The sequence below is a fragment of the Mixophyes fleayi genome, chromosome 4 (assembly GCF_038048845.1).
Source record: "Mixophyes fleayi isolate aMixFle1 chromosome 4, aMixFle1.hap1, whole genome shotgun sequence".
Taxonomy (NCBI): domain Eukaryota; kingdom Metazoa; phylum Chordata; class Amphibia; order Anura; family Limnodynastidae; genus Mixophyes; species Mixophyes fleayi.
This window is the reverse complement of record NC_134405.1, coordinates 116,485,013-116,557,101: the sequence shown is the minus strand read 5'-3', so window position 1 is coordinate 116,557,101 and position 72,089 is coordinate 116,485,013. Positions and strand designations below refer to the sequence as shown.

The 72,089-nt window shown below is 38.5% G+C and overlaps 1 protein-coding gene across 1 annotated transcript; it reads right to left on the bottom strand.

The window, feature by feature from the left end:
• Positions 1–21,653: 21,653 nt before the first annotated feature.
• Positions 21,654–53,005, bottom strand: LOC142149566 (tetratricopeptide repeat protein 24-like). Its single transcript, XM_075204893.1, has 7 exons — positions 52,345–53,005; positions 47,527–47,742; positions 45,389–45,517; positions 40,292–40,413; positions 26,830–26,949; positions 25,100–25,164; positions 21,654–22,011 (listed from the first exon to the last, which is right to left on the bottom strand). Exons 1-7 carry the CDS (start codon positions 53,003–53,005, stop codon positions 21,654–21,656), a joined length of 1,671 nt encoding a protein of 556 aa, XP_075060994.1.
• Positions 53,006–72,089: the final 19,084 nt, after the last annotated feature.

Here is a 72,089-nt window from a genome sequence, read left to right as displayed (position 1 = left end):
ATATTTTCTTTTGACACATTTTTGTAACTGAACAAATTTTGTTTCATCTTAAAAGTCAATGAATATAGGGCAAACTAGCCAAATGTCAGTACATTAAATCTGTGTTTCTTTGTCTGGTAGAGAATTTAGACTGTAAACTTCACTTGGGACAGGGACTGATATAAATGAATTAACACTATGGGATATAAATAAAGGATAATAACAATAATTAATGATGTTCAAGGTTTGTCTCGCTCCCATGTACAGTGAGATTTTACTCACAAAGTGCCACCCTTGAAACTCCTACTGCCAGCAATAACTGTGTATATGTAACTAAAAGTTTTACTTTATCATTTTGGTGTAAAATGTGAGAAATAGTCCATGGCCATCACCAACCACTCACAAACACATATATAATATGTGCAAATATGTTTGTAGCATACTATTATACCCAATGACTTGCTGGAGGCTACCATATAAAGAGATCTACCAGGCTAACACATACCAAAAGATGGTCTTTTTGGATGTTGCATAATGGGTGAATTTTCAATGGAGCCTAATAATTTGTTTTGGGTCAAATCTGCAAGCAAATTGTATACAATTAGACTTTTTTTTAGTGTACCATGGAATGCTAGGTTATGTACTCCACAGCAAAGCTTATTCCACTCTCTTGCCATATTCTGCGTTCTGTGTCTTTCAGCTGTCCATCTGTCACTTTGTTTGATGTCCTTTTGACTAAGCCTATGACAGGAACCATTTGATAAGGGCAAAATCTATTTGTCAAATGTCATTTAAAATACAAGTTGAAACTGAGTTACTGTTACAGTGATGGGTCGCATGTACCTGTAACATCTAATTGGCAAGAATTTTTTTTTATATATTATTTTGAGTATTTCTATATGCATTATATTTTTGCGATTTGGACTTTGTCTTTTAAACTTTAGGAATAATATTTGACATTATTTTTCTATTCATGTAGTAACCATTTGTGATAAATATGGTATGCATATATCTGAATTGATGGATTTTGGATTACTATCATATGAAGTAACTTGGCATTTATTTTAAATGTGAAGGGGTTAATAAAATACTGTAGGATTAGTATGGGAGGGTCAGATGACACTACCTTCGAATCTACACCTATCACAGCTGGTCATATTAAGTCAATAGGGACATTGCAGTCATGTATATAAGGATGATTATATCTGTATATATTCACTCTTGATAAAGTTCTGTGTGGGAATGTAACGCGTTGAGTATTACTGTTGAACCCCATCTTCTTGATATACGCGGTTGCGCTCGTCCTTCATTGATGCTGCAATGCCCTGTACCTCTATGTGAGTACTAACTTGTTTGTTGCTCAATAAACTTGTTTAATACTAACCACTACCCTTGGTTTTTTATGGGACAATCCTTCAGACCGGAGAGGAATCATCCGCGGGAGAACACTTTTACAACTCGGGTTCTTGCATTGAATGGAGGAGGGTCCTGTCTATTGTACGAGGTCTTTTACACATCATGAACCGTGGAATAGTGAAATTGAAAGAGGGTACAGAGCACATTTTCTATGCCGGTAACAGAGACAATGTTACAGCTTCAACTGTAAGTGCTCCCCTTTGTGATATATGGTCCATCTGCTACTGACCTGTATTCACATAATTTTGATAATGCTTATCTATTGAGCTATTGATCAATTGCGGACATATGGTTGATCATCGATCAAGGTGGATAACCACTTCACATAATTATATGGATACACAGCTTGCGCACATGGACTTAATTGGTACTGTATATTTTTTCTGTTGATTTGTGTTGGTTGCCTTTGTTGTTTTTTTTATTGTGTTTGTGTTTGTTTTTGTTATGGATTTGAGCACTATAATATTTTTATGTAATTGGCAAGAAATATCTAAATAGTGACAGTTTAAGATTAATTTGTAGAGAGTGAAATACAGTATTAAAAAAAGTCAAGTTTCCAAAATGTCGACATGAATGAACCAACATTTTATTGTTGATTTGTATAGCACCACAATATTACACAGCACTTTGCAGAGATATTAAATCATTCACATCAGTTCCTGCCCTATTGGTGCTTATAGTATAAATTCCCTATTACACAAACACACATAGTAAGGTCCATTATGTGAGAAGTCAGTTAACCTACTGGTATGTTGTTGGACTGTGGGAGGAAACCTGAGCTGCAAAGGAAATACTCACAAACAGGAGGAGAACATACAAACTCCACACATGCACAGAAGTAGGTTATATGGCACCTTGTTACATTTTTCTTGCAGTGATGTTACCTCTAGGGTGGTCACACCATTCCCAGTCCAATTCCAAGTTGCAACCCATGCCTCTTTTTCCGCCTTTTATATTTTTGACTTACATCCACACATTCGGGCCGTAGCCTACTAACACCAACAGTTGCTGAATTCAAAAGACAGGTCAGTACGCAGGCACAGTTGTGCTTCTGAGTGCTGCTGTCTATTGGGCTGTTCTGATTAGATGTTACCAACTTGACTTGTTTCCTGATTATTGCTGTCTGATACTGAACCTAATCTTGGTTCAAGCCTTGAATCTGAGCCTGTGCTGCATGCCTGGATCCTAGCATGTCCTAAACTATGTTTAGTCGTACACTCTACTTTTATGAAACACACTTTGCATAATATAGTAGGCTTTTTGGATGGTATGGTCCAGGCACTTTTTAGGATCACACCATTGATATTGATGTATATGATTCTTGAGAAACTAATTCAAAACCGATTTTCTTACGTATGCCAATGTAAAAACCTGTATACAATTATTTTTATTGTTATTCATGCAGCTTATTTAGAAATGTGAAGTGTTTGCAAGTCGAACACCATTTTCATAGAAAATATTTGTTTTTTGAGATTATAATTTCTATTTCAACATTGGACATATTGCTGCAAATCTATGTTCTTATATTAAATTGAGAAGAAACTGGATGGAAATGCAACATTTTAGCAGTGAATAAACTTTGGTTACTGGAGTGAAGCAGAAAATGGTCAGGAAGAGGGAACAGAAATAACATTTTTCTGTGTCTAGACAAATACTATTGTGAAGGAAATTAAAGAGTACTAATTGCACAGATCAAAATGGCTTTTGTGTGACATCAAGTACAGAATTCCACAAGCTTCCCTGAGCTAAGAGCTATTCAATGTAATGGTTATTTTGACATCAGTTCACATTATATTGATTTGGAATCTTCTCTATGTACAATTGTCATTATTACCATCCTTTATTTATAAAGAACCAACATTTCAAGCAGAGCTGTACATAGAAGTGATCATGATACAAACAAATACATTCAATGACATGAAATTAAGTAAAAATTACCTTGCCCAAACAAGCTTACAAACTAAGAAATGTGGGGAGTGCTTAATACCTAAGGTAGCAGATTAACAATTGAGTTGCTAGTGGGAAAATTGTGAGTGGCTGCTGTAAGGTGTATAGTTGGTGTAAGAACAGTGATTATGGCGAAAATTTAGAGTGATAGGTTTCTTTAAACATAATTTGTCTTCAGGAAACGTTTAAAGAATTCGAAAATTGAGGAGTAGGAATAAGTAGCAGAAGTCTTATAGTCATGAATATAGTCATGAATGGGATGAAGTTATGAGAGAATTAAAGGTCGTTGGAGTAGCACAGATGGCGACTTAGAGAGTATGAATTGGTGAGGTTGGAAATATAGGTGGGAAAGGCTTTATAGAGGGTCTTGTAGGCCAGACTTTCAATTTTATAATGCAGCTTATGGGAAGCCAGTCAACAGATTAGCAGTGAGGGACAGCAGATGATGAAGGGAGGTAATTCTACATGAGTCTTGTAGCAGTATTCATGATTAGTTAAAAGTCAATTTTGGAAACTATGATGGCATGGAACAGGAGTTTGTAGCCATCTTGTATGAGGCAATGCTAACGTATAGTTACTGCAGTAGTAATATCCGGTGCTCTGAAAAGATGAAGAGCAGCGCAACACTCTCAGCATGTCACTGACATGGAGGAACGGCTGCTGGCAGCAACACTAAGACTGACATCCCTCCGGTTTCCAGCGCTGTCATTTATATTTTTTCACTCAAGCTCACTGACTAGGTGTTATCTTTGACTCTGAACTATTTCCCCCATATGAATATCTATCTTACATAGAGCTAATAAACATTTCCAAACTATGCATGTATCTTACATAAGACACTGAAAAACATTAAGACATAATCTTCCAATTGACTATGGCAATTCCCTCCTTACACTGGTCTGCCCCTAACCAGACTTTCACCCTTACAATCTGCTACTCTGCTGTATCAGTCTCTACATTGGTTACCTGTATTTTACTGAATACAATACAAAATACATCAATTAACATTCAAGGCCATAAACAAAACTGCACCAACACCTATTTCTTTTTTAAAGATATGTTTGATTTCGACCCCTCCAATCTACACATCATCTGCATCTCTCATCCACACTCACTATGCTGACTATGCTCAAATAACCCTCTGACCCTCAGACCAACTTTGCTATGTGACTGGATCGCTTAGCCCCAAAAAGCACATTACCCTTGCAATCTGGCTGGACCAATATACAATATATGGCATGTAACCTCATGTATCAAACTCCTATTGTCCTATAGATTGTAAACTTGCCAGCAGGAAAATCTTACATCTTTGTCTGAATGTTAATATCCAGTTTTCTTTTATTACTGTGGCTGCTCACAATTGTAAAGTGCTATGGAATTTACTTGTGATTAATACTCTTCCGACAGACCTGCATACACTGTGCAGCATTAATCTGCATGATACAAGTAAATGTAAAGTACTGTATGGTTTTCCTTTGCTGTCTCTTGATTTTTCTGCTTTTCAACCCTAATCATTGAGTCTGCAGCTATGAAACTAAGTTAGTCTTTGTTTCTAGAGTATTATTTTGCTTTGATCCTAAATATAGCTCTCCATATGAAATTATAAAACAAAAAACATTTTAAAAATTGGTGTTTGTTCATAAGAGATTGAAGTCTGCTTGTGTCTTAGAATAAAAAAAAGTTGTCCTTATTATAGAGGTACATGTAGGTATTTCCCAAGAGCAGCAGATTTATCGATGTGGCACAGAATACTTTTATAGTTCCTTTTAAATTCTCTTCTCTTTGTCAGCAAGTGCTTCAGTTGCACCAATGTAGCTTTGGTAATTGAACCATTGTACTGTACAAGGGTACTGTAATCATACAGTGTTTTGTATGACATGTACATGGGATAATCTCCCAGCAATTGTGGTGATGATCAAATAGTAAAAGAATGCAAGAATGCATGGGACAAACATATAGCTATTGGTTAAATTTAGAGGCCTTTTTATCAACTGAGACCTGACTGAGGTAAAAAGGCAGTTTTTTTTTTATTTAACAAGAAATATCGCTGAGGCAGCTGGGCAATACGATACAGATCAGTCATGGTTAACCTACCGCTTCGCTAGGCCAGACCTTGCAGTTGTGCATATACATGAGCTGGCTTGCTAGCTCACACATGCACACTGACACTGAAAGCCCAGATTTGGGTTTTCAGTTTTACTAATGTGGGAAAAAAGTAAAAAAATATTTTACATGTCTCAATTTACAATATAGTTAAAAAACTTTGTTAATTCCAAGATGCATAATTCAAAGAAAATTATGTAAATTGGGTTTCACATACAAAGGCATAAGGAAGCCTTCGCTTCCTCTTCATGTATAATGCACTACTCAGACTTGAAGCTTCTTTATGTAATGGGGCACTAGCGCCCTATCAGATCGGTACTAAAGGTTGGCAATTTCTTCCGTTGCTAAATTGTAAACTGTCCATTAAAGAAAGTGCATGCAACTGCAGTTTTACTGTATTTTATTTTTTCTAGGGCCTTCAGAGTCCAATATCACAAAGGTAATAGACAACCATGTCATCTGTATCAATGTTAACATAAAATTGGGTGATCCATATATAAGAATTAAAAGCTTAATCTAATGAAAACTCCATACAGAAGGATTTGGGATTCTCCACCTTAGTGCCCATCACAAACTATGACACTGTCATCATTACTAGATTGTTTAGGTTAGAAAGAGCAGTAGACTGCACTATTCTTAATATGCACTTGCTGAATGTTTCAAGTATTCATGCCATTTGTTTATTTTATTTGCAAAACCGTACTTTAAGAAAGAAGCTAATTTACAGTAGAGATGGTCACTGACCCCCGTGTTTTGGTTTTGGATTCGGTTTTGGATCTGGATTACCGTCGTGTTTTGGTTTTGGTTTTGGTTTTGCAAAACCGCCATTGCGTGTTTTGGTTTTGGTTTTGGTTTTGTTTGGTTTTGTTTTGCTATTTTTTGGGAAAATCCATGTTTTTGGGCCTAAATTAACCCAATTTAGTGCTCCAACTGTTTTAGAGACAAGTAATCTAATTGTTGAGGTAATAAATCATCCAAAAAAACAGTTTAATTCTTCGTTGGTAGGCCTATTCTACACACAAAACAGATTGTCTTCCTCTCCATCTATGCATATTGGCAATGCAGCCATCGTCTTTGAATGTATATTACACCCTACACTTATAGTTAAATATGTAAAGAAATGGAAAAAGCCAGTTTGGTTTCTGTCTCTCAAGGCCCCCCTCCACTTGTATAAAATACCAAAAAATTCAGCCATTATAGACTGTACAATATTAATTGACATGGAGAAAGCCAGTTTGGTTTCTGTCTCTCTAGGCCCCCCTCCACTTGTATAAAATACTAAAAAATTCAGCCATTATAGACTGTACAATATTAATTGACATGGAGAAAGACAGTTTGGGGTCACTCTGTCTCTCTAGGCCCCCCTCCACTTGTATAAAATACCAAAAAATGCAGCCATTATAGACTGTACAATATTAATTGACATGGAAAAAGCCAGTTTGGTTTCTGTCTCTCTAGGCCCCCCTCCACTTGTATAAAATACCCAAAAATTCAGCCATTATAGACTGTACAATATTATGAAAAATGGACAAAGCCAGTTTAGGGTCACTCTGTCTATGACACCCTACCCTTAAGGATAAATTGCCCTAACAGCAGCCTTTCAAGATGGTATGTGATATGGAAATGCCACAAGTCCCTTTCCTCTTTGGGGGTAGATTGCACCCTACACTTACATAGAAAGTTTTAAAAAGATGTTATCGGCATCATCTTCAGCTTAATCCTCACCCTCATCAGTGTGTACGTCATCATCACAGACTATCAATTCATCGCCGCTTGAATCCGCCATTAGAGAACAGTCAGTGCTTGGATGTCTTGGATGGTGAAGGCCTTCCTCGTGGAAGATGTAGTTCATTTTTATAAACATCATTTTCTCCACATTTTTGGGAAGTAACCTTCTACGGCGATCACTGACTAAGTTCCCTGCTGTGCTGAACACTCGTTCAGAGTACACACTGGAGGGTGGGCAGCTTAGGTATTGCAAAGCAAGTTTGTACATGGGTTTCCAAATGGCCTGCTTTTCTTCCCAGTAAGGAAAGGGACTGTCTGACATTTCCATATCAACTACCTCTTGAAAGTAATCCTCCACCATCCTTTGCATGTTTATACTCATATTGGATGGAGTTATGGGCAAAGTGACACATTTTTTTGAAAAATCCTTCAAACCAGCCCAGATGTTAAATTGTTCTGGTCTGCCCCCTGTGTCTTCCCTGCTTCTTTTTTGGAAATGTAATTTTTTACGAGCAACAGCTTGAGAAAGTGAAGGAGGACACGTCGTCAAGCCGAGGCCCAGTTCAGCGGCCAACTTGCTGAGCAATAGCTCCTTGCAAAAGTTCACATCTCGCTCATTTACAAGTAAAGACTCAATGTAGGTTTTAAACCTTGGATCAAGCACAGTGGCCAAAACGTACTGATCCGAGTTCAAGATCTTAATAACTCGAGGATCATTGTGAAGCGAATTAAGTACTTGATCGACAAGGCCAACATACTTTGCTGAATTGCTTGCTTTCAGCTCCTCCTTCATTTTCTCAAGCTGCTTTTCCAATAGTCTAATTAAAGGAATGACTTGGCTCAAACTAGCAGAGTCAGCACTGACCTCACATGTCACAACTTCAAATGGTTTCAGCAGCTTGCACAGCACTGAAAGGATTCCCCACTGTGCAAGAGTGAAATACATCCCCCCTCCTTTCCCAATGTCATGACTTGTGCAATATGCTTGGATGGCTTTGCGCTGTTCCTCCATCCTCTGAAGCATGTACAGGGTGGAATTCCACCGAGTTACCACCTCTTGCTTAAGTTGGTGGCAGGGCAAGTTAAACTGCTCTTGGAGCTGCTGTAATCTCCTACATGCTGTGGCTGAATGCCTGAAATGGCCTGAATTTTTACGGGCCACCGAAAGCATCTCCTGCACCTCACGGTTATTTCGTAGGAAGCTCTGCACCACCAAGTTGATGGTGTGAGCAAAACAGGGAATATGTTGGAAATCACCCAGCTGTAATGCTCGCACTATATTGTTGGCGTTATCTGAAATGACATACCCTGGGGAGAGTCCGAGTGGTATAAGCCATGCATCAATCACATCTCTCAGTTTGCGTAACAAATTGTCAGCCGTATGCCTGTTAGTGAAGCCGGTGATACAAAGAGTGGCCTGCCTGTGACAAATGTTACGTAGTGGTGTACATGCTGCTGCTGTTCCTGCTGGTGAAGGTGAATGACCAACCCAGTGGGCTGTCACAGTCATATAGTCTTTGGTTTGGCCACTTCCACTTGTCCACATATCTGTGGTTAAGTGAACAGTGGGCAGAATGGCATTTTTCAGCGCAATCTCTACATTTTTACACACTTTTTGGTATAGTTGTGGAATAGCTTTACGGGAGAAATGGTGTCGCGATGGAATTCTGTAACGCGGACACAAAACCTCAATTAACTGTGAAAAACCAGCTGCGTTTATTGTGGAGATTGGACGCAGATCTAACACTAACATTGCAGCCATGGCGTCTGTGATTCGCTTGGCGACTGGGTGACTGCTGTCATATTTGCTTCCCCTCGCAAATGATTGTTTCACAGTTAATTGCTGAAATGTAGGACTGCTCATTTTATTCACCTGCCTCTGGGATGACGATTCACCCCCAGCAGCAGCAACAGCAGCAGCAGGACTAACGCTTTCTTCAGAGGAATCAATAATAGTGCCGGAGTCATCCAGCCTTAAGTGGGATGCCGGGCTAACTCCGAGCGCTACTGAGGATATTGATGAGGATGGTGTGGTGGGTGTATTTTGTAGCCGTCGGTATGTCGGTGAGCAGAGGGTCTTAGCTGATGAGGGAGTGCTTGTATTCTTTTGGGAAGAACTTTCAGCTTTTCCCAACACTTTGCCATGAACTCTTGTTAAATGGCGTAACATAGACGAGGTTCCAAGATGGTTAAGGTCCCTCCCTCGACTGACTGTGGCTTCACATACACTACAAATGGCTATACAATTGTTGTCTGGATTTGGGTAGAAATAATTCCACACATAAGAAGTGGATTTTTTTGTTTTATGCCCAGGCATGACAATGGCCTTTTTCTTGTCACGTGCCAGAACTGCTGCCACTGGTGCAGGACTTACACAAACAACCTCATCCTCATCAACATCCTCATTAGCGCCCTCGTCGCCTACACAAATCTCCCCCTCATCCTCTTCTAATTCCAAAGTGGCATCCTCAATTTGGGTATCACCGGCTACACTCGGGCTATTAAGGCACACATCAGCAGAATGCTCACGATTAGACATCCCACTGTTGGATGGACTCTCCACAGGGATTGTTGTCATTTGTGAATCAGAGCAAATATTCTCCTGTAATGCCTCACTGTTATCTTGCATCTCGGCTTTGACGCGTAACAGTAGTTGTGCACCAATTGTAGGCTGGGTAACTTTTTGGGATCTGCCACTAATAGCCAAAGGTGAAGGCCTCATTCTCTCTTTGCCACTGCGTGTGTAGAATGGCATGCTTGCAATTTTTTTTTTATCGTCACTTAACTTTTGCTCAGTTACACTTCTTTTTCGCTTCAATACAGTAAATTTTTTTTTGGTTTTTGTTTTTTGCACTAATTTGAAAACACTCTGTTGTTTGACATCGCCTTGGCCAGGTGACGTACTGGGAACACTAACATCAGGACTGGTGACAGAACCTGGTTGCTCATTCAGATCATATGTGGACTGCTTTGAATCCATCCATTCTGAGCGCAAACCACTGGGGAGTGCTAAAAATTATTTAGTAGATACTGCTGACAGAAATGACTTTTGACAGCCAGAAATATTAATGCACAATTAGGGAGGACACCCCAAAAGCACTGAGGAGTGCTAAAAATTATTTAGTAGATACTGCTGACAGATATGACTTTTGACAGCCAGAAATATTAATGCACAATTAGGGAGGACACCCCAAAAACACTGAGGAGTGCTAAAAATTATTTAGTAGATACTGCTGACAGATATGACTTTTGACAGCCAGAAATATTAATGCACAATTAGGGAGGACACCCCAAAAACACTGAGGAGTGCTAAAAATTATTTAGTAGATACTGCTGACAGATATGACTTTTGACAGCCAGAAATATTAATGCACAATTAGGGAGGACACCCCAAAAACACTGAGGAGTGCTAAAAATTATTTAGTAGATACTGCTGACAGATATGACTTTTGACAGCCAGAAATATTAATGCACAATTAGGGAGGACACCCCAAAAACACTGAGGAGTGCTAAAAATTATTTAGTAGATACTGCTGACAGATATGACTTTTGACAGCCAGAAATATTAATGCACAATTAGGGAGGACACCCCAAAAACACTGAGGAGTGCTAAAAATTATTTAGTAGATACTGCTGACAGATATGACTTTTGACAGCCAGAAATATTAATGCACAATTAGGGAGGACACCCCAAAAGCACTGAGGAGTGCTAAAAATTATTTAGTAGATACTACTGACAGATATGACTTTTGACAGCCAGAAATATTAATGCACAATTAGGGAGGACACCCCAAAAACACTGAGGAGTGCTAAAAATTATTTAGTAGATACTGCTGACAGTTATGACTTTTGACAGCCAGAAATATTAATGCACAATTAGGGAGGACACCCCAAAAGCACTGAGGAGTGCTAAAAATTATTTAGTAGATACTACTGACAGATATGACTTTTGACAGCCAGAAATATTAATGCACAATTAGGGAGGACACCCCAAAAACACTGAGGAGTGCTAAAATTTATTTAGTAGATACTGCTGACAGATATGACTTTTGACAGCCAGAAATATTAATGCACAATTAGGGAGGACACCCCAAAAACACTGAGGAGTGCTAAAAATTATTTAGTAGATACTGCTGACAGATATGACTTTTGACAGCCAGAAATATTAATGCACAATTAGGGAGGACACCCCAAAAACACTGAGGAGTGCTAAAAATTATTTAGTAGATACTGCTGACAGATATGATTTTTGACAGCCAGAAATATTAATGCACAATTAGGGAGGACACCCCAAAAACACTGAGGAGTGCTAAAAATTATTTAGTAGATACTGCTGACAGATATGACTTTTGACAGCCAGAAATATTAATGCACAATTAGGGAGGACACCCCAAAAACACTGAGGAGTGCTAAAAATTATTTAGTAGATACTGCTGACAGATATGACTTTTGACAGCCAGAAATATTAATGCACAATTAGGGAGGACACCCCAAAAACACTGAGCAGTGCTAAAAATTATTTAGTAGATACTGCTGACAGATATGACTTTTGACAGCCAGAAATATTAATGCACAATTAGGGAGGACACCCCAAAAGCACTGAGGTGTGCTACAAATTATTTAGTAGATACTGCTGACAGATATGACTTTTGACAGCCAGAAATATTAATGCACAATTATGGGGGACACCCCAAAAGCGCTGGGGAGTGCCAAATATGAAGAAAAAATAATAAACCTCTATCCTCCTCTCTGCACTAGCGATTTTGGTTAGAGCAATTGCAAGAACAATATTGTATTCTCTGTCCCTGCTCTAATTAGCCTATGACTACACCCTGCTCTCTCCCTCTGTCAAATGGCGATGGATTGCTGTGGAGGCGTGTATTTATAAAGTTGAAGTATCGCGAGAACCGAGTCCCGAGATCCGACAACGTCACAATGACGTTCGGCCTCGATTTGGATTCGGAATGGGCGGGAGAGTACCGAGCTGCTCAGCTCGGTACTCGGATACCCAAAGTTCGGGTGGGTTCGGTTCTCGGAGAACCGGACCCGCCCATCTCTAATTTACAGGAAGGTCCCTGGGAAGAAACGTAAGAGTGATCTTGGGACTTGTGACACTGGTTCAAATTTACCTATGAATATTTGCTGAAAATAGCCACATCTCATAAAAATATATATATGGATATAGATTTATCAGTCGTTGCTTCATGAACAGTAATTATGTCTGGTGAGATTTGGTAATATTGTAAACAGAAATAAATGTGTTTATTCTGCCATCCAAAACACTAATCGGTATCAGGGAACACTATCGGGCAGATTTAATTACTAAAAAAAAAAATCACCGCTGTGGGGGAGGGGTGGGGGCTTAAAGCCAAGAACTACTATAGGGCTTGAAGCCCCTTTTACTTGCGTTTTCTTATCCCATTTTACTACAGCTGTAATAGTGACTGTAGATATACAAAGACACCCAATCCTATGTTAATTTTTTTCAGTGTTTCAGGGGTTGTCCAAAAATGTATTTATACATTATTAAATAAATAATAGTATTCATATTATCTACCAATTAGTACAATAGTTGTTAGAAACAAATACATTCAATTGTTCATCTTAAAAATTTAAATTTTTCATTGTCAAACTAGCTTTTATTCAGATTTTGTCTAATCTCATTTGATTGGGAGTATTTTAAATCTATAGTCACTGCTTCACTGGTTGTGGTACGTGCTATAAATTTAAATTGCTTTATCTCCCGTTTGTTACTGGACACACCGCACAAAATTCAGGGTAAAAGTAATAAAATACATTTAGTGGACATGATAACTAAAGCACCAATATAGGACATTGAACCACCATGTGCCTTCAGTACAGCCTCTTTGTACCATGGCATTGAGTCTTCCATTGTCTGAAATAGTACAGAAAGGATACAGCACCATTATTCCACGAGAATGTCTCTCAACTGGTTGATGGTGGTAGAAAACACTGCCTTAGAACATCCCGTATATGGTTGATTGGGTTTAGATCTGGTGCTGAGAAGGCCATGGCATATGGATAACACTAGTGTCATGCTCTTCAAACTTTTGGGCAATCACACTTTCTCTGTGGATGGGGGCCTGGTCATACTGAAGACAACTCTCTGGTCAGAAAAGAAATGTTGCAGCATAGTGCGAAGATAATAATTACCAATTAACACTGACCATGCCTAAGGGAATGACTGCAGCCAATTAGTGCCAGGAAAATGTGCCCCATAACATTACGGAGCCTCCAGAACCCTTCATTGTTGGAAACAAGGACAGTAGATTATGTAGAGGCCTGTAAAGGTTGGAGCCACACCTGTATGCTTCAAATTTTCCGCGAACATTGTGAAATATAAAACATTTGACCATCCTGTACCTCTTGGCAGTCCATTGCCTGTGCTCTTTATACCACTGAAATTGCACATGGGCTTGTGTTCAATATTGGCCATTAAAATAGTACTAAGTCTCTTGTTCCATATGCAATTCTGTATGCAAATATTTATTCTAAATGTATGGACAAATAAACAGTATCATTTCCCTTTCTTTCTGGATGCAGATCTCAGTATTCATATTAACTATGTATTGTATGTACATCTGCACAAGTATAGTTAACTCTATCGTTTCCTGTATGAACTAATTATAAATAGTACATATTAATCAAATGAGTCAAATATTACAATACCTTTTATTATAAAATATTATTAAAACAAAACCATATGTGAATTTATTATGCAAAATCTATTAACTAATCAATGCTTGAGCTTGGACGTTGGTAGGATCTGCTAAAAACAAAAGAACTATTTTATCGCTATCTCCAGATTATTAATGGGGAATTACTGTTCCTAAATAATTTTTTCTTTACAGATTGCTAACTCTCACCTTAAGCAGACTGATTCCTTAAAGTGTTACTAGATTTGAGTCCAACTGGGATTTATATTCCTGAAAGCAATTGTTTACCCGTGGGTTACCTTACTTATATGTAGAGATACTCATGTAAAAATCCAATTGTCATTAGGATATAATAATGGATTTTATATCATGAGTTTATATATGGTTGTTTTCATAATATTCTATAATAAAATGTCATCATATTTTAATAATTTGATTAATAATTGTTATGTATTATTATTTGATACATTTTAATATGTAATAATTTGTTATAGTTACTGTTGGATGGGTATGGGATTTATAGCACTGCATTTCTTTCTTTTTCATGTACTTAGCATTGAGGAGTACAGAACTCCTGTTGGAAGCAGCTGTTGTCCTTTTTCCATCCACTATTCATTTGAATTATAGCACCATAGGAATTTTTTTATCTTGTCCTGTAAGCTGGGAGTGATTTACAGTTAAGGTAATTTACTAACACTGCTGAAAGGTGCGAATTTGTGCCGAAATCATAGTAACTAACCAGACATTTGTCTTTATTGTGTAACTTGGATTTGAAAAGTGCTTGCTTTGTTTTCAGTGCAGATATGAACATTTGAGCAATGTTGGAAGGAAAAAAGTGTTTGTAGCTTTTCTTATTCTGTTTGTATGGATAACAACAGAGTGTCATTTCCCCTATTTCCAAAATTCTGCCCCACCTCACCCTACTTCCAAAACCCTCTCCCACCTTTCTCCTTTCCTATCCTAACCCTTACTCTAAAACTCCTCTGCTGCCTCCTCTACCACATAATGGCCTGTTATTACTTCTGGAAGCCAAACCTTGGGGCCTTCTACAAGAGACACAAGTAGGCTCATGTGACGAAATAAGTGTGATAACCCTGTAATCATTCTGTTTCTTGTTTCTCACATAATGTGGATTATAGCAAGTACTTTTTATAGCCTTTGCTTTTGTTCCCCAGCTCACCAGACTACAACTGCATTGTCTAATTACACGTGGCTAAGGGGACATTGTAGTTCAGTGTACATATGTATATCGTGTATTGTATATTGATGACTTGCAGTAAGGTTGTTATCCATTGTCTTTAAAGTGAAGCCAGGGGGATTATGGGTAGGGATCAGGTTGTAAGATGTTGCAGTGGGAAAACTAATTTGTGTCCATTGTTCTCACCAGGCTAGTCCAGACAGGCCATCTAACAGGGGAGGTTCTATGGAAGGACAGCTCATCTTCACTCCCCTCTCCAACCCCCCTAGTCCAGCACTGGCCAATGGTTAAGGATAATAGACACAGGGGTTTGCAGAGGGAGGGGAAAGACTGTGAAAATTAGACCCTAGATATAAGGAGCCACTCCAGGGGGGAGGGGGTGTTCATTCTGGGATTTCAGTCATGAAAGGTGCAAGATCTGGGTTTTGAGTTGTCGTTCTCTACTAGAGTCTATATATGCAGCTGAGAGAGATCCATGGGTTGTCAAGTCTGGACAGCCAGGTGACTATAACTCCTTAAGCTATTGGAGTAAGGGACAGATGATGTGGTAAACCTGCCTGGCATTTATTTACTGTGTGTACATAATATTCTAGTGTTGTTTGTATGACAATAAATGTACTGTTGTTCTTTTGTAACTGCATTTGCCTGAGTGACTATACGAATCCTAGAAGGTAGACTTGCCTGGCATAGGAAGGCACCCGTGGGTGGCCAGCCAGCGTGAAGTGGGTAGCATTGGGCCAGATAAACCAGGTATCTTCACAGCTCAGAGTGCAAATTAACTTAGTATTAATACCACAATGGCAGGAGTTCTCTAGAAGTACAGTGTAGTTGTGAATTGAAACTCTAACTACTCAAATTGCTCCTGGATAGAGCAAATCAGTGGCTTAAATTAGCAATAGTGCCCACTGTAGTCCAGTACCCGAGGTGTTGATGATTATGAGGCCGCAACTAGGCCTCCTCGTGTTGTTCTCAAACAGACCCAACTAATTGTACACACTGGGGAATAGGAGAATGTGAATGTGATATAGAGAAAATTTATTGGATAGTATAGGACAATGTCCATTGGTCTCTTCTAGTTGTGAGTACATTATCTCCTACATTGCACCATTTATGACACAGAAACTGCTATTCGTACTTCATCCTAATTAAGTGGGCGATGATGGCCATGAAATAAATTTGGTAGTGACATAATAAACTGTAGGTAGTTTGTGTGTGGGGACCTAATATTTGTTATGTGCATGGTACTAATTGTTTCCTGCATGAAACGGTATAAGGTAGTTGGTTTCCATAGATTAAGGGGAAATAAGAGGCAAACAGAATGGTTTGGTGCATAAGCTGTAGATTGTGACACTCAGGAGCAGCCGTGCATAGGTTGTGTACAGTAAGGGTGTGTTCAGCATGATTTAACATGGATGCTACGCGTCAGTATATACTGTACTACTTTTAGAATATATCTCTTTTTGGGCCTAGAGGGCTGATGCAACAATACATTTTGATGATGATGACAGCATTAGCTAGGCGCTTCTAATTGGCTGATTGTGTGTTGACTGGTCCAGCTGATAGTGCCTAATTTATTAGCATTGGGACTATATTGGATAAAGTCATGACCGTCTATTTGCATCACTTAATTGACATTTACATTTGGACTCCTGCAGTAGCAGGAGAGTAGATTCTTATTGAATTTTTAAAGGGGATAAACAAAAGATGTGGAGAAAAATGTAAAATGCGGCTTTGGTATTTATTAATAACTGTCAAGAAACAATTCTCTCTTACCTATATGACACTTCATTACATTATTATATTGTGTACAAGTAGGGTAATGAATCATTAGCATTTACTACTACCTCAGTCAAGTCACATCTCTACACTATGGAGGGGCATAAGAATATACACCGTCTGACATTTCTATTACTGTTTTTGAACTGGATACATCTTGAGATGTGTCATCCTCAACATTTAAACATAAGTACGCTTTTTTTGCATACATCTTTTTACTTATGTTCAGTGGGCACACGCTTTCTGCTATAAATGAGTGAGGTATGGAAGTAAGCACTTTTATTAAAAGTTGTTTATGGAAGTGATGGTTTAAGTGGCTTATGGGGTGAAGGGGTTATGACAGTTGTGAAAGGGAACAAGAAGAATACCAATAATATACATATCCTCTCTTTAAAGAAGAACCTTGGATGAGAATAGAACAATGGGTATCAGACATCTGACAGATAAGTAGTTTACTATTATTTTCAATGTACCCAGACTTTTAGCTTGAAATTCATTATATGGGCAGCACGGTGGCTCAGTGGTTAGCACTTCTGCCTCACAGCACTGGGGTCATGAATTAGATTCCCGACCATGGCCTTAACTGTGTGGAGTTTGTATGTTCTCCCCGTGTTTGCGTGGGTTTCCTCCGAGTGCTCCGGTTTCCTCCCACACTCCAAAAAACATACTAGTAGGATAATTGGCTGCTATCAAATTGACCTTCGTCTCTCTCTCTCTCTCTCTCTCTGTATGTGTTAGGGAATTTAGACTGTAAGCTCCAATGGGGCAGGGACCGTTGTGAATGAGTTCTCTGTACAGCGCTGCGGAATTGGTGGTGCTATATAAATAACTGGTGATGATGATGATGATTATATGGTTTATTAATACTTTTGTTCTTTTTTAACTAGAAATTCTTTTAGAAATCTGTACTGGTTGTAGATTTAAACAATAAGCAGATGCCAATACCATACATTTTACATATACTCCTATTGAGAGTTACAAGTGCAGGATTTTCTACCCTCATATATATTATATTATTTATCCCTTGTTATTTATCACCCACCCCCATCCTCCACCACTTCTAGTACCAAACACAGCAGAAGCAGCAGGTAGGGGAGCTGGAGTCCATCCTTACATGTGATTATCTGATGTTGCAGCTCCTAGGCACTGAGAAGCTGAGACATTGGTGAAAAGGTGACTGGGAGCAGCTTCAACTATACAATCTAAAAGAATCATTAGGGACATCAGGACAGCATACTTTAAAAAAAGAAAAAAAGATTGTGTCCACCATTGAGGGGGAATTGGGAGTGTCACAATAATATGCTACAAATACAACTGAGCAGTATAATAGATTGTCACCCATAGAGAATCAAATGGGACAGCTGGCATCCAGAGCACAAGCAGAAGGTAATTTGCAAAGTAGCATGGACTTTCATAGATTATGGCAGCATCTTATCTGCAAATTCTAAATTATTTTATGTGAAAATAGTGCTGTTCTGGATTTTAACTATAGGTAAAACTGTACAGTTCAGTTTTTGTTTCAACAGAGTCTGAGTGCCAGGGAAAAACTTAACTCCTGCTATTTATTTCAAATTCTGGAACACAGCAAGCAGCTGTTGGTCAGCTATTTGTGTCATCTTTGTAATTCCCCTGCACAGTATCTGCCATCACATGCCATATATAAGCACTCGACAGTGGCTTATTATACTGTACACTGTGGGGTTCATTCAATGTCAAGATCCATCTTCAATGATGAGGGAAGTTGTCTTAAGGCTCCCTGTTGGGCTGTGCAGGTGCTATTTTATTGCTACTTTATCTAATATCAAAAAGGAAACATACCTTATTGAATTTTTCAAAAACAAGACGGATTAGCCACACCATAACAAAATTAAACTAATAAATCAAATCCTGATCTCTACCCAACAATTAAATTAAATTAAAGAAAATCTGTAGTTGTAAAGTTTGAAAGGGTTTGACATCCAGTAAATGGGTGAAGACCAATAGTTTTAGCAACAAGTATCAATCGATCCTAAAGGATAGTATGGGCACAGACAATTTCAGTACAGTTGGCATTTTTAGATACAAACACTTAGTGCTATTCAACTTAAATGATTGTCTGTTTGTCCAGCATAATACCCTCACAGTATATACAGTCTGATGCCAATACATCCCATGAAGCCAGTGTAGAGATTATCCCTCTATTATACACCAGCCTTCTCCATGTCATTATACTGCACATCACTTGCCATGCCAATCTACCCCCTCCATGCCAGTTTACAGTATGCCCATTCAAACTTATATACAGTATACAGCAATCAGCCACAGCATTAAAACCACTGACAAGTGAAGTGAGTAACATTGATTATTTTGTTAGAATGGCACCTGTCAAGGGGTGTTATATATTAGAGAGCAAGTGAACAGCCAGTTCTTGAAGTTCGAAGCCGGAAATATGGACAAGCGTAAGGATCTGAGCGGCTTTGGCAAGGCCAAATAGTGATGACTAGATGACTGGGTCAACTCCAAAAATTGTAGGTCTTGTGGGGTGTTCCCAGCATGCAGTGGTATCCAAAAGTGGTCCAAGAAAGGACAACCGAAGAACCGACAACAGGGTCATGGGCGTCCAAGACTCATTGATGTGAGTGGGGAGTGAAGGCTATTAGATACTGTAGCACAAATTACTGAAAAAGTTAATGCTTGCTATCAAAGAAAATTGTCAGAACACACAGTGGGGTGCTGTGTAGCCACAGATTGGTCAGAGTGCCCATGCTGATCCCTGTCCATTGCCGGGAGCACCTTCAATGGGCACGTGAGCGCCAGAACTGAACCATGGAACAGTGGATGAAGGTGAACTTTTTCCATTGACAAATCATATTTTCTTTTACATCATGTGGACAGGCGGGTGCGTGTGTGCCATCAAGATGCACTATGCAAAGTATGCAAGTCAGCGGAGGCAGTGTGATGCTCTGGGTAATGTTCTGCTAGAAAACCTTGAGTCCTGGCTTTCACGTGGATGGTACTTTGACACATACCAACTACCTAGACATTGTTCCAGACCAAGTACACGCCATCATGGTAATGGTGTTCCCTGATGGCATTGACCTCTTTCAACAAGGTGATGCGCCCTGCTACACTGCAAAAATTAATTAGGTATAGTTTGAGGAACCTGACAAAGAGTTCAAGTGTTGACTTGGCCTCCACATTTCCCAGATCTTAATCCAATCCAGCATCTGTAGGATGTGCATGTCCGAGCCATGGAGGCCCCACCTCACAGCTTACAGGACTTAAAAGATCTGCTGATAATGTCTTGGTGCCAGATACCACAGGACATCTTCAGAGGTCTTGTGAAGTCCATACCTTGATAGGTCAGAGCTATATTGGCAGCACAAGCAGGACCTACACAATATTAGACCTTTATCCCTCAATACCAATATACAGTATGCTCTCCATTTCTGTATACTGTATGCTCCTTCCATGCCAGTTTAGTGTTTGTCCACTCCATGCCAGAATATTGTTTTTCTCCTTCATTTCAGTAACCCACAGGGCATTAGACATTAGATATTCAACATCACATCCTGTTTAGTTCCCATGTCATTTGCTAAGAAAATAAATAGGGTTTCATTAAGGGTGTTGAAAGACTGAACTAGCTTAAACCACAGACTTATGCTAGCCCTCTAACCTCAAGCTGTAAACTGAACCTCAAAGCAATAAAATCAAACAAAACCTAAGCCTGCTCCTAAACCCTTAAGTGAAAAACCTGACCCCAAAATGTACCCTATTTATTGCAAACGCTACATACTATTTTCATGTAACACTGATGCGCTATGTGTTGGCTGTGGGCCTTGTAATTATCAGGATCTGAGCCCCCACTGTCTCTATCCTCTCCATCTCCAGCAGCAGACTCACCTCCACTACACACAGGACTTTCTTACAGGTAATGACTATGCAGACCTAGCCTACCTGTGGTTCTTCAGGCATTGTGAAACTATAAGCCCCTGCATGCCAGTAGATAGCCAGCCCATAACTGTCAGGACATGCTAGGACTTGTATTTTCACAACACCTGGAAGGCCACCGGTTGGCCAGGCCTGGGCTACAGTGGTGACTTCTCCCCACCAATTAAAAAAAAAGCCTTTACATTTTTTCTCTCTCACTATTTGTTTTACACAAGATCCTGGGAGTGAGTAATAGCTTTAGATTTGATTAAACAGATTATATAAAATATAGTTTGGCATCACATCTAAAATGAAAATTTGGTTATATTTTCCATTTCTATTGTTTGCATATTTTATATCATACTGCATTCAGAACTGAGTTTGCTTTAATCACATCCTTTCTAAATTATTCAGATCAGCTGCAATCATTTGTAACATGAAAACAAATATTTTATTCACTTTGAAATAAACATTACTAAGGTAAAAAAACCCTTGGTCCTTTTATGCTGTGTATATATATATATATATATATATATATATATATATATATATATATATATATATACATACTGTACATACTGTTTAGAGTTATCACTTTTTCACGTTTGTAGCACATTTTTCTCTATAAAAGTGCTTACTCCATCATCTGTAGTAAGTGAAAGATTTTAGAATGTTGCTATGTGTTTTGTAAAACATGAAAATGAAAAACTGGCATCTGATAACCCACCAGTATTTGGTATATATATATATATATATATATCAGTTATCAAATTGGAAATATAGAACTGATTTTATGAAAAATGTAATGAGAATGTAGATAAATGGTATCTGATAGTTTTACAATGACAGCAGTGGGGGAAGTAGCGGTATGGCATAACACTGTATACATCCCCACTTCCACCACTGATATATACTATATTTTACCTTCTTCGCTGTTGTCCAGTAGTTCCAATTATTTTAGCTTTTGAGATATTTGGTTGGACGCTAGACTCTTGTTTGAATTTTTCCTCATCTTCTGATGTATCTTTTTGATTAACCTCTGTACTTTTTAATGGTGTCAGCAGATCTGTGTTCTTTAGTTTGGATTGTACTTCATCCTTTGTCGGAATATTGTTACGTAGAGATAATGACGTTTTTGTCTGTCTTCTATAATGATGCGTGGATTCATTCTCTGAAATATCGTTCTCATTAGTGTTAAAGAGTTTAAATTTTGAATCCACAGCGTGAACTCTGAGCTCTTCATCATTTGCTGAACTGTTAGTTGCGAAGTCATTTAAACTGCAGAAGACAAGGAGCTGTGTTGCAAATTATGATTTCTCTACTAATTTTGAATATGTAACAAGACAGATATATACTCGTATCATATATTCATCCTAGTATAAAGCAACTATATATGTAAACAATGTTTCATTATGTTTAATATCACAACAACTGATTGGTTCTCAGGGAAGCTTTCCATGCATTGGTTCTGTAACAGTGGCCACCACTAGTGGCTATAAACAAATCCTGAAATTGCCCGTGGCAGAAGTAACACCTCTTGGTGTCGACATAAGGCCACGATGACTGCACTTGAGAACCACCTGTTTAGATATTTAAATTGATACACTTCACATTCTTTTGTTTAAGAAAGAAGTTTCCCATTGGCCTACAATTTGAAAGATTTTTCCTAAAATCAAGTGGCAAAGAAGGGTTTTGGAGGAGTATTTCACATAAATAAAAAATATTGTAAAAAATGTTTGTGTGATTTATTTTCTAATATTTTGTATAATAGTCTTAGTGACCCCGTTCCCATTATACTGGGGCCACTTTTTTTTATCATTAACCTAGTATCCAAAGCTCAGATGTGCAGGGCTGGTAATCTCTTGGAGTGAGAGGTGGTTGTTTTTCTAGCCTGGTTAGCCCCATGCTCCTTTTCTCCTTGTCCCCCTGTTTTAGAGGTATATCATCATCATCATCATCAACACATAAACTTGCACCAGGCTTAAGAATTCAAGGAATCAGTGTTGAGAAATTTTGAAGCAAAAAAAACATCTCTACCTCTGCTCCTGCCTTTATCAACCTCATATGTACATATGATTTGAATTTTAAATGATTTGTCATTCTCACTGTCCGGCACTGCAGAGTGTTTTGTTGCCTTACAAATAGACCATGATGACCCTCACCATGATGGGCTGAATCAACACTCATAAGAGTGCAGCTTATCCATTCGTTAGGAACAGTGCCACATAAATATATGTCATGAAGTGCCTCAAGCTAAATGGTTTTTAGTGGCTGCATTTTCTTGGTATTGTTTGTCTACACTGTGTATAATGGTCAAATGCTCTTTTATTGCCAAATACCTAACTTGTTCAGTTATTTTATATATTTCTATTTTATTTAATTAGCATAAAAGAACATGATGCAGAAAATAAATATGGTTATTACTATTATCATTATTATCCATTATTACTACAGTGTCAACATATTCCATTGCACTCTACATAGAGGGAGACACACGGAACACATGCTAAAATACAGACCTTACAATGAAAGAAGAAGTGAGGGAGGAGTACCTGGCTACTTTCTATATCTAAGCAGAAATAAAATACATACAGGGACAAGGGTCACAAAACTGCATTAATAAAATGGGGATTGCAGTAAGCGCAGAGAATGGAAAACACATCAGTAATGAGGGTCATGGCCAGGAGCTTACTGTCTAACAAGGAAACTGGAGCCATACAGAGTTAAGTTGAAGGGAATGAGCAATGTACAGTATTTATAAATGACTTATCCCTTTAGTTAGTGCATCACTGTAATAGGGCTCCAGAGGTCAGGTAGTTTTGCTTCACATACAGCTCTCTCTTAATACAAAGCAATAGGGAGATATATATGATGCTGTAAGAAAGAAAGTTCTTACTAAATAAATAAGTTCCTAGCATAGGCCTCCCAGGAACATATGTAATGATAAAAGAAGGGAAAATAACTATGAATTATTTGTCCGTTGTCCAGGATGGTTCCTGCCGATGTTTTTCTTACCCCACTGAGGTGGTATGTTAAATATTGCTTTTCATATGTATGTACCCCTGGGGGGTTATATAATGATGCCGCTATAAATGGCATTAAAATAACTGTTTTAATATTTTAAACGGATTATTCAGTATATTAGATCTAAGAGAATATCTCTTACCTATGACATTAGATAGGGTACACTTTAAGGTAAGAAGTGTTTAACATTAAATGTATCCAAGGACATGCAGCCTTCTACACTCCTTTTCTTTCCGAAACTATATATCCCATGATGCTCAGTTAGCCACTATGTAAGTACATACTTACTAACTTTAACAAGTTGGTTTCCGGGAGCCTGTGGGGGAAGTGGGTGTGATGAGGGGTAGGGCTCCAAAATGTGCATCATTTTGGACCCGCCCCCGTGATGTAATGACGCAAATGCGTCATTTGACTGCGGGGGGCGGGGACCTAATTCTGCCCACTTCACTAGGAAGTGGGCACTTCCTAGTGAAGTGGGCAGATCCGGGAGATTGCCACACTCTCCCGGGAGTCCGTGAGACTCTCGCAAAATGCGGGAGTCTCCCGGACATTCCGGTAGAGTTGGCAGGTATGTGTAACTTTGCATCATATGTGATATGGTTCAGGAACCGCTGCTGTTGTGGAGGTTGTTATCAATCTCATTGTACTGTATTAAATGTTGTAAACAGCTTTTCACAGATAGATGATGAATTACTGCATGTTCCTGGGCATGTTTCACAGAACATGTACATAGATTACTTCCACTATTTGCAGTTTTATTCTTGGTAAATGTCTACCTTTATGTAAACCAAGAAACCTAGGAAAATTCTTCTGCACTTGTGCTATGCCCCAGGGAGATATGTCTAATGTTCCTAGAAGCTGTTGGTGATGGGCTTAGAAGAATCTACTGCACTGATGGAGAAATTAAAAGCAGGGAAGAGTAAACTGCAGCCTCATAACAGTGTTTATGTTTTAGACGTGTCTAGGCGACACTACAATGAGAGCCAGCCATGGAGCAGAGTTTATTAAAAGTTATTTTAATATGACACCTAGTGGTTATATTGTGGAGGTGCACAGTGCCAATCTAAATTAATCCTGCAATTTTACAGTTGAAGATTGCAGTCTATTACGCATCCTTTTAATCTGCTCTGAATCCAAGCTGTATAATAGAAAGTGAACTGAGAACATTTCTATACTTAAGAATTTAAGATTTTCTGACAGATTTGAAACCTTAAATCATAGTTGATCTTAGCTCACTTAGTACTGTGAGACCTGGAGAGAAGAGATTTTAAATCTCAAAGTTATTTTCAAGTCACCCAGTCTTAAGAATTTATTGTTTAATAGCTGTACTTCTGTAACTCACCAGGATTTATGATACTGAGAGGTGATGGATTTGCAGGCATCATTAACACAGTTGCTAGGAGATTGCTGTGGGAAAAAGCAAAGTTCTTCTTTATTGCTGGCAGTAACATTAGATGCAATAACAGTTCTTTATTCTCTTATTTTCTATTATGTTTTCTAGACATTTTGTGAATTGTATATTCATTTTAATATTGTCATTTTTCAAGTTTCTACTGCAGGAGTTCTGGAAAGAGGCATGTTTAAAACGGAAGGGTGCACAGGAATTTCTGGACCTCATTTATGGAGCCCACTGAAGACTCAGTACAAGACAACTTGGTTATGTACCATTGTGCCTAGATGGTCAGTCCAACAGATATCAAAGTCTACTCTGCTCTCAAGTGACAGCTCTGCAAACCAAAAGCCGAAGAGGGAACATTGTGCATTGCAGCCACCCCTTTTATTAAAGAACACACTTCCAATTTATCCTAAAATACTGTTCATTTAGCCTCTTCTGTGGCTTAAATTAATAATGATAATGAAGGAGCATCTGGACTCGGGGGGAGGACGATGGGGCAACCCCCCCAGCGGGGGCATGGTGTCTGCAGCCGCACACTATGTGCAGGTCCGTTTCAACAGAGGCAGGCAGACAGAGCATCCTGCTCGGCCGCTCTGACTGTGTTTTACACAAAATCAGAGAGGCCGTGCAGCATACTCTGCATGCCTCTCAGCCGTCATGGATGTGCACATAATGTGCAGTCACAGGCATCCCATACTGATAGCAGTAAAAAAGGGGCGGGACTAAATTGTCCCCCCTAAAAAAAATAAATCTCGAAGATGGTTCTCTTGTGAATGGGCGCATGCACAATGTAATGTATGGTAAGGGCGTGGCGAGGTTGAGAGCACGTCGCAGCGTCCGATTCAAGCTTCCACATTTCTAAGGTACGTGTTTTACAGTCGTATCATGTGCACCAGCTGCAGGGCAGGTGTAAGTGCCGAGTGATAGTGATGATGGTCGTCTATGCATCATATAACATGTGTTTGCAATTAAGAGCAACTGTAAAAAGTCATTTTATATATCCATGTACAGTATGAAGTGAGAACATCTCAATAAATGTATTTGGTGAAGAAATAAAACAACAAAAAAGATGTTTTCAAGGTCTTTTCCGTAATGATTATATTATAACATGTGACAATAAATGAATCATTTTATTTTACATATGTGTTAGTACCCTGCAGTGTGTTGTATTCAACAAGAGACGTTTCTTCAGATCCGCGTGTAGATAAATACAGACATATGGATGCCCGAATTATGCGCATTTTTGATGACTCAGGCCCTAAATGTGTTACTCATACAGTGCTTTAGGTGCCTCTGAAATGTTAGTGCTCTAGCTGATCCCTTCAGCTTACATAGTAGCATCTCTTCACTGCAGTTCTTCAAATGTGGAACTTTTTTGCACTTAACTTTGTTGTCTGATACTTTTCTCCTGATTTATGTATGAAGCCCTTCAAAATGGGTCAGGAGTGGCCTGATAGGTCACAGTCATTAGTGTGACTAGGGCAGCTACAGCCCTGATGGTGCACATAGGGGGGCTGCAGTCACTTTACATAACACAAGTGTAATTTAAAGGCAGCTCAATACAAAAGCTGTCCAATAGGAATATTATCCTCACAAATAAAAATGAACATTAGACTGAATTGGATTCATAATAAGGCAACATTTGTATTAGGCCATTTTTTTTAACATAAACTCACTTCTCGTCTTGTACTGGAAATGCTTTCATTCAAAGCCACATGATGTTGTTGATTTACTTTACACTCAATGGCATCTGTGAGTTTTTCTAAAATTCTCTCTCTTGGAGCATCAGTTGTTTCCTGCAAAGGTAAAATGAGAAATTGTGTTAAACTACATTAAATCTTTAAAACTTAAATCTTTTTTTGCATGGGGCAGCACAGTGGCTAAGTGGTTAGCACTTCTGCCTTACAGCGCTGGGTTCATGAGTTCATTTCCAGAGTTTGCATGTTCTCCCTGTGTTTGCGTGGGTTTCCTCCAGGTGCTCCAGTTTCCTCCAACACTTCAAAAACATACTAGTAGGTTAATTGGCTGCTAACAAATTGACCCTAGTCTGTCTGTCTGTGTGTGTGTGTTAGGGAATTTAGACTGTAAGCCCCATTGGAGCAGGGACTGATGTGACTGAGTTCTCTGTATAGCGGAATTAGTGACGCTATATAAATAAATGGTGATGATGATGATGTTGAAAATATCAACAACTATATTGTGAAGGTAATATACAAAGTGGACCCGAAATAGTGCACAGAGGCACATCTACTGTACTCTCTACTATCGGAAAACCCCTCCATACAAAGATGGGTCTACAGCTGCTTTTGCCCTGTGGAGTTGCTCCAGTATGTCATATTTAATTCCACAGTGATCTAATAATTGTAACCTTGTTCCTGGGTATTGCTAAAGGTATGGAGCCCCATATATATTAGTCCATGCTACAAACTATAGTTCTTTACTATCTACCCTGGACCACTTTTGAATGTAGCATTTAGGCAAGCCTCATTAGCCAAGTATTTTGCAATAAATAACAAACAAGATGTTCATTGCAACATCCCAAACTCACTTTTCCATGAGTCTGAAGACGTGCATACAGCACACCTCCCAAAAGTACCAATTTTGGTGGGGCTATCCCGATTCTCCTTGAAAAAGGTGATGCTTATCAGATAGTGGGTGTGGCACTATTACAATAGTTTTGGTGGATTGTAGGTGGTGTTTGATACATTATGGTTGGGGTATATTTTGCTTTTATTTTTATTTTGGTAGTATGTTGCTGTCCCAAGCAACTGAAATAGCGGTGCTACAATACTCCTCTGTTTTCTAGGCTGTTTATGAAGATGCTCATACCGTTGTCATACATATAGTATAGTCTATTCTAGAAGTTGAAACAAAACAGAGCCCAGAATGTTTTCTTATATAACACTGTAAACATTGTAATGCTATATTGATTATTTGTTAAAGCTGCAAGATATGAGAGAAAATAAATATATTAACTGCTCTAGAAAGTGTTATATTTCATTGTAATATAAGCTGAAGGGTACAAGGTCTATGTCTTACAAGAGAAGCACTAAAAGATATAGGTAAATGTAAGCCTTGTGGTGGCAGATTATAATTGGGGCAAATGAGATGACCACCCAGTGCCCATCCAATGCCATCCACCCACATACATGCTCTTCAGAGCTGGAATATAGGTGGAAGGAAGGTGGGGGCAGCTACCTGTGCTAACCGATAGCTTTCCATTAACTGTGCAGTCTCAACCCCAGGGCTGCACTCGGAGCATCTTGTGGTTCAGCCTTAAATGAATCATGAGAACGTGGGGACATTGAGACTGTTTATATTACATGTATCTGACTATGTTTTCCGCCCCCTCTCTTGTTCCACCCAACTTCTCTTTTCAGCTGGTGCAAACTTCAGCCCGCAACTCCATGCCCTTCCTTGGAATAACAATTGCACAAAGTAGGTGCATGACAGCATAAAAAACAATTGTGTTGCATTTTTATACTTTGTAGTTTGTAAATTACCCTAATGTCATTATTCACAATTTGTCATTTTGGCAATCCATTAAAGATAAATTAGGATTTATTGAAAGAAACATACTAGGTTAAATGGCTGCTATCAAAATTGACCCTAGTCTCTCTCTCTATCTCTGTCTGTGTGTATGTTAGGGAATTTAGACTGTAAGCTCCAATGGGGCAGGGACTGATGTGAATGAGTTCTCTGTACAGCGCTGCGGAATCAGTGGCGCTATATAAATAAATGGTGATGATGATGGTGATGAAAGTAGTTTCAGCGCAGTATAAGAAATAATATTTTCCAAAAAGAATTTACCAAACTATTATGCTAGTAATTTATGGCAAAAATACTTTTTTTATTTTAAACTGATTATCATGTCCACCTCGTTTGCCGTTGTTATTGTATGCATATGAGAGGGGGGAGTCATTTGAGCAGGACTAACTGCTATCAGTATTGCTAACCCATGGGTCATTTTTAATATTGATATTTTTTTGTTACATATTACTGTTATACAGCAATGTATTGATATGTGTAAACTGTTGTGTGATATCAATGCACAGGTATATTAAACAGAAATGTCCTCTTTTATAAGTGTTTCTTGTAACTTTATACTTTATGGCTGCACTAGAGAGAACAACTATGAAAGTGGTAAGCTTGCTTGTATGCCTGGGACCCGGGTCTTGTGACAACTTAGCAATTGCCTCTGTCTAATACTGTAGCTTCAGGGAGAAGAATGATCACTTAATACTTCTAAGTTCTCTGCCGGTTTGTAACATGCATTCATCTAGACAACTCCTTATATGATGTTTTCAAAACATCAGTGGGGTTTAATGTGAGGATGGCCATCGACTTTTCAATGCAATTGAATTATATTATGAAAAAGTCATGACTCCTATAATGGATTTTATATGAAGTAAAAATAGGCAATTATGGAGTATAATCTTGTTTTGACTGCATACGGACTGGAGATCATGCCAGGTCTCTTCCCCTCTCATCCACTTATTGCTGTTGACAAGAGGACAAGCCTTAGTCTATTGCATGAGAGAGTATTTATACTGTGGCTACGGCAATCTGGTGAGCATACATATACACCGTAGGTGATGAGTTTTTATACTGGTGAATATTTATATGTAATATTGGAGACTTTACCCTACTGCATACCTCCCATCCCAACATTGGAATATAGAAAAAAAATTAGAAAATAGAAAAAAAATCAGAACAAATAAAGCCCTGCCACAATCGTGCCTACAAACCACCTAATCATGCCCACAATCTGCCCTCATTTTGTCACATTCTCCTCTTGATAAGCACTACCCTTTAAGGACCACAAGAGGGTCTGTAAAGTGGATCTCTTCATATATACCCAGCATTAAAATATCCATAGTTATTATACTTAAATACTGGAATCTATGTTACACCAGGCATTAGAAACACATCTCTGCTTTTTTTTTTTTATCAAAAAGAAATTTCCTGCCCATTATGACCGTTAAGTGCCACATTTTATCCCTGTGAGAGTGACTCAAACTGTGTCTCTGTTATTCATGCCCTTGTGAGGAATCCGTTGCCGATAAATCCCAGTAAATCTCAGGGATACAATTGGCAAGAGCTAATAATTACTATATAGTTAGCCTCTCATCTCCGAGTGGCCAAGTAAAGTGGCACCACTGTGATTTTCTTCTTTTCGCTGCTACATGACTGCTTGATTAGGCATATCTTCTGACAGTAAACCAAACATTGCGCGCACACTGATGCTTTTAATTCATTACAATCCTATTAAGTATGATTTATCTGCAATGACAATGAGGATTGTTTTCTGTGTAGGATAATTCCCACCACAGCAGGCCTGTTATCATCCAGATAAGGAGCTGAAGTCTACAAATCTATTGTCAACCGTACTTTGGTATGAAGAATACTGTGTTTTATAGCTGATAATCATGTTTTTTAAAATAATCCTAACAGTGTTGAAATGAAGTAAGCTATCTTGATGTATAAGATGTTCTGTACAAGTATTTAAGCCATTATACTGTTCTATGTGGTTTTATCTGCATTCATTGGTAGGTTTTATCCTATACAAAATATATCAAGGAAATAAGGCATTGAAAGGGTTTGAATATCACCCCTATGCCAAGTAGTTAACTATTATTATTCAGTCCCTTTTAGCTGCAAAACAAAACTGAGAAGCTGGAAAGTTGACCACAGACACTTGTTTGCATTTTAGATTGATTTACCTTATATAGATTTGGATACATTTTCAATTACGGAACACACATTGCTCCACATACTGTAACATTGTTAAACTTTTATCATATGAACACACAGTTCAAGGTACTTCAACTTGGCTGCTTAAGATTATAATTTTTACATTGTTTCCAATTGATTTATCAATCGATTCAGACATCTGGTTGAATTTAAACTTAATGAGGTACCTGTGAGTAACCGCTACATGATTTGTTGATCTATGCTTAAAAGCATGATCTAAAGATCTTTGTTTATTTTATGCTTCAGAACAAACTACCCTAAAAGTACTGAAACATGTCAAGTACTTTTTATTTCATTCATATTTTCGTCTGGCTGAAATGAGCAATATTTATCCCCACAGTTGTATTCACTGAGCCCCCGTGTGTATGAGAGTTGCTGCTTTACCAGCTGCAGGCGGTTGTTATATAGGGGCACATTTATCATCACTCGCAAAATATGAAAAATAGTTTTCAATCCTTATCGCATTGATAAGGATTGAACTATTTCTCATATTTATTAAAAAAGCAACACAGGAACAGCAGTTCCGAAAAACTGCTGTTCCTGTGAAGTAGAAATCATACTTACCGCAGCTGCTTCGTTCCCGAAGCAGTATGTGGTCAACGGGGGTCCTGTTCTTACTCCAGTGCGCATGCGCCGAGTGAAACCCTCGGGCATGCGCACAAACATCTCTGTTCTCTATCGGCAATTATAGTTTGCAGAGAGAGAGTGTGAATGACAGGGAGGGATCATGTGATCCCTCCACACATGCGCTGTCCAGCTCTGCTCGTCGGAGCAGAGCTGACAGCACTGAAACTTTTCATTAATGATAAAGTACACCAGCTTTAGCTGGCGTACATTATCAAGACAAGTTCCCGAAAAAATCTATTTTTCGGAACTTGTTAGATTGCAAGAGGGAGCAGTCACCATACTATTGAATGGTGACTACTCCACAAAACGAAGCAGAATGCAAAGCAGCAGATATCCACGATATCTGCTGCGATGCATCTTTAATAAATATGCGGGGGACACATCGGGGCATGGATTCTATGTTAAGTGCACGTTAGTGCACCATCACAATTTGTTAAATATACCCCATAATCCCTGTAGGAGGCTTCACAGAGTTAGGACATATCACAGAGTTAGGACATATCACAGAGTTAGGACATATCTCCCCTGCAAATTGCTGGTTATGACTCATTTGAATAATTTATGGACAACTGAATTAAGAGAAGGACGGACCTTTCACATCCTAGTGGTAGTAAAGTTAACTTTGCCTTTTCAGATAAAGGGGGGGCTCATATAGAGTTGGATGAATGTCTGTTTCTTCTTTGCATAATGTACACACTTCGGTACTATCATAAGTACCAAAATACTGAACTCCAGCAGTAGGGGTGTGTTCACTTAACTGTGACTCTCGTAGACTGGAATGCTTCAGCAGGTATGACTATCGGGAGCCATATCACTTGCGCGTTCTGGAGGGTTGGTGCAACAATATACAATGATGATTATAACGATCAACAGCACTATCTACATTCTGATTGACGGATGGCAGATTGACTTCCCCAGCTAACTGAACTTAAATTATTAGCAGTGCAGCCATAGTTTATGAAGTTGTGGCCGTCTATTTGCATCACCTAATTGACATTTCCGTTTGGACTACTGCAGGAAAGAACAATCAGATATTTATTATTTACTATTATTTAATTTAGAGGGAAAGAGGACAAGCAATCATAAGGTATCTGTGCATATAGATATAGATATAGATACAGGTACAGACATAGATATAGATATAGATATATATAGATACATATACATATATATATCTATCTATATATATATATATATATATATATATATATATATACATATTTACATATATACATATATATATATATATATATATATATATATATATATATAGCAATCTGAGCTACTACATCATTCTTTTACCAATTATGTAGTCCAATGGAGCACAAAATTAGTAGTACTGTTAAAAGTATAGTTGTATATATAATGTCCAAGATCATTACTCTTATGTGCATATTTCATTACTTGATTTTATATATATATATATATATATATATATATATATATATATATATATGTATATATATATATGAATATATATATATATATATATATATATATATATATTTATATATATATATATATATATATATATATATATATATATATATATATATATATATATATGTATATACAGACCTGATTTACAGTTTGGGCCTGAATTACAGTTTAACACATTTATGTAGGTCCAAGACTTTATCGGTTAATTAGCTACGAAAGGACAGCACATTACCCTTAATCTCAGTAATACATAAGCTCCAAAATGATCTCTGCACCCAGACATCACTCACCCCAAAATGCCCCAACATGCCTCTCAGACATTTCACTTGCCATAAAATTCCCTCAGATCCTACATACTCCAAAATTTCCTTCAGACTTCCCCAAATGTCACTAAAACATCCATCTTAACCCCACATGCCATCCAGACCTTCCCTTAATCCCACATTAACTGGGAATATCTGTGACCACTCACTACTAATCTCGTAACCTAATCATTCACTAAGTAAATTATTACTTTAAATTAATTTAAATTAGTGGCAGCTTGGAAATTGATTATAATCCTCAATACTCAGTTTGGAGCCAGCAGAGGAGGAGAGAGACCCAGGTAGTGCACCACTTTCCCCCTCATGCTCTGATGTCCTACTTGACCACTCGGTGTTGAGCCGAGGACACATTAAGTGGCAGCCGACTGCTCAAGTTCAGTTTAGTCTCTACTTTTTTTTTACAAAAAAACAGAATAAGTCACAACGGGGTCTTGGAGCTGGGTGCTGCAGGTGAAGGTTCATCTGGTCATGTGTTGCTCATCACTGATCTAGGATATGATGTGGATTGCAGTCATAAATAATGAAAATTGCAGTAAAATGTGAAGTGGACATTTTTAAAATAAAGTCCAAACAGGCAAGCTGGTAGAAGACAAAAAGGGGTAAAGTAAGCATCAAGTCTGAGGGATGCATACTGACTGCCTAGCCGTGTGTCTAGTTAGGTAAATAAACTCTAGTTTCAATAGCACTCAATTAGTTCTTTAACTAGACCATCAATTCCCAACTATTAAACTTTTGCATTGGGGTCATATTTGATTGTTCACTGTTCTCAATTTTTAATTTATTTGCTGAGCACCTCACCCCTGGCAGTAGAATGCAAGGGGAAGCGGCAGGAGAAATAAAAACACTGCATCAACATTCCAGTCATTGGGACACCAGGAAAAAATATAAATCTATTTTAAAAGCACTTCTATAAAGCATCATTTGTGGGTTCCATTAGTAAAATGCATGGCACCTTGTCCCGGTAGGCTCAAGGCAAATGCCTATTTTGTTCTTGTGTTCAGGACCACCTTAATAATATTCTAATGACCACAAAATCCTCTCTTCCTGCTAATTATAAACAAGTTGAATATATGAACTTATAGAGGTACATTTGATAATAAGTTTATTTTAATATCTCTGTGCCAAAATTCCCTGGCCAGGAACAGCTCTGACTGGTGTTACAGTCTTAAATTGCAATTTATGGATGAGGCATCACAAATTAGAGGAGCAGTCCAGGTGGAATAGGGCATTGTCTCAGTGGTTCAAGGGCATAACCTAAAATTACCCAATTTCTAATTTGGGAATGATGGGTGGTATGAAATACCTGACCTGACTCAATTTTATCTCCAGTTACTGTACATATCTTCACTAAAAAGCTTTGCTAAACAAGTACATTTGCCTTGTGCTAACCTAGAGGTCAACTGTGTCTGAGTCAGTCATGTGTGTGAGTACTTACACAGCTAGCTGTGTGAAATGTGCATGTACTTTTATAGCCAAGGCAGAGTGGCAGCAGGAAATGGGACTAAAATACTAAATGATTCTTCTGATGCAGAGGCGGATCTAGCGAGCTGTGGGCCCCGGTGAAGGGAAATGGGGAGGCAGGAACCGGGGCCCCCAACCCCCTGCATCTGCCACGCAATGGGCCCCATTATCTCCATGGACCCCAGTGCATGGCAACTGCTGCATCAATGGTAGTTCCAACACTGTTCTGATGTGATCCTGCAGTATAATAAAAACATGTTTAAATTTTCAATAGACAAATAAATGGGTGAATTGATTCATCTAATTCTGAATTTTTCCAAACATTCTCCAAATAAATAACTCCCAATGGAGAATCAGTAATTAAGCATCAACGAATGTTGTTCTAAAAGGTTCTTACAGACCCTTTGACACGTAGGGCTCTATTTATCTAGCTCAATAATCAGGAGAAAACATCTTTCTCCGGAGACTGGCTATTACGGGTGTTCTCTTAATTTATCAAGGGCTTCTCCTGCATTAACCTACTTTTCGTTGGTTACCACAGTCCCCACAAACCTCTATAAGGACTGAGATCTGAGTAATTTATCAAACTAACTCCATCTCAGCATGGCGCTAGCTTACCTTGTCTATGGGGTCCAGTGAGGCTGGAAAGGCTTTGTGTGATCCCCCACTAAGTCAGATCACTATGCACATGCGCTGACATAAGCTGTGGAGGTACATACCACTTACTCCATTCTCATTATGCTGCCAGAGAAGAGTAAAAATCCTTTGTGGAGGATGTTTTTTTTTTTTTACTGGGGCTCCCAGAACAGCTCCAGCATGGTAAATATATTGTTACCCCATCTCAATAATAAATAGACCCTTTATTCCTCCTGGATTATACAAGGGGAAAACATCTGTGGATGCTCTCTGATAGTAGTGACTTTTAGTGGACCAGTCTATTCTACACTGCATGCTTACACTGTGCACAATTCACACTGCTGTATGTACAATAAAGCAGCATAGCCTTATTTCCCTTTTGTAAAATATATCGTACACTCTATATAGTTAAAATGTATAGGGGTAAAAAAAATTGGTGGGTTTATTTTTTCCATTGGACAAATTGGCCTCATAGTCACAGTACTGTCATAAGTCTATTTTTTCTGTACTGTCATTAGCACCATGAGATATATAGTTGTAAAAATTAGGAGTCAATACATTGAAATGTCAACCGGCATATTTGTTACAACACACTGACTGGCATACAAACATAATTGTATTTCTGTACTGTGATAAGGTAATCTAGAGAGGTTAAGAGGGCAGTTGAGGAATATTATAAGCTTGCCTGATGAGATGGATTTTCTGAGAACACTTGAAGGCTTGAAGTCAAGAGGAAAGAATTGTGCGAGGTAGGGAATTCCACAAAGTGGGTGCAGCCCGAAAGAAATTGTGACTGGGAATGGAAGTATGTCATGAGAGTGGATTTTGTGCAAAATGGAGGTGTCGAGTTGGTAGATATTTTAAGTGAGGAAATGTATGTTGGTGTAATTTGTTGATGACCCTGTATGTTGGCAGAAGTATTTAATATTGGATTAGGTGAAAAGCAGACATCCAATGTAGAGACTGACAGAGTGGCTCAGGAAATGAAGAACGATTTGCAAGGAAAATCAATCTAGCTGCTGCGTGCAAAATTGATCTTAGAGGTGAGAGTTTGATTCAAGGAAGACCAGTAAGGAAGGAATTGCAATAGTCAATGTGGGAGATGATGAATGGATGAATTAAAGTTTTTGCATTGTCTTGTGTGAGATATGTGCAAAATGTTTTTTGAGATATATGCTGCATGATTTAAATATAGAGAAGATGTGGGTAGTTCTGAGTCAAGGATCACACGTAGGTAATGAGAATGCAGGGTGGGATTATGGTCATGTTTTCAACAGAAATAGAAATGTCAGGTAGGCAACTTCTGTTGGAAGGTGGGAATATTATTAACTCTGTTTTAGAAAGATTGGGTTTGAGTTGGCGAGGGAATGTCTAAGATGAAATGGCAGAAAGACAGTCAGTAATGGTGGCAGACACAGAAGAAGAGAGATTGAGAGAGGATAGATAAATTTGTGTATTATCCACATAGAGATGATATTGATAAGCGAAGAGGAGCAGAGGTGGATCCAGAGAAATTAACAGTGAAAGTGCAATTAGATAGGTAGAATGAGGACCAGAATAAGACAGTGTCTTGAGGACCTAGGGGTTGTAGTGTTTGTATAAGAAGAGAGTGGTCAACAATGTCAAATGCAGAAGAGATGTCCAGGAAAATTAGAAGAAAGTAATGGCCTTTAGTTTTACAAGTGTTGAAAAGCATTGACAAACTTAGTCAACGCAGTCTCTGTGGAGTGTGTTGCGAACAAAAGTTTGACTGAAGAGGATCCGACAGTTGTTTGCAGAAAGAAAGCATGTGAAGCAAGTGTAGGCAATTCTCTCTAGAAGCTTGGATGGGCATAGGAGCTGACTGATGGGGAGGTAATTTGAGAAGGAGTTTGGGTTACAGTTTGATTTTCAGTATAGGAGTAATCACTGTGTACTTGAATAATGAAGAAACGTTTCCAATAGAGGGAGAGAGAGATTACAGATTTTAGTTAGAGGTGGAATGAGCACAGGAGACGGATTCACCGATTTGTGAGAGAATAGGATCAAGAGGACTGGAGGTAGAGTAGGAAGATTAGAAGAGAGTAAAGATGTTCACTGACTCCCGTATTTTGGTTTTGGTTTTGTATCTGGATTAACTTCGTGTTTTGGTTTTGGCAAAACCCCCCCTCGCGTGTTTTGGTTTTGGATCCAAATTTTCTAAAATCCTTATTTTTTTTTTTTGCTAAAATCACATAATTTGGCTCTTTTTTATCCCTACATTATTATTAACCTCAATAACATTAATTTTCATCATTTCCAGTCAATTTTTGTCAAGTGACAAGTGACAACACTGCTACCCCTCCTGTTTCTGTATGAGCAATGGCACTGAGCAATGGCACTGGAGACTGGAGAGTGACAAGAACACTGCTACCCCTGTTTCTATGTGAACAATGACACTGAGCAATGTCACTGGAGACTGGAGAGTGACAAGAACACTGCTACCCCTGTTTCTGTGTGAGCAATGGCGCTGGATCTCCTGGGGAGGGAGATACTTATGGAATCCAAAACCCGCAAGATCTGACAACGCAATAATAACGTTTTGCCTCGATTCAGATCCGAGGATGCGTGAAAGTAACGAGCCGGCTCATGAGCCTACTCAGATCCCCTAAGTTCTTGTGGGCTCTGTTTTCAGAAAACCGAGCCTGAGCATCTCTAGAAGAGAGTAGATACTTCATCTGCATTTGTGGGACTAAATGAAAAGATTGTGTCAGAGGGTGCTGGGAAGTAATTGATCTGATTGCTAGTCAACCATTTCTAGTCTGAACTTATCAATCTTGTCCTTGAAGTAGGAATCAAGATCCTGAGCACTGATAGTAGTCGGAGGGCGTGGGGTGAAGTGTTGAGAAAAGATTTAAATGAGTTAAATAGGCATTTAGGGTTAGAAGCTTGAGCAGAGAGGAGAGATTGTATGTTTGTTTAGTAGTGTCCAGAGCATTTTAATAGGAGTGGTAGATAGTAGTGTATGTGAGGAAATCATTAGAGGTGCGAGATTTACGCCAATGACGTTTCGCTTTATGACAATGTTTTTGAAGATTTTGTGTTCATTTAGTGTGCCACAGCTGATATCGAAGTAGACACAGGGTATGAAGAGTCACTGGAGCCACTTGATGAAGGTCTGTTGCTAGGGTTTGGTGAAAATAAGGTACTGCCATATCAGGGAAGGAGAATGTAAACATTGGCGAGAAGGTTGTGGAGAGAGGTGGAAAACGGTTGAAGATTAAGATTTCTGTAGGTATGAGGAGGCTTGGTAGAGTTTGACAGCAGAGAGGTTAAAGTACTGGGGATGAGCATGTTGCAGTGGCTATCCTGATGAGCAGAGGATTCAACTCACAAGGAGGTTAGAGAGAGTAGTTTGGAAGCAGCATTGGAACGTGGATCAGCAATGGGGATGTTGAAATCACTCATAATGATGGTGTGGATGTCGGAAGATGAGAAGTGAGGGAGCCATGCAGAAAAATTTGCATCATTCAACAGTTTTCTGTATTTCTCTGGGAGAATTTGATCTTAAATCTCCTTAGCAGAATCACCCCCAAACACACATGGAGCAAACTGAATTAACACTACTGTCATAGCTCTATTTATCGAACATACATTCTGCAGATATGGTAATATGAATTTACAGTATGGAATGCCAGTCAGCGGAATGGGGGAGAAAAAAAGTAACCTGATTATTGTATTGCTGAAAACTCTGCACCTCTGTGAAACTACTGTCCGACATTTAAGCGGAACTTTGTTCATCTGTGAATGTCCTCCATATTGAGGATAGAACATTTACAGGTGATCCATTTGTTTATCCTATGCAGTTTTTTTGCAAATCACTTTTCTAAATGTCACTAAAATTGTTCTAATTTGCATGCCCCTTGGTCCAATAATGTGTGAAAACATGGCATTTAAGGCCTGGTCCTGCCCACTCTGAGTAGATGTTAACATTTCTTAAAGCATCTCTTGGATGTAATTAAGTTGAATAATTAGATGTTTGTAGCTGGAGAGAGTGGTGGAGTCAAGAGATGAGGTGGGGCCAGTTTCCAATTGAACTAACCCAGAGATGCTGGAAAAGTTGCCTTGCCTGAACACCAAATGACCGGATCTCTTCCAATTGAGCCACTTACATATATGGCTGAGTTAGACTCTGATCCCGTTGCACGGAGCTCAATCTGAATGCCAGGATCATATTGTGTGTGTCTGACTTTACTGCCAAAAATATGCTGTAACTCAATGCAATAAATCAGCTTCTAAATGCTATTTTCTAATACAGTTTAGAAAATGAAAGTATACGTCTGATTGTTATGTATAACAGCAGTTTTTTTTAAACACTCTAGAGGAGATACAATTGTCAGCGATGTTCCGAGAAGTACTCTGGAAATGCGAAAAACACTCCAAGGGCTAGATTTACTAAACTGCGGGTTTGGAAAAGTGGAGATGTTGCCTATAGCAACCAATCAGATTCTAGCTTTCATTTATTTAGTGCATTCTACAAAATGACAGCTAGAATCTGATTGGTTGCTATAGGCAACATCTCCACTTTTTCAAACCCACAGTTTAGTAAATATACCCCCTAGTATCTATGCTCATTTTTCCTAGCTCAGCATAGAGTTGAGCAGGAAAATTAGTGATGTTCTGGGTATTGCAGTACCTGGAAGTGAGCACATTGCACAAAATTGAATCTCCCTATGTATTTGTACGCCAAATTTCAGAAATGTTCCAACCCATTATTATTATTATTATACTATATTATATAAGGTTGGACTATATATATTATTATTATACAGCAAGCCTTCCGACCGACTCACAAAACCTGCAACACAACAGCTGAGGTTCCACAAAACCTTGATTATATATGATTCAAGCACAATACAATAGAATATGCAAAAAATACCTTTGACTTTCCATAGAGAGTCAATGCTTCCTTGTAGAAGTGAATGGCTTGATCCAGATTACCAAGGCAAAAATATGTGGAGCCCAGACCTTCACTGACATGACACTGTCTCAAAAGGTCATCTGTGAACACATAGAAAACTTTTTTAAAACAATATGGAAAGTATTATTTTATTTTTTATCTTAAAAATATATGTAAATGAACATTATTTGACTGCAGGAACAATCAAATTATGACTATGGGAAGGGTTCGGCCTAGCAAACTTCTTACTTTACCTTTCGTCTTGTATTTTACAACCCAACTACACTGGTTCCTATGAGCATCAACTCCTGTAGAACAGATTTAGGGTATGTGCACATGAACATTTTTTACCATCAGAAAAAGGAACGTTAAAACAAGGAAGTAAAGGATGGTCACAAAAAAGCATAAAACAACATGTAAAATAGCATGATACAAATCTCTTGAAGAGACACTGGACCTGATTAATTAAGGAAAGGAAAGCCAAAAAATTGAGTAACTTTGAACGTTGGCAAAACCATGTTGCATAGGAGGGGGAGGTAAATTTAAAATATGAGGATAGATTTATAATTGGGGTAGGGCATGTCCTATATCAACTTTAAATTTCAGCGTACACATAAGCTCTCAAGTATTTGTGTGCTACATGAAAAAACCAGACAGTATATATCTTAAGTGGAAAACAATGAACTAATTTGCACCCCTTGCATTGTAACATGGTTTTGTCCAGGAGAAAACATTTTTTTGCCTTACTTTCCTTAATGAATCAGGCCCACTATCATAAAAATTTATAATGAAACATAAACTTCACAAGTGCATATACCAGCTCATATATATATATCACATTTGTGTGGATGACAATTTGTAGAAAAAGTCTCAATTGTTATTGTTTTATTAACCTCAGATAACATGATATCGTTAGTGCCTCTTTCACCTCTTCCTGCCCACTCACCTACTATAAATGAGCACGTACCATAAAGATATTCAATTATGCTTCTCTGTATATTATGACGATGAGTCTCCTGTGTCTTTACTCCATGTACCAGATGACGATCATATAAATCCAGTATATAAAAAACCAATAGTGCAATATACATATATGTATCTCCCGTAAAGTGAAGCTTTCTCCTATACTGCTGTATACAGCGGAGGCATCCTCAGTGCCTCAGTGATGTGACTAATTCATTCTGAATTGGTTCAATTAGGTTCAATTAAAGCATACTTGCCAACTCTCCCGGAATGTTCGGGAGACTCACGCATTTTGTGAGAGTCTCCCAGACTCTTGAGGGAGTGTGGAAATCTCCCGCATCTGGATAATTCTGCCCACTTCCTAGTGAAGTGGGCAGAATTAAATCCCAAACGCTGCGATTCCCGGTGAATCGCGGCGTTTGCCCCCACCCCCTCTATCAAATGACGCATTTTGCGTCATCACGTCATGGGGGGGTCCAAAATGACGCGCATTTTGGAGCCCCGCCCCCCGTTACGCCCACCTCATCCGCAGGCTCCCGGATTTGAAGAACAGAAGGTTGGTAAGTATGAATTAAAGTTCAACCCACAATTATGTGTAGTTGACAGGTTTACTTTAACACGAACATCTCTGGATGTGTAATATTTTGTGCATTTGTAGCATATCGCAGCTTGCAGAATCTGGAGCAGAGTGATTTATACACAGAGCCATGTGGTCATTTTTCTAACTGCAAATATGCTTACTGGATATCTGCCACTTTATTCGTCCCTGCTGTTTTTAGCTACAAATTGCCAGACATCAAAATGTCTCATAAAGCAAAAATGATTTAATAGTCGGGATTCACTGCACTGTTATCAACTTTGCACGCAACAGTAAATACTACAAAGCACCTCAGAAAATATTGAATGTTTAGATGAGCACAAGATGGTATTAATTCAACAGCAACAAAATTCTTGCGTCTAATATGTAGCTTCTTGTTACAAGAAAGACTTGTGCAACAGGGCATAAGGATGGCTCATGCTGTTCTAGTTTGTAGTCTGTGCTGTGGATATCTTATTCCAGCCATTCCAAAGGGAGATTCCCAATCATTTACTATTGATCTGCAGTGGTATGAAGTTGTATCTGGTGAGGATTTGCTCAGCCCGGCCTGTGACTGTTCCTGAATAAAAATTGCATTAGACCCAGAAAGCCTTGTTTCAAAGTGTTTTAGTTTTCTCCGAGGCTACGCAGCAATTGCATGTGACACTTGTACTGTTTATGGGCTGAGTGTATTCATCAATCAGAAAAGCTTTGCTGCCTGAATATCAAGTCTTGCAAGCTGGGCAGCAGTGCAGATCTTAAAGAGAGTAATCTTTTTTTCCATCTTTATTACGATATTACAACTCAGTGTACCGCATTAACTCAAAGATCACTTGTTTTATGACCTGATTCCTTCTTCTTCTTCTTTTTCTTCTCTTTCTGCTTTTTCTTCTTCTTTTTCTTTTTCTTGTTATTTCTTGTTATTTATTATTATTATTATTATTATTATTATTATTATTATTATTATTACTATTATTATTATTTATTCATAGGGTCAGGCATATTCTGTAGCCCTGTACAATTTGGAAGATTTCAAACAGTGACAATCCAACTTACTTTACCAAGTTAATACAAATGGTAGAAAGAGCTTAATAATAAGACCTTACCATCTAAATGTATTGCCAAGACAATTGAGACATACAGTAAGGGTAGTTTCAGGGCAGGCAGTGATAGAGAAGTGCATGATGAGGTTTCAACCTACATACATCAAGACAGAGGCAATATGTTTTCTATAAATTGAGTCCTAGTCCTAATTGATAAGAAGTTGAGACGAAGTTTAAAGGAGTTTAAGTTTAAAGTTCTAGTGAAATCTTGTATATGGGTGTGAGAAATGGTTATAGACAGCAGGAAATCATTGATGGACTGGAGAGAACATTCAAGAATGTATTTGGAGCCCAGACAAATTATGAAAGGAGTGGTGTATTGTAGAGATTTGTAGGTAAGGAATAGCACTTTGAATTAGATTCAAAAGGCTATAGGCACTGACATAGGGCCTCATGTAGAGTCGGACGCCTTTTACACTTGCAGCATAAGTTTAATTTGCATCCTGTACATAGGATTCCAAGTCACACGTGCAACTTGAAGTACTATGCAAATTGCATACACTTCACTAGACACAACTCTTTGTCTGCTTCATGGGCCGCTGCACCTGACATACTTAAGTGTATCAGTTGCAGCAACTCGCTATTTCAGATAAATCAATTAATAAACAAATGTAAAAAAAATAATAAGGCATACCCCACCCCAAGCATCTTAACAAACCACAGTGCTGGCAGCCTAGGCTGGTGCTATCAAAATCGTGGTCAAAATGTGTGGAGGCCCCCAATTTACTATTACCGGCACTAGGCACTATAGCAAGGAAACCCTCAGTATGGGGTACCCTGTTGGGTACCAGCATACCCTGGAACCCACTGAGCCCATTGAGACCTGCAGTGCACCAGGAATAAATGTAAATAAAACACACACAGTTTATGTTTAATAATAATTTATTTTGTAATAAAAACACCTCAACATATTCGTCATTCACCCTCTTTATTGCTCAGCTAGACCTGGCTTTTCATCTATAATAAATCCAAGGAACCTTGGCTTGGCAAAATCCCCCTTCCCCCTTCATAAGCGATGCAATACCAGCTGCTAAGAGCTTCCATCGAAAATGAACTCTTAGCATCAGTACAGTCATATACAGTATATAAAATGGGGATTTCCCACAGCTTGAGTTCAGGGCTTGAGTTTAGGTGTGGTGCCCCATCCTTGCGCAGGAGCCAAAAGCGCTCTTGCTGCTCTCCAGTCAGACTTACATCTGACATTCCATAAAGCCCATAGAGAAGCTGATGAGGTGCAACTAGAGTTATGGATGCAGGCTATGCACAGGATTTAAGGAGGGTGGTGGTGAGGTGTCTTTTTGTGTATTTCCACATGGCAGTTTCACATACACACAAGTTTGGTTTATATGAACCCTATCCTAGTATAATCTACAACCTATACAATAAATAATTTGAATAGATAGATTTTGCGATACTACTGAGTGGCTCTATAGGGTGCTGTTTTTTAATAGCCAATATTTCTTGGCTTTGGGAGATTTCAGAGACTTGTAAACCTCCAAATGATAGATGGAGTGTAATCCTGGTTAATTTGTTTATTTACTTACTTTCAATAATGGCACATTGGCTAATTCTAATTTAATGTTGTTATATTAATTGATACATAAGGTTCTTGTAAATATTGGTGGGAAGTGTACTTAAGGATCTATATGAAATGCTTGTTTTATTGTGAAAGTTACAGGCTCCACAGAGCTCACAGAGTTGACTTACTGCGCATGCTCTCAAGTTTGGTCACACATGTGCAGTAAAGTCAACTCTGATCTAAGAAGGGGAGAAGCATGCAGCCAACAAAGAGGATCCTCTCCAATGCGACTGTACTTCACTGGAAAAGGTAAGTAATGCCACCCTGAGCGTTAAGCTTTAAGTGCTAGTGGTGAAAAGCAAAACTTTTTACAGCTTGATGAATAAATTTAGTTTGCTGTCCTCATAGAGGTCTATAGGGATTGTGCTAAACTATTGAAGGTAGCTTAAGGCTGGAGAAATCTCTAAGGACTTGTGAAATAGGACAAAGTGGTGAAAGAGTCTTTTTCTGGTGCTTTTGTTGGACTTTTGGATCCTCACCACTTTATAAATAGACCCCATGTTCTTTGTCCACTATCTCCTCCAATTATGTTGCTGAAATTTCTGTAGATGCATTTACAGTAACATATTAGTTAAAGTCAAAGCAAGTAGTTGTTTCAAAGATACTGAGGTCCTCCAAATGCAGCCATACTACAGTACTATAACTATAAGGACAACCAGATTTCTATTTTCTACAGCATTTTTATACATGATTTTAAGCATGCTAGCTTATTATTTGACATCTATATGAAAGAATGTATTGTATCTCACTACAAATTGGAAAACTAGATACTTGTACTTGCTAATCAAATAAATAACATATGTACATATACTATAGTACTGAGTACATGAGCAATCAAATATTCATATTCTTACCTGCATCTACAAATGCCTGAAGTGCCTGCTGGTAATAAAACTCTGCCATATCATAGTTTCTCAGCTGGCTGTAGGCAAAAGCCAAGTTGCAGAGGCACTGTCCTTGTGCATTCCTGTCTCCCAATGATCCTAAAATGAATCATATAATAACTGATGTGACACCGACCCACTCAGATAACTATGTGAGAAAGGTAAGTATATTTAATAAATAGACTAATTACAATTTACACCGTTTGTCTAACAGATCTACATGGAGCCCATGCCAAATTTGTTAAATAAACTTTAAGGATTAAAAAAACATAGTTGGATATTTTCCAAAAGTGGTAAGGGCAAAGAGGGGTGGTACATTAGTGCTACAATTGTGGTAAATGTAATCCTCATACTACCAGAAATTACCAAGACTCTTACTTCAGTTCACCACCACCTTTTTGGTGGTAAACTGGTTTTAAAAAGTGTGGAAATAAATAATTAGATAAAATGAAGCACTTTTACCACTGTTTTGCTTCCTCCACTTTTGCACTATATCCAAAAAAGAGACCAATAGTGATAGTAATGCTACAATTGCCATCTCTACACATACACAATGATGATGCAGTAATATTTGAGAACATATAATTATCCCTACACATGTCAAAACGAAAGCTTTTACATCAAACGATCTTACAAAAGATTTCAAAAATATGATGATGCAAAAAGAATTTAATCGCCCAATACTTGAAAACAATAATGTTTGTGCATATAGGCAGCTTAAATAATCATAATTAAGTCTTATTTTTTCTACACATGGTGACTATAACAAGTTTATCAAATATAGATGGTACTGTGTGTGTACAAGATAATTTGTAAAAACATCTTACTATTAATGTTCATAGAATTGGTGCGTCTGTGGGTAACTTAAACCAGAAACCATTATACTGAAAATTTAAAACTTACACTACATTAACACAGGCCCTGGCCATGGTTTTGAGAGAAGTTTAGAATTCATGGGAAATGACTGAGTAAAGTTTTAAAAGCAATGACCAAATTAAATGATAATAATAATAATAATGATAAAATAATGTGACTGTTTTACTAAGTGTCACACCAAGAGCAGAATTAACGGTATAGACCATGGGCTAGATTTACTAAGCTGCGGGTTTGAAAAAGTGGGGATGTTGCCTATAGCAACCAATCAGATTCTAGCTTTCATTTATTTAGTGCTTTCTACAAAATGACAGCTAGAATCTGATTGGTTGCTATAGGCAACATCCCCACTTTTTCAAAATCTAGCCCCATGACATGTTAGCAGACCAAGATAACTTATTGGTATAACTATTTCTGATAGATTTTTATTTCAGAATACGTATTCTTGCTTGGATACAGGAATGTAAGTTCTCAGGAGTCATTTAGAATCATTCTAATTTGATTATGAAACAGAGCAGTGCTGACGTGTTACAAATGTCTCCATATTCAGCTCTCCCTTGGTCTTTGAAGACCATTTCATCTTGGTATTCATACAGACTATTCAAAACCAAATTGGTCATGATCCCAATCAATATTTGATTGGGAGTATTCGGAAAGTAGCAGCACAGGTGGAAAACGTGGTCCCATCCTGTCTATTATCTGACTGGTGTATGATCTGATCTTGATAATTGTGCCCCACTGCATCCTACATAAATGTATTGTTAAACAGTTTTTGCGCTCTCAACCTGTCTTGTTTTGTGTATTGTTAAAGTGACTGTTCTGTGATTCCTAACAGTGGACATCTGCCTCTCTACAGCAATATCTACTCTTCTCTCTATGAAATATGCTTCATTTTAAATTGTTTTTATAAGGAGAATTAACAAAATGAATTAGTTTCAGATGAGGTAGAAAAAGAAATAAACAATCTTCCTTTTCAGGATTCTCTAGAAATCAGCAAGCTTAATGTAATTCATAATAGTATATTGGGGATTGTGATGGAAACATTCATATCTGATGTATTCATTTCAGAACCTTCATTTCATCTTTAGTGCCAATACATCATTTTAAAAACCGTGGTGTAAAACATTGTTTATTGGCCAATGACTCAAGAAAAAAGTAAAGAGCTATTTAATGGAAATATTGATTGATCTGCAAGACTGCTTTAATTAATACACGTAATGAATATAATACCTTACCATACATATCTGCTGCTTCGGCATGGCTCCTGAGTGATTTTTCATATTGGTAAAGAGCGTTGTCAACGGCTCCCAGGTTTTGAAGTAATACAGCCATTTTTCTTATTGAAAATTGTTTTCCTCTACACAGATTCATACTTTCTATAAAACACTTTTCAGCCGCACTAAAGCATTTTATTTCAGCATAATGCAGGCCAACATGGTTGTACAGCGATCCTAAAAAAATGTTGGAAATGGTAAAATATCTTTGCGCGTAGACATGTATGTGTGTGCATTTGTATGTCTGATCTATGCATGAAGTTGCACTAACGGAAAGTCTAATGTTAGACCAGGACAGCAGGAATTGTATTATATTTAGCGATTTTGATTTTAATCACCAATGGCTTTCCTGGGATTTTTGCAGCATTAACAAGTCCTGTACCTAACGCCACTGCTCAACCCTCACATGGAAACCAGATGCTCTTCTCCATTATTGTTATTATTATTTATTTATTTATAAGGCACCACAGGTTCCATAGTGCCAGGTACAGAAGCAAGTAACAAATAAATGCGGTAATACACATAAGTAGCATAGATGAGTGTGAGTAATGATATGGGGACTCACACAGAGTGCGGCAAAAAGACATAACAGGACGTACAAGGGAGTCAGACAGTAGACAGACTTGGGAGAATAGGCAGAGAGGACCCTATTGAGAGCTTACATTCTAGAGGGAGGGGTGGTGAGAGACAGTAAGGACAACTGGGAGAAAATGGGGATGGCAGGAGAAGGAAGAGGAGGTGAAGGATAAGATGGTCAAGAGGTGGGAGGATAGGCAAGCTTGAAAAGCTTTTGACTGCACGTTTGAAAGCCTGAAGGTTGGGGGAGAGTCAAGTAAGGTGGGGTAGGGCGTTGCAAAGAATTGGGACTGCACAGTAGAAGTCTTGGAGGCGAGCATGAGAGGAGGTAATGAGAGGTGAATTGAGGCTGAGGTCTGAGGCAGAATGGACTGGACGGGTAGGTATGTACCTCAAGACAAGGTCAGAGATGTAAGGGGGTGTCAGTAAGGACTTTGTAAGTGAGAGTAAGGAGCTTGAACTGAATTCTGAAACAGATGGGGAGCCAATGAAGGGTTTTATGCAGAAGAGTAGTGGAAGAGGAGTGATGGGATAGGAAGATGAGCCTAGCCGCAGCAATCTGCGATTATATCTGCTTCCTGTTTCATCATCACCAGTAATCACAGGAAGTCCCAGGAAAATTGCAGTGGTTCCTCTGAATAGGCTAGGATACTCCCTAGGCTCCAATGCCACTGCAATTAGAGTGATGATAAGCATATGCGCTGCTCCTGTAATGGGGAATCAAGTAAATAGCAGGGGGAATTAGACCTGCCAGGGAAACCATGGAAGTTTCTGCAAATCTGAGGGGACACCATAGTCTAATAGTGTTAATTACAGATCACCAAGCGTACTAACAAATGTTCCACCTCTTCATTACACTGTAGGAATGAGACAGCCATGCCCTGTCCCCTGGGACCCTGTTCCTGACACCTCCCTTTGATCATAGTTAAAATAAGACCAAAATAAATACTAAATTATATATTTTTTTCATTTCATTCAGTTTTTTTCATTTTTGTATAGTCTTTTTATTCTTTGACAATGAAAAACTGAGATTATTCTGTATATGGAAAATCCCAACATAAATAATAAACACCAAATTCCTCCAAAAATAAACACTGAAAACTGGAAACCCTAGTTTGTGCAGAGGCATGAACGTTGCTAGACCACTTCTGTTGCACTACATGTCCCATCAAAGTCCATTCTCCTGACTTTAGATGCCTCCCGTTCAACCTAGATCCTAGAAATGCACTTCTCTGCCGAAGTGCAACTGGTAGGTGCAAAATATAGAATGAGGCCCAATGTTCGTCAGCTCAGAGCTGGTGCAAAAATGAAGTCTTTTATGCAATGGAATTGGCTGTGTACAGGACAAATAACAGGGAGGCAGATATAGGCATAGGCAGATAGAGGCCATTTCCAAATAGCTGGGGTGGAGACACAAAGTAATCAGCAGATAGGAGGACACCAACTGGTTCATAAGGGGAGAGATGATCTGCATGATTTGATTGACAACCCCACTAGAGTATCCTCCTGCCAGGTGAGATCAGAATGGTCTCAGACCATATGGAAACCTGTTACTCACAATGTCCCCTGCCACGGGAGAGAGTAGGGAGACTTCAGCAGGATCAAACAGAAGATAAGTCTGATTACTTGGAGGAGTGGTGGTAGATTGTACACTTACAGTTCTACAGCTGTCTTGTCAATTGCACATATCGTAAGATATGTACATTTTACAATCTACAACATAGATCTATCCATTGCAAAGATGTGACCTTCATCATCACCAACATGGAAATTTGTGCCAAGCCTATTATACCCACAAACATCTGTACCCTAAAAGGCATATCTTAAAGCAATATTTGAGTCAAATTTGGATGCATTCGTAAAGAGTGCGTTTGGCTTATGTCTCCTTGCCAATACTGTATTGAATAGAATTTAACATTCCTGACACATCTCTAAAAGTGCAAAGGGCTGCAAGTCTAAGATACGCTCAATTTCAAATATGGTTGCAAGTTTTGTGCATGTAGATTGTAGCTAACTTTACACAAGTAGCATTTTTATGGGCCGATAATGGACTTTATGTTAGGCCTAGCATGTATAAATTTACTGAGCCATATAGCACAGAGAGTCAACTTAGTGGTACACCATTTACAGCAGACTGAAATAAGGGGTGTATAAGTGTATTATGAAGATGTCCTTACATACATGTATGTAAGCCTAAACAGGCTTATACAGAAAGGGTCTGATGCAGAGTTGGATGTACATCAGTTTGTCAGAAAATGTACATCAGAAAATGTGACTTTTGGTCATCAGTATTGATCAAGTTATGTTTATATAACCAAATAAGTAATAAGTAATATTTTATATACTTTATCTTCAGTAAAATATGACACGCTAGTGATTATAGAATACAGTTAAACTTGAAAACAAGTGGTCGTACACATGTATTATACAATCGGATTATACTACATTGTATTAATTGAACGTATGGATACTGCAGCAAACATTAGCATGACTGCAAATCATAGATCCTGGTTGAAAAACCACAAATCTGTGTCAATGTCCATTTGTTTAAAAAAAATAAAAAAAAAAGTTGTGTGCACAAAATTAGTCTTTCAATAGGAAATTATATATGGGATCATGCACAGAAAAGATAACATAAAAGCACAAGGTTGTAAGTCGAGTGCTTTTGTACAGGCCACGGAACTCTGAGGTTACTAGTTCTAACATTTGTAAAATTATTTTTAGGATGCATTACTAACTATAGTACAGTTGTTCTAATGAACACACTGAATTGATGACATAAAAACTCCATGTGCCTGATTCATTAGGGCACGTATTCCGAGCGCAACCCTTGCTCAAGATATGATACCCGTATTTCGGCTTTCTGTGTGCCCGAATTCATCAATTCACGGCTAACAAGATCGGTGACCTGTTGAATTGTGGCACAGGCGTATGTACCTGTAGACACCTGTGAGACAGCGGATCGGGGGGCATTACAGCTGCCTGACCAGTAGACTCTATAAAGTGTTAAAAAATAGAATTTAAAAACAAATGTGTGGGGTAACTCCTTCTAATACTATGAACCCTAGTGCTGCCAGGCTAGTGCTGGTTGCGGCAAATCAGGGTTTTACCGCAAACAGCACTTGGCCATCTAGCCAGGGTGGGTGGCACTATAGTCGGGGAACACACAGCAAAGGTCCCTCTGCCATAATGATAAACCAACCCCAGACTGCTCAGCATGGGGCTAGATTCGGCTTGCTATGGCCGTGGCTGCGTGCGCTCGAGTTTGGCACGCCCCACTGTACACTGCCTACGGCCACACGCCGCTTCCCTGCCATGATAACTCCCCTTAGTGTAGGCTGTAGTAAGACTCCTGTAGCTGCCAGTTCTATGTATGCGCAGAGTGATTTTGAGCACAATACGCTCAAAACCAGCAGATATGTGCCCTAATGAAATATGCCACATGTATATAGAGACATTATATATAGGATTAAAAAATCAAAGTATTTGATTTATTTAAGTATTTATGTCTTTAGCATAAAATCTTTGTTTACAACTGGGCTACTGTTTACCACTATGTACTGTATACATAAAGAAAATGTACTAAAAGAAACCCCCCAAAATGAAGTTGCATTTTTTTTGCTCTCTAAATAGTTTCAACAAATTGAATTTTTACTTTTTGTAGCATTATTTTGGAAAGCAACAATTGGAGTAACCTGGGCTGTTTTGTCTGGTCTTCTAAGGGAAGAATTACTATTTTGGAGCCCTTGCTTAAGTTTTTCACTTAATTTAGACCAATGTATTCATTCTCAATATGCAAGACCAGGCATCAAGATGTATTCATGTGGTGGATGGCTAGTATGTACTTTGCAAATGATGCAGCTGAAATCTCTGTTTTTATTATTTTGTTAAATACAGTTATTAAATCAGACGATTTTATTATCAGACAAGCAAGTACCAGGGAATATTATGTTTTGTGCATTTGTAATCAACTTCTGTAGCTACATCTCTTGCTGGATAAGAGCCTGAGCAACTCAAATATTATTTTTTACTTAATGTCAGCGACTTACAACTATATGGCTCTTTTTAGATGATTGGACCTAATATGAATATATTAGATGACAGCATCCACTAATTTAAAAAGCAACATTTATGCAACATGGTTTATTCTACAGAACAGCTTATGACCAGAACACAGCAGTCTTTAAAGTTGCTAGTACTTACCCAACAGTTGTTTGTCGGATACACCTTTCAATGACTCAACACAGGAATTCAAAGTTTGAAGTACTTCCGTCTTGGAGAATGCTTGACTGTTTATCATGTATTTAGCGGCTTCTCTCATGGCCATAGTAGCATCTTCCAGTTGCTGGCTCTTCAGGTATGAGTGACCTGCAAGTCTAAATGAATGTGCAGCAGAGGGGAGGTCGCCGACAGTGACAAAACAGTACCCCAGCTTGATCAGGGCATCCGCAATGCTGTTAATTTTGTCATAACTGTATTCATTGATCGCTCTTTCATAAAACTTCACAGCTTTACCATATTCTTGCATTTCATCATAAGCAGCCGCTATGTTAAAATATAGATCACCATCTCTGTCTTCCATGCCAGTGGTTTTGGATTTAACGAGACACTTTAGAGCTTTTTGGGGCTTACCAACACAAATATATGCAGCCCCAAGATTGAATAAACATGCTTTCTGAACTCTTTCATCCGACAACTGGCAGGAAAGAATAAAAGCTTTTTTGAATGTTTTCAGGGCTCCACTTCTGTCTTCTTTATTTAATAAGTTGCTCCCTTCTTTACACAATGACTTTATTTTATCCTGAACATGGTTTTGGCACTTGGGTGATCTTTTTGGAAAGCTTGAAGCATTGGAGGCAGCCATTGTAAATTATAAATACCTGCAGAAAGCAGATAGAACATTGTCAGATACAAATAACAGCGCTAAATTATATATTATATATTTGTTTATATTTATATTGTTTATATATGTATTTTTGTTTCTCTTTTTGTACAATATAGAATATATTTAAAATATATTTATGGCTATCATCAGACATTGGCTAATGTTATACTTTAACAGGAAAATGATACAATAGACATATTGCAGGACTGTGGTGTAGTGGTTAGCATTGTTGCCTCACAACGCTCAAATCATGGGTTTGATTTCGGCCAAGCCCATATCTGTGTGGAGTATAGATATTGTCCCACTGTTTGTTTGGGTTTCCTTTATGTGCTCTGGTTTCTTCCCACAGTACAAAAACATACAGATAGGTCAATTGGCTTCTGAAAAAAAGGACCCAATGTTTGTGATAGGGAATTTAGACTATAAATTCCAATGGGCAAGGACTTATGTGAATGATTTCATATTCTCAGTACAGGGTCATTCCATGTCAGTTCAACCAGGGTTGTCCACCACCCGTCTCAGATTTCTACAAAAATTTTTTAGTTAAGAGAGGATGTCAAAACAACTATTTCTGCCAAATATCTCGACTGTCTGACAATTAGTTGATTATATATGGATTTTTCAATTTATTAAATAATTTACTAATCGCGGCTTCTTTATCCAGTTTATTTGAAGTATTACAGGTGTTTATTAAGGAATTGACACAAAATTTGGACCCCTAAGGTAACTCTTCCTCCTGAACCCAAAAATCCAAACCAAATTACTGTATCTGCCTCATGTTTTGCGTTATGGCAAAAACGCACGTTTTTCAAATATCATTAAAAACGTTAGATTCAATTGACATAAGGGATCCCATTTTTTTGGGGGTGTTTAAAAAAGGTATAAATTATTACCACAAAAAAAATCAGCCGGGTACTCTGTTTCATAGTGGAGAAAAAAAAACCAATGAAGTTGATGCTCGATTACTGCTGTACAGCATTCAGAATTTACACATTGTTAACAACCATACCAAAAAAGTGAACTAAACTAAGGCAATGGGATAAAACTCCCAAACAGGAAATGAAACAAACAAACTGATGGGAAGGGGATTCGCTTTAGAGAGACCAAAACTGAAACTTTCCAGAGAAAGAGAGAGGGAGACACAGAAAGAGTCATTCATGGCAGCTGCTCATTTGGTAGTATTTTAAATACAGACTGCCATATTACTATCTACTCAAAAACCATTGGATTACATAGCTGGGACCACTCTACAGATGAAGAAAAATAACTTTTGATTCTGAGAACTGAAGTTTCAAATGCAGTAACCAATGATCCTGAAACCTCAGTCTGCTACCATCATGAAAAGCTTCTGCTGCTAAGATATGAAGAATTTCAGAAAACATGCTGTAATCCTTTTTTGGACAAGAAGGAAAGAATAGAAGTGTATAGAAGGAGCTTTCCGATTAGGTCTATAATAAAATAAATCTTTATTGGATATGCATTAAAAAATGTTCTGGTTAAACAGGAGTGAATTATTTAAAAATACACATATAGGACAAACAAGTGTGGAGGTGAATTAAAATACAATTTCCATTGCCTCTGCTATCTATCAGAATGTGCCTTTATAAGTGCAAAGATCCCAGCCTGAGTAAATGCTCCAAAGTTGGAATAATTACCATATGAGGTCACAAGAGCCAAAAGGCGATTCTAATAATATTATTAGGTAGTGAAGCCCAATAATAGTGGCATAAATAAGTTCCCTACGATCGCAAATATAAGGGAAATCCCTGCTGAATAGGTAACTTAGAGCGATCAGGGAGAGATATTATACTACCTATCAAACTGCCCCATAATAAGTGCAAAAATCGAGTAGATACTCAAAAAATTAGCATGGTTGCCATATAAAGTTTGAAAAACCCAAGGTATTTCTAGTAGTATTAGGTAATATAGCCCAATAGCATTGGCATCAAAAAATGAATGAAGAGACAAGGTATTATTAAATCCCCTATGATCGCGGGTATATGTGAAAATCCCTGCCTAAGTAGGTAACTGGGGAGCGATCATAGGGAGAAAGGTGCAGGCTGGATGATGAGGATAGCGAGACAAAACGCCAAAGTGCGTTTCGCTTTGTAGCTTTTTCAAGCCTGACTGTTTTTTCATGTAGCACACAAATATCAACTTTAAATTTCAGTGTACAAATAAGATATCAAGTATTTGTGTGCTACATGAAAAAACAGTCAGTATTTAACTTACATGCAAAACAGAATACTAATTTGCACCCCTTGTATTGTAACATGGTTTTGTCCAGGAGACTGAAATAAGAAGTTTCTCAAGTTAAGATCCTTAATGAACCAGGCCCAAGATGTTCTGATACACTTAATGAAACCAAACAACACATGTGCTGTCCTGGCCTTCAAGAGATAAGTGTTTTGTTCCTTTTATTCACGTCCTCTGTGTAACGGAAGTGCCTACTGTCCAAGGAAGTACTGGAAGGCAGTATACACTGTCTGCTGACACTTTAAGGAAAATTACAGACCGTTACAAACAAGGGAAAAATAATGAGATTGTTGACTCAACTTCAGTTAAGGACTTTGGTTATGTTAACGGATTTAAATTTCATGATTTCTTGTGTTAATTATGTATGCGGTACAACAGTAATCGAACATCAGCATCAACTTCATTATTTTTTTTCTCCACTATGAAACAGAGTACCCTGCTGATTTTTTTTGTGGTAGTAATATATACCTTTTTTAAACACCCCCCAAAAAATGTGATCCCTAATGTCAAATGTAAAGTGGTCTCAGCTATGTAATCCAATGGTTTTTGAGTAAATAGTAATATGGCAGTCTGTATTTAAAAGACTACCAAATGAGCAGCTGCCATGATTGACTCTTTCTGTGTCTCCCTCTCTCTCTCTCTGGAAAGTTTCAGTTTTGTTCTCTCTAAAGGGAATCCCCTTCCCATCAATTTCTGTTTGTTTCATTTCCTTGTATGGGAGCTTTATCCCATTGCCTCAGTTTAGTTCATTTTTTTGGTATGGTTTTTAACAATGTGTAAATTCTGTATGCTGTACAGTAGTAATTGAGCATCAACTTCATTATTTTTTTTCTCCACTATGAAACAGAGTACCCGGCTGTTTTTTTTTGTGGTAGTAATTTATACCGTTTTTAAACACCCCCCAAAAAATGGGATCCCTCATGTCAATTGAATCTAGCCTTTTTAATGATATTTGAAAAACGTGCGTTTTTGCCGCAACGCAAAACATGAGGCAGATACAGTAATTTGGTTTGGATTTTTGGATTCGGGAGGAAGAGTTACCTTAGGGGTCCACATTTTGTGTCGATTCCTTAATAAACACCTGTAATACTTCAAATAAACTGGATAAAGAAGCCGCGATTAGTAAATTATTTAATAAATTGAAAAATCAATATATAATCAACTAATTGTCAGACAGTCGAGATATTTGGCAGAAATAGTTGTTTTGACATCCTCTATTAACTAAAGAATTTTCAAAAAAATCTGAGACGGGTGGTGGACAAATCATGTTTTTTTGGGTGATCTGATGTGGAATGACCCTACAGTGCTTTGTAATACGATTGGCACTACATAAATAAATGACAATAGTAATATTATTCCTCGTCCTAATCTGTCAGCTTTATAGAATTGTTATTACTAGCGTATTAGTGCAAATTTTTAATTTAGAGTCCTAAAAAATTCCAGTTGAATAGCATTGTCGAAGTCAGCAAATTGGATAAAGTCATTTCAATTGAAGTCGAGCAAACCTTGGTTGTCTTTGTCTGAAAAGATGCGTACGGTACGCTACGACATACAAGGGCACGCTACGGCGTGAGAGGGCGTACGCATCCACTACACATGGCAGCAACAGTAATTGGTCTTTTACCATACATTCGCACAAACACGCATACTTATAAAATAGCACACATTAATGGTAGTTGCAACACATAGTCAGTTATGTCGAAATATAGTAGTATTTATATGTTATATTAAAGTTACATGCATATTAGTGAAATATACGGAACAGGTTGAAGGAATCATATCATGAGTGGTATCATAATAAACCTCTTTACATATCCTACTGTTTGGTTCACTCTGCGAAGGAATCGCAGAGTGCATACACAAGTTATGAATGATAGGGAATTATGAACTACTTAAGACTAAGGAATCTTGGCGGGAAGAGCCGAGCATACCCCCTGGAGAGATGACCCCCTCCTTTGGATTCCTTGGGATGAACTAGCCAATGATTGACAACCTCTTGGACCTTCCTGAGACCTGGACCAATAGATGCAAGCTATACCATCTTCATTGTATTACTGTATTTCTGTGTTTATATAAGCAGCAGCTTCACATCTAGTGTTCAGACATCTTGTCCCCAGACTTCAGGATTGAATGACTGCACACTGGATCCAGAGCGCGCCTGCGATAAGTAACGGCTGTATTTATTATTACTTCGCTTGAGCATATTATTCTACTTGTTGCAAATAAATCTTTGTGCGTTGGAAACACAAATCGAGGTTCGACAATCGTTATTGGTTAGCGACAATACGCACATAACAGCATGGAAAGCATTGAAAGTACATCTCAGTTTTCCACGTTGTCCTTGGTGCTGGGAAAACATCACCTATAAAATGATTTACAGACTGAGTAAACCACATAGCTTCTTTCAGCTATAGCGCAACAATATTAGTGGTAATCCCCAGTGTATCTTTCATTCAAACTTCCCAGCATTTAATAGACAGAGTGATGGGTAATTTGGATCATAGACATGTGAATTGAATACTAATAGTAGATTTTGTTTCATCTTACACTTGTGTCTCCTTATGACTGGAGAGGCAGAACGGGGGAGAGAAAGGAAGGATGAATGTAGGCCGTGCACAGTAAGGGCATGTTCATAAAATTGCAACTGAGGTATAGATGAACGCAGACACATGTACCCTTGCAGGAGATGTATATCTCTTGCAGGTGCTAGAAGGCTGGGGCAACAATACACAATGATGATGATGTCGATCACCAGCACTTCCAAGCCTCTTCTGCTTGGCTGATTGCAGATTGATCCCACTAGCTGGTACTTCATTCATTAGTGTGGCTGCTATATTATATGAAGTCTTTCCCATCTATTCACATTACTTAATTTATATTTACATTTGGACTGCGGCAGGAAAGAAGATTCACATTGGATTTTTAAAGGAGAAAAGAACAAGTGTCTATATTTAATTTAATTAATTTAATTTGTATTTTTATTTCATATTTGTGTTTGCATTTAATTACATTTTTATATGGTAAATGCAACTTTTGCATTTATTATAACAATGTCAAGACAATATTCTATGTTGTGTCTATGACTCTTCTTTATATTATTTTATTGTGAACACATAGATAATGTGACTTTAGAATTTACGACTAACAGTCAAGCCAACTTGCTACTATCTATGTATCCTATCGTGGTGTAAGTATACACTCTTATTCCTGCGGTAACCCAGGAGCATATGCTAGTGGGTAAAGCTGGGGCATCATGAAATGCGTCCGACCAAAGTTATGCATAGAAATGCGTTTTTTCATGCGTGTTTCTATTCCTGCTAACGTTCGGGTGCAAATGCGTCAAACTTTCACTGAGCCCATTCACATTTATGTTAAATGTAGTTAGAGTATATAGTAGAGTATAAATATAGTTGTGGAACTTGAATTTTTTTATATTTCAATACTGGGAGAACCGATGGCTTTATAAAATACTATGCCCTTTTTTAATGAGATTGTCTAACTTAAACTCACTTAGAGACAACCAGAAAACACACCTCAACTTTGCATCTCTAATTACTTTCATGTAAATTGAATATTTGACATCTGACAACATTTAAAATTCCACTGAATGCAAAGTGTGTAAACTCTTTTCTGCTTGTAGATTCCGTTGTGATATTGGTTTCGTCTGCCTAGGGAGCTCATTAGCGCCTCATTAAATATTTGATATAAACAGAGCACATTTTGCAGTGCTAGCCTGAAAAGAGCCCATAACCATTCACCAATGGCTCATGTTTTCAGTCCTTGAGATAGGCTGTGTAAGTGGCTGCATAATTAACGTAATATAATTGATAAGAAAAATAAATATAAAAGCGACAACAGGTTTCATTGTTCCCATATGACTACATTTAATTTTGTATTAACATAAAACAAAGCACTATAGCACTTGCAATGCATTTAGAACAGCTTATTGCAGCTCAATTTGCCTTTTAATGCCTCTTCTTGCATTATGGGTTGTCCCAAATGAACAATTTTGTTGCTGGTTCAGTTTGGCTCTGGTTAACCCAGCACAATGTGTAAGATATATAGAGATTGTTAGTATCTTGATGAGTCTGTAAATAGCTTTGTGGATAACACTAATCTCTGCTGTCTGAACTGCAGATGCAAAACAGGCTCCAGATGACCTGGCTATCCAGCTCTTAATCATATCATGTAATGTATACACATGGGCTTCAGATATCATAATAACTATTACATCCTGACTGCACACTAAATCAGATCAGCAGTATCCTAGTAATTTACTGGTAATTTATGTGGCATAATTCCTTCAATTTGCAGAACAGAAAATAAATCCAAATTATTGAAACCACTGACTGCAATACAAATATAATTTATATTGCCCACCTGCAGATGGCAGCAGATGGCAGATATTTGTTGTCTCCCAGGTATATGTAGATGTATAAGTAGCACTACCGTGATGTTTCAAAGTGATTTACTAGATTTTCCTGCATCCAAAATAGTTTTTCACCTGTGCCAGCTTAATTGAGTGATTAGAAGTTTTCTCTGGCTTCATTTAATTCATCAAGAAAAAAACAAGGTCTTTCATCATTTTCTAGTTATCTGGATACTAAGGGCTAGATTTACAAACTCTGGGCCTGATTCATTAAGGATCTTAACTTGAGAAACTTCTTATTTCAGTCTCCTGGACAAAACCATGTTACAATGCAAGGGGTGCAAATTAGTTTTCTGTTTTGCACATCAGTTAAATACTGCCTGTTTTTTCATGTAGCACACAAATGTCAACCTTAAATGTCAGTGTAAAAATAAGCAATCAAGTATTTGTGTGTTACATGAAAAAACAGTCAGTATTTAACTTAGGTGCAAAACAGAATATTAATTTGCACCCCTTGCATTCTAACATGGTTTTGTCCAGGAGACTGAAATAAGAAGTTTCTCAAGTTAAGATCCTTAATGAATCAGGCGCTCTGAGTTTGAAAAAGTGGAGATGTTGCCTATAGCAACCAATCAGATTCTAGGTATCATTTTGTAGAATGTACTAAACGAAAGATAGCTAGAATCTGATTGGTTGCTATAGGCAACATCTCCACATTTTCAAACCCGCAGTTCAGTAAATATACCCCTAAATGTCATTATTATAATTCAAATATAGAGCACATGACTGTGTCTGAATGACTCGTGCATAGCTAGAGCATGTTCATTTTCCACTTTGGGATGTGCCCCATGCAATGATGGACCTTATGTAGAGTTGGTGCTGAAGCAGAAAATGCTTTTTTTTCATATTGTACATTGCGTCTCAGAGATGGATCTGGTTCTGTATGTAGAGAGAAGGTACAGGGCAATGACGGGGCGGGCTAGCATAGCACAAGTTAAGGTGTGTTAATGCCCCCTACTTACAATTTAAAGAAGGAAGGAGGCGCAGATACGCCTACTCCTATTGCAGCAGCTTCCTCACTGGTGCAAGATCTGTGCTGATGATGATGGTAATCACCATCAACATGAACACAGCCCTACCTGTAAAAATAAATAAACATTTTTAAAAATATGAACCCGCCCCCCCCCCCCCCCCCACACACACACATACACACACACACACACACACACTCACACAAATAAGCCCACCTAGGCTGGTGTTGGCAAAATCAGGAGGACATGCTCCAGCGTACCCATAACTGTCAGGTATGCTGACTCATGAAGAATCACAAGTGCCAGGCAGGGCTGGAGACACTATAGCAGGAAGAACTGCAGGGAGCGGGGTCCCCTGCCAAAGTACCAAGCAGCCCTAGGTCACTCGGCACAGGGCTGAATTCCCAAAGGGAACTGGTCCTGCAAGAAAAATGTGGGCCCCCTCCCCTAGGAATAAATAGCCGCTTGCTGATAACACTAGGGCTATTCCCACACCCCTGGGTGGTGGTTGTGGGTTAGTAAAGTAAATTAAATGGTTAAATCATTATTTTGTCTATGAGGCACTACAGGTCCCAGCATGCCCTGGCTGGCTCTAAGTAGTTGGGTATGCTGGAGATTGTAGTACTATGTAGTATGCATAGATACATATGTATGTATGCATAGGAACCTAATTAAATTTCATAAGATTAATATCGAACAGTCTAATTGAAATGTTTACACAACTTCTAACATTCACCGGGCACTGCCTCCTTTTTTAACCAAACATTTTCTGTTATTTCAATTACTCTGAACTAAATTAAATAATAATTAGTATAAAAGCTGCCTAGTGATATTGGTCATGTTGACAGATGCGTTTTTGTTGTGTACTACATGAAAGAATAGCTTTGGAATGTCTAATTTTCCTAATGCATTTCTAATAATATACAATATTATTTTGTTAAAAGCTAAAGCATATTATACATTCTTATTGTAACAATTGAGATACTTAACTGATGTTTTTATGTACTATTTTTAACCAAAAGAAACTCACTTATATTATCACACTACCGTTTATATTTAAATAATCAAATGCTATACTATTCAAATAGATTAGATTTCACTTACCATGAAAAACAAACTTGTGATACATATGATATATAACTGCGACAACAGATAACCAGAGTCTTATACTAACTTCTTTAGTACTGTCTTGATTTCTCAATGAAGTGTTTACAATTGCTACCTTAGCGACTTGCAATCAATAGTTGTAAGCAAACTGTCAACAAAACAAACCTGTTTTAGGAGTGAGTGGTGACATAGAGGTTTTAAATGTCTATATACTATGATGTGAAACTAAAATACAGCAAATATCGTTACTGCAGAATGGTTCTAATGAAAATAAGAGTGTGCTTATTATGGCATATAAATGTAGTGTGCATTAATTTATTGTAATGATAAAAAGGAGTGTTTACACACATATGACCTGGAATCCCTTCATGTATGAAAACACAACAGGCAGGAAGTCCCTGGAAGAATTTTGCAGGGTTTTTTTTTTTGTACAAACATGGATAATTGAATATATTACAGATGAAGACCCTGGATGTAGGTGAGAACTGCAGAGGGTGTTTTTATTTCAAATAATGGTATTTTTCAAAAGAGGGAGTCTGTTTTATTTACATTTTGTCTTGGTGCACTACAGGTCCCTGCAGGCCCTGGGTGCTAGAGCATGCTGCTACTTGTGGTCCCCCAAGTTCCAGCATACCCTGGCAGCGATGGGTATGCTGGGACTTGTAGTGCACCACAAAAATGTAAATAAAACACACAGCCCTGTTTTAAAAATAACTTTATTTTAAATGTATAAAGAAACCCCTCTTATTACCCCACAGTCACTCCCCAGTGGTGTGGCATGAGATTTAGTGCTTTCAGCACAGGGCTGGGTAACCTTGGGGGAGGGGGATTCGCATACTTCTTGCGGACCCTATCTCCCTAGGGAGCTTATGGCAGGTGGACCTCAAACTACGGGTTTGCCTGCTATAATGACACCAGACCCAGCTGGCAAAGACTATTGCTAGTACTAGTAAAATCTGAAGGAACCCATGGTTTTGCCCCTCCCTCCTCAATTTTGCAAGTACCTGCCTAGGCCGACAGCACTAGGGTTTGGTTAAGCTTTTGGGGGGGCACTCTGTTTTTCTTTGTTTTTATTTATGACCATGGTGGGCCGCTTTTTTATTTATTTATTTTTTAGGCAATGCCAGTGGTAGTGCGGAGGTGGGACACTTGTTTAATTATTTGTTTTTTTATGTGGTGCCAGTGGTAGTGCCAGCATTGCCACTTCAAATTTAATGCTTTCTGTCAACATTACAACCTGTCGACAGTCACAATGTCGACCTGTTAACTGTGTCGACATTCTGATTGTTGACAGTATGGTATCAGCATTCTGAATGGCAACATTTCCTTAGTCGCAAGTTCACACCCAATCCATCTAGGCACCTCCTCTCTTTTACTTTATTTGCAGCAAGTTCATTCAAGTAGTTTATAAGTTTTTAATGTGGAAAACTATATACAATAACAAGCAGTTCAGCATCAGCTAGCAGCAGAATGGATAGACTCCTCATGCAATCTTCACTGTCAAACACCTTCATTACTATTGGTACATAGTCCAGCATCCAATATTGAATTGCAAACTTACTCCTATAATGCAACCAATTTTTCCCAAGAGGCAGAGCCGTAACTTAGAATTCTACGCCCTAGGGCAAGAAAGACAAATGTCGACCCCCTAGCCCTCAATTTTAATCAAATGAACTCAAAATATTCCCCCTTCAGCGTTGCGCCCTGGGCGGTCGCCCCTATCGCACAGCCCTAGTTACGGCCCTGCAAGAGGTATTCTTGTGTGCTATGGCTGCTGCTTCTGCTGGGGGTGAAACTTCTATACAGACAGGATCCAAGAAGAGTAAGCATAGTTTTGCTGTGAAGAAAGCGTTTAGAAGAGGAACGGATATAACAGCCAGCATCCTGTTGCACAGTGGATCACTAGAGCCATAACAGCTATGTTGGCATTGGATGTGCATCAGATTTCTGCCATCAATGATTCAGGTTTTAGCAGATTAGCTGAGGTCATGTGTCCACACTAACAAATTTCATCTCAGGTTAAACAAAATCTCATGCAGTCCCTAGAAAATAACATTGTACCGACTATCCACTTAAATACAGATATGTGGACAAGCGGTACTGGCTAAACAAAAGACTACATAACCGTGGCACCCCACTGGGTATATGTATTGCCTTCAGAAGCAGCAGCGCCTATAGCATCAGCATACTCCTCTTCATCATTTCAACATAACAGGTCATTCATAGCACCTGTCCTTTGTCCACTTACTAGTACAAATGTGAAACTGTCCCTCACACAATTGCCTTCACAGTTAAATCCTTGGATTATATAAGTGAGCCATATATATATGGGTAGCTCACTGTCAAACGGCAACCTGTTTTTTGTCCACTAAATAGTTCAGATGTCACTGATACTGGCGTTCAGATTGTAAAAAATTGGGATTTAACATTTTGTTTTTTTGGAGAGGGTGTGTGTGCTGTTCATTATCAAGCAGCACCCTGTTGTTTTGTTGTTTGTCCACTAATTAGTTCATATGTCAGTGATACTGCCCCTCACACAATTGCGTTCAGATTGAAACAGTTGGGATTTTAAAAACAAGGAATATATTTTTATTTGGGGGGAGGTGCTGCTCGCAGTCAAAGAGCACCCTGTATTACATCCACTAAATAGTTCAGAAGTCAGTGATTCTGCCCCTCACTCGATTGTGTTCAGATTGAAGCACATGGGATTTTAAAAGCAAGAAATAGATATGTATTTTTGTGGTGGGCTGCTCAGATTCAAAGAGCACCATGTTTTTTGTCTACTAAATAGTTCAGATGTCAGTGATATTGACCCTCACACAAATGTGTTCAGATTGAAACACTTTTCAGGGGGGGGGAGGTGCTGCTCAGAGTCAATTATCACCTTGTTTTTTTTTATCCAATGACCACTCCACATTCGATCCAGAATTTACAAGATCTGACATTTTGCTGGAAATTACATTTTGCCTCATTTTCAGATCCCAATCAGTAGAAAGAAATCGAGTCATGAATCCATAACCCAAAATTCAGATATATCGTATTTCTCAGAATCCAAATGACTCATCTCTATCCAGAAGCACTAAAAATTGGTGCTTCCAAATAAAATCTAAAACTGTGCTCTTTCTAGCAAGGTAATGGCATTTTAAAAATCTATTGTCTAATCCTAGCACTGTACATTCCACATATCTAATGTAGAAATCAGGGCACTTCTGATTTACTCCGACTCTTTATGGTCAGTATATCTCCCACGAATGAGAAAAAAAGGGGCAGAAAGGAGCAATGAAAGGTAAAAAGTCAGAAAGCAAACAAAACACCTCCTGCTCATGTTAATAGCAGCGGTGAGCGCCACTCTGTGCTGAGCCAGTTGCTTTACAATGGCAACTGGTGTCCTGTTACTATTAAGACACAGCAATCATTTCCTCATTTACAGTTGGTTGCCAGGTAACAGCAACCAGCTTCCTTTCTCTTGTGCTGTCTTTGTAATTGAGCCCTCTTCACCAAGTGCAACTAATCAAGCTGGGCTCCTTTCATTGGTTAATCATTGTAATTAAACCCTTCCTCTCTATCACTTGCGCTGGTTATAGTTTCTATTAAGCTAGTGTTTCAGGGCCATGTTAATGTTTCTTATTTTCCAGGTGTTAGTATCTGCACCAAGGAGTAATATTGGACACCTCGACATGAGATGGGAGAAAATGGATTCAGTTAACCAGCCACCATCTTGAAAAGACTGAGGCTTCTAACCGTGCAAATTTGGGTGAGCATCAACCTTTGGTTGGGGTCGGCTGTTATAGTGCTGAGCAGGATATTTCCAGTGATAGTGAAGATTACGGGGATCACCCAAGTAAACTGATTAAGCGTCTGAAGAGACATTGCAAGGCAAAGGGCAAAATGACAGTGAGTGGGGATAATGGTAGACTGGGTAATCGACTAATGAGATAGTACTATGTGCTCGGGATCTGCATGGCAAAGTTCAGGATAGGTTTCAAAGAGGAAAGTTTGTGGACATATTCACCATAAAGGAGGAGGCTAAGAAGGAGTTGGATGGTTTCAGAGGTAAAGGAGGGATATATGAGGATGGGTATTAGATGTACATTAATTGGTTGGGTGGAATATATGCTTTTGAAGCTTGCCATCTTGAAACAAGGTCACAGGAATTTTTGGAGGCTCTAAAGTACATGCATTTATTTCATGGCATGTACATGAAATCCAAGTGCTTTATGTAGCGGTTATACAATGAGGAGTTTAGTAGGAAGCAGGGTGGTCAACAGTCCATTCATTTTGGAGGTAAAACTGTAGAAGTTTGCTTGGAGGTCACACAGCCAAAGAGTATTTTTTCTGATGGGTTACATGGGAGGAGATTTCCCTGATTCTGATCCTGTGTGACATAGCACACAGGGTCAGGATGGGGGGAGATCTTCATTCAATCTCATTGAATTTCATTCAATAATGGACAATGCAGTTTGGAGGAAGACACCCAGCAAAGACTGTGGAGGGTAAATGGGTGGTGCATTGAGGGGAGGGGTGTGGTGATAACTCTAAGTAAGACAAAGTCTCCAACTTGTTTAGAGGTTATGGTTAAATGGTTAAGATGGTACCTTGTAAGAGAGAAAGCAGCATTTTTGTTAAAAGGGTTTGATGAAGGGTTTCAGTTTCCAATCAGTGGGGATGGTCAAGTTGCTAGTCCTCGTTATTTAAAATCGACCTTGGAGTTACCAATGGTGGTGAAAGAGAAGGTTCAAAGAAGTTCAGTTAAGACGCATGTGTGGTCCATTTCCATCGCTACTGTTGCCTGACTTGGTTATATCCCCAATTGGGGTGGTGCCTACAAAAGTTCCAGGAAAGTTTAAGTTTAAGTTTATTCAACATCTGTCTTACCCCTTTTGGAAATCAGTTAATGATGCAATTAATATGCAGCATTGCAGGGTAGTCTATCAATCTTTTGAGAATGCCCTGTAGTTGGATAAGGGGTAGGGGCTCTAATGACTAAGATTTATGTTGAGTCAGCTTTCATCTCCTCCCCCTTCATCCAGATTAATTCAGATTTATGGGTTTTAACTTAGATGAAAGTTAGTATGTAGATCATTGTTTGCATATGGGTTGTGCAGTTGCTCGTGTCTTTTTTTGAAAGATTCAGTACTTATCTTCACTGGTGCATACAAGAAGGTATGGGTGAATAAGGGGTAGCACACTATTTGGACAACTTTTTAGCACTTTTTAGTAATGGGACAACATAATGTTAACAATTGTTCTTTTCTGTTCAGTCGTCATTTAGCTCTTTCGGGGTTCTGGTTGCAGCGAAGAAAACAGAAGGGCCTACGACAGGGTTGTTTAGGAATTTAGATAGATTCTGAAGAGGGTTGTAGCAGGCTGTCCAAAGATAACATACAGAAATGACATGACACAATTGGTTTAGTTTGTAAGGTAACATTGAAACAGATTCAATCCCTGTTGGGGGCATGTTTAATTCTGCACGTTGGATCATCCCTATAGGTAGGATATATTGTTTTAGGAAATTGAATTGAAGAGAGCAACAGTGGGGCGTGGTGAAAGGTCCATCAGCTTATTAGGTTGACTAAAGATATCAGGGAGGATTGATTTAAGAGTTTGGTTCTCATTTCTTGAAAATTATAATTGGATCCATGTCTGGTCTCCCTCACAGTGCAATGTAGTAGGTTCCAAAGGTTTTGGCAACACAATACGGAGTTTACTATAGGGAAGGGTGAGCCAAACAAACCACTTACCAGTGTCTGTTACCCATAGTAACCAAACTCAACAATATTACTCCATAGGGAGCCAGACATTATTATTATTATTATTAATTTTTATTTATAGGGCGCCACTAGGTATCCGTAGCGCCGTACAGGGACAGACAGAAACACTATACAGGGTGAGACAGCACGGTACAGTTAACAAAAAGCACAGTAACTCAGAAGCTCAATGTACAGCTAGATGAGAGGTGAGAGCCCCCAGCGGGGTAGAGAGGGGGTAGAAGGGCAGGAGGACCTCACGGAAGAGACATGGAGCTGGAGAGCAGAGTTAAGGTGGTGGAGAACAGAAGGAGAGGAGTCCCTGCTCGAAGGAGCGGCGTACAATCTAAGGGGAGGGTAGGACGGACAGAGACGCGATGGTAGGAGGAGGGAATGGGGAGAACGGAGGCAGAGACGGAGAGGGGGGAGAGGAGAATGAAAAGGACGGAGGTAAGAGGGGGACAGAAGTGGGAGGGGGTAGGGGAGACTGGGAGGAGGTCAATAGGTCAACTAGGTCAATTAGGTGGGGGACTGGAGGACTTTAAGGAAGAGGTGGGTTTTTAAGGCCCGTTTGAAGCTGGACAAGTTGGGGAAGTTCTGATGGAGCGGGGGAGCTGGTTCCAGTGGAGGGGAGAAGTCTTGGATGCGAGCATGGGAGGAGGTAATAAGGGGGGAAGAGAGGCGGCGGTCGTTAGCCGAACGCAGAGGGCGGGATGGAGCGTGAATGGAGATTAGGTTGGAGATGTAGGGAGCAGTGGAGTTGGAGAGGGCCTTGAAAGTAAGAGTGAGGAGCTTGAACACGATTCTGTAGGGGATGGGGAGCCAGTGGAGGGATTGGTAATGGGGGGAGACAGAAGAGGAGCGGCGGGAAAGGAAAATGAGCCGAGCGGCAGCATTGAGTACGGAGCGAAGGGGAGCGAGATGAGAGCAGGGGAGGCCAGTAAGGATGAGGTTACAGTAGTCCAAGCGGGAGATAATAAGAGAGTGGACAAGAGCTTTAGTGGCATCTTGGGAGAGGAAGGGCCGAATGCGTGCGATGTTGCGCAGCTGGAAGTGGCAAGACTTCGCAAGAGAGAGGATATGAGGGGCAAAGGAGAGAGAGGAGTCCAGGGTGACGCCGAGGCAGCGAAGTTGAGAGACAGGGGAAATAGAGGAGTTGAGAGCGGTGATAAAAAGGTCGGAAGGGGAGAGGGAGTGAGTGGGGGACACCTCTGGATCTTCTAAACTGCCACATGGTATTCACAAAGATGTATGTTTGGGTGAAATTATTCTTTAACTAACTGTTTATAAAGTTTTTTTCTATCAATAAATATATAATAAATATATAATAAGGAAGACATATAGTGCAATACTTCAGTGTGCCACTTTCATCAATATTACATGTCACTACACTACATCTGCCTTTATAATTTGTTCAGATTAATGTCGATTTTACAACCATGTGCACATTTTACATGTGAACATTTTAACTGTGTCGACATTATGAACATGTAGACATAACTGTCAACAATATAACTGCATCAACATTATGACATTATTGTGTCGACATTTTGACTACATCCCGATCGATAAGGCGATAAACTGATTTGGCATTTCCCAGCATTGTAATGGGTAGATGGGAATGACCTGGGAAAGAGAAAGACCACTGATTTTATTTTGATTGATTTTATTTATTTTGGAACTCATTGGTCCAATTATAACCATGACATTATAACCAGGATGTTTTGGAGAGTGACTAGTGGTGATGCTGTCATGGATAAGGAACAAAGGAAGGTCAATGCAGTGATTGGAAAGCCTATACTAGGAGTAGGTGGTCGTGTGGTGAGGAATCCAAGGAGGCAGTTTCAGTATGCTCCTTTATATAGATCTGATGGGGTACATCTCACAGAAGAAGGATTTGTTTATTGAGCATTGTTTCGGGAGTTAGCGAGGTATTATGAGGTCAAGGATGGTGGCAGGATGTGCTTCTGGGTGGGGAACCTTGTTTTGGAGGAAAGCAAACCACTCAGTGGTGTACCACTATTATCAATATTACAAGTCACTACAATCCATTTGTCATATTGGGGAACTTAAATTAAATCTCCCACACATATTTATACATTGACCAGCAAAATAGCTACATGGAATCATTACAGAAAGCGTACCTAGATGGTATAATATTGAATCATGTGCTCAAATGACTGGGTGTGAAAATGAAATGAAATTAAAACTATACTTGTAAACTATTTAAAAGAAAAGTTTAATTACATAAGTACTTTTCAAGGATATTGCTCTAACTTTCATGTGACATTAACATTTAATTACACTTATTTGGAAAAGCTTACTTGTATGAGGCAGCAAATCCAAGTAGTAAATAGTTTATTGTGTGGCTTTTTAACTGCAGCTCTATGCCCCTATCTAAATGCATTACCCAGTTGTTAGTTGTAGCATATTCACACTGCAGAAAGAACTACAAATCAAGATTCTAATGCTAAAGTATTTTTGATACTGCCTGATGAGTTATTATTAATATTTCATTCTGCCTCAACTTTATGTATTGTGTCTTTATTGTGTCATTTAACCCCATTCTCACGTGAAACTTAATTAATAAATAGGCTTAAACATACAGAGGAATATGGCAGAAATCCTGGAGTAAATGTAAAATAGAGCAGTCGAGTGGGGGCAACTTATAGCAGTGCTAATTGTCCTACAAATTATACAATAGCTAACAAACCGAGTCTAGTTCAAGGATTCTGGCTAATATTTATTAAATACATGTCTTAAAAAATCACATGCTAAGTTGTCAACTCGCCAGATCAGACCGAAGTATATATCTAGTAAGCTCAATATTTAGGGCACTTATTTGATCCATTTTATAACTGCTTTGCAAAAATCACTGTCTCATCAACTTGTATTAGTTTAGAAATTTGTTTTTGTATATTGCTCTGCAGTTCATTTGCTCTATTATTGTATCCATATGGGGATCTCCCGAAAGGCAGTTCCCTGGCAATAGCATCCAACAAGCACAGCCAGTAAGATAATGACTTGGGAGGGTACTGAGGTGATTGAAGCACAGACAAGGTTCCTATCTGTGATGCATCATTAGTTTACCAAATATAGGATGCTGAAATAAATGATTTTTTTGGGAAACATTCACAATCTGATTACATGGTTTGTTGTTATCTTTCTGTTGTAAAAAGATTCAGGACTTTCGCTATTATTGCTTATTTCTTTACTTCAGTATTACTTCATACTACATCAAAGTTGTATGACAATAAATATAACAGTCATTACAAGTTATCATGCTTTGACTTTCTATATACAATGTTGATTTCTAATGAGTATTGATAGCAGGATCTAAATGTCGTGATCTTATAGATTTCCCTTATTATCTCCTCATCTCATTAAGTTACAGTTCCTAGTATTATATATATTCCTTTCCCTGTGAGTTATACCTAGTAGCACTTATTTGCTTAAGGTCAGGTACATCATGCTTTATTCACCATGTTGTAGAGAAAAGGGGGTCATTTTCTAAAGGGCAATATGTTATAAAAAGAGCATAAATATCAAAATGTTACTGCTTGGTCAAAAAAATTGAAGCTTCCCATTCAGTGATTTTACTGGAATTCTGTTTCTTAAGTGACTACATAATTATAATCAAAGGACAAAGAACTGGCGGTACGGAAAATTAGAAGTGGGGATATTGAAAATGTAAGTGAATGTAATTTGATAGTATTACAATGAAGGCAGTAGGAGAAGTGGCGGTATGGTTTACCACCGTATACCAGTCCACTTCAACCACTGGTTATAATAATAATTATATAATTCTCTATAGAAAACAACAATGAACCACTGCAATAATCTACATACAGGTAGTGGGCAAAACAATGAAATACCTGTGCATGTATGACATGTAGGTGTGAAAAGATTAATCAAAACAAAACCACTGGGTTGAAATCCATCATAAATGTAACCAATATTTTTTTGTACACCACAATCAGTAGCGATGAGATTAGTATGCAATCGAATAATTATTATTGCAAATAACAACATGCAAATAAGTATAATCTATTTATTTCAGTTAATATAAAATATAACGGGTAAAAAGGCTAAATAATGTTTACAACATACAAATTACAGTTTGATATCATTCTGTTTGCAATTGCATGAGAAGTTTTCCGGTATTATTTATGAAGCGTTAGCACTTTGTTATAAATAATATCACTTTTTCATACACTAAATAGCCAGCTCACAGGCATCATAAAAAACAGTTTATATAGGTCTAAAGGTGGGAAACTGAAGAAGGACAGCTGACAGTTTCAAGGAACAATGACCAGAGGAATCTACCAATGCCAAGTTGAGTTCCTGGGAGGTCATGACCTGGCAACCTATGAATGAAGACCCTAATACCATAACTGTGTATCTCTGTGATGTCACTGCTTTTTACAACTGTACAGTATATAAATTGTTAGGCTCTGACTTTGGACCCCAGAGCGTTCTGATAGAAAGCTTGTGCTAGCTCTAGCAGGTGCATGCTTATGCATGCCAAAACTTTGCCTTGTTATCCTTTGCTA

Excerpts from the sequence above, each read along its gene's own strand:
- LOC142149566 (XM_075204893.1), bottom strand. The coding sequence starts at position 53,005 with ATGGCTGCCTCCAATGCTTCAAGCTTTCCAAAAAGATCACCCAAGTGC. Across the intron at positions 45,518-47,526 it reads CGAAGCAGCAGATATGTATG|GATCATTGGGAGACAGGAAT; the intron begins GTAAGGTATTAT and ends GATTCATTTTAG. Across the intron at positions 26,950-40,291 it reads CTCTCTATGGAAAGTCAAAG|GAAACAACTGATGCTCCAAG; the intron begins GTATTTTTTGCA and ends TTACCTTTGCAG.